The following is a 72,089-nucleotide window of genomic DNA, read 5'->3' on the forward strand; positions in this document are numbered from 1 at the left end:
ATTCTGATTGTTTTACTACTGAAAACTATTTTATTTGTGAAAACCTGAGCTGCTTTTCTTCCCTATGTATAAAGGAGACTAATCCCCCAGGAGACTTGAAAGTGGTATCATCACCAGAAAATTAATAATACATTACATTGCGTTTAAATTTTAAAAACTAGAGGAAGTGGACTGATGATCTGAGGACCACTGCCCACGTGCAGGTGAGACCCAATTTTCCATGGAAACCCAGAATTCCTCCTTCAGGGGTCTCACAAGATGAGCCGAAATCACATCTGACAGCCTCAAGTGAGTCTCAGGTGCTGCCTGCTCTCACACACTTCAGCGTCCCTCTGACAAGAAAGAACACTGTGGTGAGTAGGAAACTAACACTCTAAAGTGGAGAGGGTAAGAAAACGTCCTGCAATATCAGCCAGAAGGGCTCCTCTGAGACCCGTGCCTCCAGTCCGAGCAGGGGGAGCAACTCCTCTCAGAAATACTGGTAAGCTGTGAAGTGTACATCCTCTGCCAAGGCAGGACAGAGTTGCTGGTGCTTTAGCAAAGCTCCTCCAGGAGGTAATCACATCTCCGAGGTGTTGGATACTTTGTTCAGAAGTACAGGGGGTGGTTTCCTGGATAAATTGAGTCAGTGTTCCCAGATCTCTGGATTGTCTAAATGGCCGTGGTTCTAGAGCATGCACATAACTGCATACCATTTTTTCTCCTAAGTTGACATTCTTTTTTTTTTTTTGCTTTCTATGTCTTTTTTTTATTTTTAAAAAATGCTTAGGTTGCATAAAATGTTACGTAAAGAAAAATAAGGGATTCTCATATGCCCCACTCCCCACACCTCCCACTTTTCCCCATATTAACAACATCTTTCGTTAGTGTGGTACATTCACTGCAAGCTGCATACCACTTTTGAGCCAGTCAATTGAAACAAGTATGAAAGAGGATGGGAATGACCTTTTAATAAACCGGGGACTACTTACACATGTGGCCGAGGCTCAATTCTTTCCCAAGAGCTGTCCTTACTCTATTTATGCTGCCAGAATGAGGTTTCCGAATTCTTCACTGGGACTGTCACACCCTTGAGCAAATTCTCTGGAAAGCCCCCAACAGTAACAGTCTCTATCTTTTGAGGGTGGATTTGGCTTTTGGAGGAAGTCAAAAAAGTTGTTAAGAACTAAGCCTAGTGAATAAGGTGAATAATCGAGCTGGGGAATGCGGTTTAGGATTTAAAATGAGGTGCGGCTACGAGGTGATGAGTCGGCTCTGCTTGGCTGACTCAGATCCTGGTTCTGAGAGCATTGGTGAAGGGCCAGTTCTTCACGGCACCTGATGACATAAGTACATGGCCTTGAAGGACACACCTGCCTAGAGGTCACTTGCATGGGCCTGAGAAAATATTAGTCCCATGACTTCCCAGTGCCAGCAGGTTTGTGAGAAGACAAGGGCAGACATTGGAGTTCTAACCAGGTAATAGCTGAGACTGTCCAGTAAGCTAGGATGGTCTGTAAAAGCCGAGCCTTTGGTCAGGGGTTGGCAAAACATGGTCTACAGGCCAAATCCAGCTGGCCAGCCCTCTGCCTGTTTGAATAAATAAGGTTTTATTAAAACACAGCTTGTCTGAGAAGGAACCAGACCCACAGGTGTTTGAGCAAACTATTGTTCTTTTTTTTTTTTTTTAAAGTTTTGTTTCTTTTTTTTTAAAGATTTATTTATTTATTTAATTCCCCCCCCCCCTCCCCTGGTTGTCTGTTCTTGGTGTCTATTTGCTGAATCTTGTTTCTTTGTCCGCTTCTGCTGTCGTCAGCAGCACGGGAAGTGTGGGTGGCGCCATTCCTGGGCAGGCTGCTCTTTCTTTTCACGCTGGGCGGCTTTCCTCACGGGCGCACTCCTTGCGCGTGGGGCTCCCCCACGCGGGGGACACCCCTGCGTGGCACGGACTCCTTGCGCGCATCAGCGCTGCGCATGGCCAGCTCCACACGGGTCAAGGAGGCCCGGGGTTCGAACCGCGGACCTCCCATGTGGTAGACGGACGCCCTAACCACTGGGCCAAAGTCCGTTTCCCTATTGTTCTTTTCCTACTGGCCTTTTATGTGGAAGGTGGCTGGTGACACCACCCTTAGGTCCTAACTGTGGTGTCCTCTAGGGGTGCTGGGCATCAAAGTCAAGATCATCCTGCCATGGGACCCAAGAGGTAAGACTGGTCCTAAGAAGTCCCTTCCTGACGATGTGAGCATCGTCAAACCCAAAGATGAGATCCTACCCACTACTCCCATCTCAGAGCAGAAGGGTGGGAAGCCAGAGCCGCCTGCCATGCCCCAACCAGTCCCTACTGCATCACAGGGTTTTCTTGACAGTTGGATCTGGAGTCTGGATGTTGCCCTATCTTTAATAAAACTTTTTTATTAAAAGTTTTTAATAAAACTTTTTAAAAAGGAAAAAATTTTTTTAAAAAAACCACACCTCTTTGTTTATGTGTTGCCTACACTGCTTTTACCCTACAACGGCAGAGTTTTGGACTTACAATGGAAACTACACAGCTGGGAAAGACTAAAATATTTGCTAGCTAGCCCTTTAAAAAAAAGTTTACCAGATGGTCCTTTGGGATTAGTCTGTTTTAGAGACTATTAAGATAGAGAACATATAGTGAGTTGTCCCTACCCCCTCCAATTTTCCTCAATGACATAGGGCATCTTCACCTGTATAGAAAGTGAGAACATAAAATTTGGCAAGTACTTGGTACTTGGTACTCAGTTCTCTGCCTTCATGATACATCCCCACCAGTTTCCTAGCTAAGTGACTTCCTTTCTTTCCCCAACAGCACTGATCAGTTTGTCCTTCTGTACCGCCCATATGCTCTCCTCTACTAGAAGTATCTTCCACCTCCTCAACTACCCAAAGTCCCTCCTTACCTTCTTCCTGAAAATCCACAACAGGAAGCTCTCCCTGTGAGTCTATGGTCACAATTACTTGTTCTTCCATTTTAAATAACGCCTGCCCCTATGTAGCGCTGTCAGACGGCCATACACGAGAAAGGAAATCCCTACTGACCAACAAACAGTATCAACTGCAGTTAAATTTTAATTTCAGAACTTCAGATAAACAGCAAAGGATTTTTTAGTATAAATAGGCACCAGGCAATATTTGGGACATACTTATATAAGAAGTATTGATTACTTATTTGAAATTCACATATAACTGAGTGTCCTATCTTTTTATCTGCTAAGGAAAGCAATCCTAAACAGTGGTCCATTAGCTCCTTGGGGTACAAAAGAGCTCACTAACTGTACTACACAATCTTTACCTCTTTTACCCTGCTCTCACTAGCCACCCCCACCCCCCACCCCAGAGTGGACGGATTTTAAAGCCAGTTGCTAGCAAAGCAACACTTTCTGATTCCTCTTTATCCTCCTGCATCTCAGGAGAATGCTCTGAAAAGAATTCTGGCAGTGTAGTCTCGGGAGGCCTCTGATACTGGCCTTATACTTCTACCACTCAAGAGCCATGGGGCTTAGAGCAGGGTGCCTAATCTCTCCCCCTAAACTTCAATCTACTCATCTGTAACACAGGGACAATTAGAGTTGCTGTGAGGTTTTAAGTAAACAGTCCATGTAAAAGTACAGGATCTTGCATATAGCAATGTCCTAATACATTTCCAGTGCTTACAGTTACGGTTTACCTATTGGGCTTATTGCATGAATGGGGGAGCATTTGGCCTGGACCTCAGATTCACAAGAGCATCAAATGTAGACTTGGGGATGGTCTCCAGATGACATTGTACAAGGCCTCACCATCGCATCCTGGCAGGCTTGGAAAGCTGCTCATCATATAGCTTTAAACCATGTCTCTTTATACTGCAGGGCTATGTATTATTTTATAACTCCTGTGATCATCAAGCAAATAACAAATTTGTAATGCATCACAGGGTTTGTAACCCTATTTTGGGTCTCCCCTATTTTTAAAAATACTAAGAACTTGAAAAACTGCAGTAGAGCCAGGGCCTGTGCTGACCTCTGGTGATCAATCTGTGAGACCAGGGCTGAGGGTGCTGAGTAGTGCCCGCCCCCCACCCCACCCCCAGAGCTTCCAACCACCAAGCACAAAGGTATGCCTCAGGTGGGTTACAGGTGAGGCCTCAGAAAGACTGGAGGGGGCCAGAGCCCTGGGCTCTGCCAAAGCAGCTACTCTATCTTCACCAGAGCGCCCTAAAAACGCAATCATTCTGTATCTATACCATGATGTGAAAAATGTTGGGAAGCACTGTTCTAGCCTCCACGGTAAGCTCGCTTTACCACCTCGACCCCTAAAATCCACCCTTGAGATCTGAAATGGCAGAATTCTTTTCAGAGCATTCTCCTGAGATGCAGGAGGATAAAGAGGAACTGAGTCCTTCGAGACATGCAATTTTGGTCGCTGTATTCAGGGTAGAGCCTGTAATGAATAGGAGGAGTACAGGAGAAGTAAACTTTCCTAGGCCAGAGCAGACCTTTCTTGGATTGTTTCTTTTTTCCTTCCCTGTTTAAAATTCATTCTAGGTCTGTGTCACCCCTCAGGGATCCCAAACTGAAGGTCAGGAGGAAAGAAGACCCGAGTCAAGGCTCAGGCCATCTCTGCTCTGTCTTTTTGAGGATAGGGCTCTCATTTCTATGACTTACCCATCTCTTCAAATCACTATGAGAGGGGTAAGATCCAGCATGCCTTGCCGAGAAGATACTTGGGCAATGCAGAAGGTGGATATTGTTGAGACTATAATTTGCTCAACAACAGACAACGATCAGGCATGTCAATGTAAAAACTTGGGGGTAGAGCAAGGAAAACATGAGTTCGGGATTCGAACAATTCTTGGGTTGAAACCCTGCACTAAATCTGGTTTTGTAACTTTGGGCAAATCATTAAAATTCTCTGAGTTGTGGTTTTCTCACATGTGTACTGAGAATAATAACGTCTGCTTCACTGAGATGTGGAGACTGAAGGGGTCAAAGGAAAAAAGGAAAAAGCGTAGTATCCTCATGCCTTGCACATAGAGGACCTCAACAAATGATAGATCCCTGCTGTAATCCTCCCCATTTTCCCATTTTTCTCTCGACCCAGAGAATTCTAAGGAAATACATCTTCACAGACCTAAGGTCTACAGAGCCCCTTGGCTCCCCCTTCCAATTAGGCTGGCACGCAGCTGCCTCCACTGCCCACTCTGTCACCCAAGCCTCACTTTCCCACATTTCCAATAGCCATGCCCTCACCACACGGTGAAGATTCCTGGCTACATCAAGGCACTATGTCACTAACACTTAAAACCCTCTTTCAATCAGTCTGTGCTATAAAAAGAAATATTTTCCATCTTTTAAAAATATTTTAAACATATTTTGAACATATTTTGAACAAAATAGGACCCTTCCAGATGATGGTCTTCTTCCTTTCAGAGCAATGCCTGTTCCTAGCACTGGACCACCCTGTAGGTGATGGTCCATACTCTGGGTCAAGCCGACTGCACCAGGCCTCCCCGTCTCAAGTGGCCTCCAAGCTCCTCGACTTTCCAGGCAGCATCCTCCGTGATTCTGCTCGAACTAACCTTTCAACTGCAGTCTCCCCTGCCCCAGCATTCCAACGTCAGCTAAAATGGAACCGACTGCTGCAGGAGACGCTCACTTTCTTCTGCTGTTCCTTTACCTGAAAGCCCTGCCTCATTTCCACATATCCACCACCCCAACCCCCCAAAAAAGACTTCCTCAGGCAGCCATATGGATACTGTTCCCATCCTCCAAACTCCCAGAGCAATTTACCTTCTCTGCCTTGAACTTGAGCTGTTTAAACAATAATAACAAAAACAATCATCTTGACAGTTTGTGTAGCCCTTGCAATCTATTCCTTCCTCCAATACTTAATTCTGTGTAATCTCATCAATTAGACTATGGTCTCTTTAAAGACACACGACTCTTTTTTCTTATTTCTTTCTACCCCAGGGCATCTGATCCCAACATTTTGCACACAGAAACATGTATAATAAAAAATTTGATGATTAAATGAAAGAAGGAAGGAATGAAGGAAGGGTGGGAGGGAGGGAGGAGGGGGTTCAAGAGAGACACTGCCAAAAGGAGTCGGACGCTGTCAAGAAGCAAATTTGATGGCTTTGAGGTTCCTTTTACCCTCATTAAATGATACTGATCTGCTTTCATTCCTACCAGGCATTTGTTCCACACATGTTTAATGTTCATCTACTATGTACAGGCTAAGTGTCTTGATGGCATGATTTGCAAAGAGTCATAGAAATGTCCCTGCTTTTATAAAGGGACTCAAGAAATGATCACAAACATACATTGACAGAGTGGCCTCAGATGCGTAATTTGGGGCAAGAGGTATAAATAATTGCTCCAGAAATTGAAGAGAGAGGCAAGTCTTCTAGCATATGAAAGCACATCCAGACCAGTCAGGGCCCAAGTTCACAGGAACTTAAGGGATCAGAGAATCAGCGAGCCCAGGCAGTGAACCATCTCTCCATGGGGTGGGGACAAAACACCCCACTGCCCTATGCATTGCCAGGAGAGGCAAGGGATCCTCCTGCATACACACCGAGTCCAGGTATGGGAACCCAGGAAAAAGTCATCCTTTACAGCAAACTTGCTTATTGTCTGAGCAGAATCGTGTTCTTTTAAAAATATAACTGTGAGTGGGAGTGCTTGCGTTCTGGAATAGAGTCTTTTTTTTTTTTCTTCCCTCCATCCCATGTTCCTTGGCTACATGCTATTATGTGATATTCAGGACTGTCAAACCTTCTGGAGCCATACGCATTTTTCAGACAACCAATCTCAATATGCATTATCAAAATTAGATCTTTCCTCTGCAGATGACAATTATGTATTATATGGTTACACGCTTATGAGTCTGTGACACCGTATTGTTAGACTTGGGGTATTGACTTTTAACAATATGTTACCTTATTATATTTGGTGTCTCATTATGCCTGGATTGCAGCATTTGTCCCATGGCCCCACTCAGCCTGCAATTAGTTTCTCAGTGAGTGTCAAACAGTGTTGGGGGGGAAAGTGGGTGAAAGGTAACTTAGAAATGATTTTCTTTTGCCACTGTCATTTAGCTATGCTGTTTCTCAGCAAAAGAACTTCAATAGTTCCTGAAAATACAAGTTGTGTGCTCATCAACAACACTGCCTCCAAACAGAATGGCCACTTTGGTTGGGAGTTCAAAAGTTCCAGAACTTTTGGTACCACCACATGGTCACAAAAAAATCAGGTTGTGAAATGAGAAGAGAGAGTAAGGATGTGACATAAGAAATCCTTGTGTTCGTTTCTATAAACACAAGCTCAAAGCAGTTTAAACTCATAAACATGCTAAAAGGAGCTAGGGGTAGGCTGTTACTTTGTCATATATTTTTATAGGCCTTTCTGAATGGTTTCAGATTTGACATAGTAACTGCCTGTTACTAGAAATAAACTGTAAGTCAATTCCATGCTTCCATAATTCACTGCCCAGGGTTGTTCAAAAAGATTTAGTGATGCCCATGATGGACAGCAAGCTCCTTGATGTTTTCATTTTCACTTGGTGTCCTGTAGTGCCTCCAGCTTGCTGACCTCTAGAGACCCAGGAGGAGAAGTCCTTCCCAAGGTGTCACTCTTCCCACTAAGTCAGTAAAAGACCTGTCCTTGCAAGAAATAAATGAGACTGAGACAATATCTCCGCATCTCTTTGGGCCTGTCTGCCTCCTTCTTTATTTCTAGAGGTTGACAATCATTGCTCCCCCAAGACTGACCTGCTCCTGAAAAAAGAAATTAAACCGAGGGCCGCACATACCACCCAGCAGGAATTAGGTGCCTGGAAAGTAGCAATACCTCATCTCCTTGGCTGGCATTTTCTTTTGGCTCAAGACTTTGGCTGCATCTCCACCATGTCACGCACCCAGATGGAAAGGGAAAAATCCATTCAGCCATCTGGCTGTTTCTGTCTACACAATGCCATGCATCTGGAGCCATCTGGGATTTGGACTGAATTTTTTCACTTTCTGCCTGGTTTTTTGGTGTAGTGTAGATGCAGCCCTTTTCTAGGCTAAAGGAGCTTATAATCCCCTGCCCTATTAGAAAGAGCAGAGAAAGAGACCAGGATAATGAGGCCTGTAACACCACTCTGTAAAGTACATTGAAACTCTGTGAAGGGCAGTAAAATATAAACTGCAGGAAATAATAAAGGAAAAGACTATTGTTTATTAAACAAAGCAAACACAAGACGGAACCAAGTGATTATTTGTCAACTTAGTTCATCCCAGGCAGCTAACACAATGTTCTCAGTTCCTTCCTAGGTTTGGACATTCGTCTAAGAGACATCTCAAAGGGACTCCAATGCTTGGAAATGTGGCCAAATTACAAGTTATATGATTTTCAGCCCTAATTAGCATCTCCTACAAGTGCCTCTCTGGGTTTCTCAGAACAAATAAGAGAGAAGTTTATGAAACACTTCCCAAGAATCACGTTCAACTTGACAAAATTTCCACACAAATTTCAGAAGACCATTATATTAATATTAGGAGCGAAATAGTTGGGGGCGGAGAAGCGGGAGTCAGGGAAATATAAATTGTGGGAAAACGTAAACAGGGATTGCACAAATGAGGGTTTCTCTGGTATTGTAATTAAGTATCTCGAAATTCGGGGATACTTTCTCTTCACCCAGCTTCTTTCCCTTAGCTTCAGCCTCTGCAGAAAGCACCGCCCAACCTAGGTTCTTTGAGAAACTATGTTTTCTCCTTTCCGTAGACTGTGGGGCAAAATAGAAAAGTGGTTAAATACTAGGGATATGCATGTATGAAAAATCACAGTTAAAACATCTAACCAAGGGGGAGGAGTGGAAGGTAGGTCGGCGGGAGGTCACAGCATGATGCTGGGAAGGTGAAGGAGCCCACCATCGCCCTGAAGAGGGCTTCCGATTTGTCAAAGAAAGGATGGAGGGCATTTAGGCCCCCGAGGAGAAGAGAAAAAAAAACTTCCAAAAGGTGGGCTTAGAAGACAAAAAGAAAGTTCTTGCTGCTTCTATCCCAGCATTAGGAACGGGAATCCCCCTGCACACGTTTACATGGCATGTGCACATTTTATGAATCAGACCCTTAGTTTTAATTGCTTCTTGTACTATAGGCCAATTAAAGATGGGTCAGGAGGGCAGGGATCATTCCCACAGCCTCTGAGGTTCTGCGAGGGGGAGCTTGCTTTGCCTGAGGCACCCATTCACACTTGTATCCAAAAAAAAACCAGACTGAGTACACCATTAAACACCTCTGGTAGGAATGCTTACTTTATACGGGCTGAAAGCAAAAACTGGAGACCAAAAGTTCCCCTTTGGCCCCATCTCTTGCTTTCAAATAAAATCAATTACAACGTTTTTCTTTGTCTGAGCCATGGAAAGCTAAATACCAATATATACAAACGCAGCACTGTACTTTGAGAAATTGCCAATAGGTTTGCGAGTCCTCAGAGATCGCTCCTCTTTTTATCTATAATTGATCCCTTGCACCTTTCCACAGAACTAAGGTTAAAGATTAAGGGTTGTTTTTTTTTTAAATATTGTATGTAATACCAACTGCATATGCTACACATCTTAATGGACCACTAGTTCCCACAATGCAACTCCAATATTGTATTACTGAAGTAAACAGTAAAGTTTAAAGGGAAGAAAAATAAGGCCAGTTATTAAGCTAAACATGATACTTTAAATACCTTAACTTACACATACAGCATTTTCCCTGCTTTGTTTTCATATAAGAAAACTAATGTGTTAAATTTATACAAGCAATTTCTTTTATCAACCATTTCAAAGCTTTGAGAAATCAACTATAGATGTGATCACCAAATTTAGGACAGTCATCTGCACCCCACATTTCAGGGCTGAACATTTCTAAATGTTAATTTTGAGGAGCCAGTGGGGGGCTGTGCAAGGGTCAAGCTAAACAGCACATGCACCAAGCAACAGCAAATAGCATTTCTCGCTTACAGGTCACTGGTTCAAATCCCACTCCAGTCAGCAGGACCCCAAAGCCATGACCGTTTAGTTGCTCAGGGATCTGGTGAAATAAATGAGTTGCACTGGGAAGTCTGGTCACCATCCCAGCTGGACATGTAATCAGAACAGATTGTTCATAACTCACCCCTGTCCCTACTCGTTTCCTCCCTTCTCTTCTTGGAGTCCTTACCTAGGTGATTGGACCTGGAGGAGGGTAAAATAGCTTTCCCTTTCCAGAAACATAGACTCCCAAATATACTTGGATATACAACACACCCAAACAGAGTCATGAGAGAGAGTTCAGTCACTAACCATAGTTTCAGTTCAATCACTTTCCTCTGTTTATGCTACTAAGCCGTGTCTTCTTGCTGACACCAGACTTGCTTGTAATTTTTTTCCTCCTTAAACATACATACCACACCATGCAGATACCAACTAATTGAACAATGTAAAAAATAATTTCCTGACTTATGATAAACATTACAATGAAGCTTCCTCATTTTCCTAATGAAGGAGGTATGCATCCAGATAAAAGTAAACCAATTTATTAGATTTTCTTCCTGCACCACCGAAATAACATAGTAAACCAGCTTGGCAGTTACTACAGGGACCCAGCATGTGCTCATTAACTCTTTGCCAGTTACAAAGGTGTCCTAACAGCTCTGTTTTAATTCCATGATCCGGCCCATAATCCAGTGCTAAACAGTAATTAGTATTGACTTGTTAAACAGTAGTCGAAGGCCTCCTTTAAGCACCTCAAATATGCTTTAAGTTCCACAGACAGAGAGTCCAAGGAACGGGGAGGTTTAGTTGGGAGAAGAGAAAGAGAAGGATGAAGGAGTTGGAAATGTTTTCGACTGTAAAGAAAGAATGGCTCTCCCCACCTGGAAACTTGAGCATTGTTTCCAGACCCACACGGCTCTTTATTCCACCCCAGACCTGCTCTTCAGTACCATTGTGTGAGAAAGTCTTTCCTTCCCTAATAGCTTTCCCCCACCCCTCTCCTTCCTTTTTACCTTGTCAGGCTGACCAAACATTGGGCAATTTTCTCCCCTCTTCTAATGTAGTTTGCACTCTTTCCTGTTAATGGCTCTTTTCAGCCTATGCTTCAAGGTTCATTTAAAATCAGCAATGAATGAAGACCTCTGGCACTGTGGATTTTCCATGGTTCCATTTATCGTCCAATTGAGTATTTGGATAAACAAGAGGGGACATTGACCACATTTATGGAGAAGTGCAAAACACACTCATCTGACAGAGGGAAAGATGGCTACGAAACATGGACTTGCTTACCGAAAAAAGGCACGTGTACATTGCAACGCTGGCTCACCAAGATGGGTTGCGTGATTCTGGACAAGGTACTTCATAGAACCTCAGTAACCTCATATATTAAACAGAAATAATCTACCAACCTCCCTGGGTTTTTGAGAAGATAAATAAGAATGGATGTAGGTGTCTGGAACAAAGTAGGCTTATCACCAATTCCTTCTTCAAGGATACTTCTTAATGAGAATTCAACACACACACACCCATCACCACCACCACCACTCCCACCAATATTTCTATAAATTATTGCACGATTTTAGATTTAAGAGAGAATTCACTATACTGAGAGGAAGATTCCACAACATTCCAGTGTGCCAGACCTTAAATGGAATATTATTTGGTAGAAGTCATTTATGGCATAAATAAGGGCTGCCAGTGGGTGCCGTTATTAATTATGATGAAAGCAAATGAGTGAGCTGAGTCAACCAAAATGAATAAATATACTTAAAACTATCTAGTCACCCTGAAGAAGAAGGTTTAAAGATTAAATTTCCAGACCAACCTCTTTTTATCTGGGTGCAATTTTTGTACCTGCAATTAGCTTCCTCAGCCTTCAATCTAAGAATCAGCTAGTTAATTGGGCATGTAAGTGGCTAATAGCTCCAACCAGGGGATGGTACAGGCCTAGGTCGCATATCTTCTTCTTCCACACACATTCAGTGTTACACATTACACACATGCACACACACATATACACACAAAGCAATGGAAGAAAAAGAAACAAAGGAATGAAGGAAGGAAGGTAGGAGGGAGGGAGGGAAGGAGGAAGGGAGGAAATATGACTTGTCATATTGCAAGAAGAATAGAGGGTCATAGAGGAATGGCATAGAATAATTATGCCATGGTGCATTCCATAAGAGAGTAACACTAAGAAATATCATTATCCTTATGTTTCAGCTAGAGTGTTTAAGAATTATTTTGGAAGATTTGGCATCAAACTGTGTCAGTTAAAAAAAAAGGAAAAAAAGGTGTATAATGTACAAAACCCAAACAGCCACTGGATTACTCTGGGATCTGGAGAGAGTGACTTCCATATCTCAGAAAAGATGAGTATTGCCCAGATTGGGTCAAGGGGAGAGTGAGCTGTGAACAGAGGAAATGGCAGAAACAAATCATTGTGGTCAAGACTGGGCAATCTGCAAATGATATAATTATCTCTACACTATACCTATACACCAACCTGATGCCCAAACACCATTCCAATCAGCCAATTATGCAAATATTCACCTGTGTTTTGAGATAATCAATCCAGACTCTTCTCTATCATGCCATTCTGGACTTGATTTACCATCCCACTCTCTGGTTCCTGGCTTTAGGCTGCCCCTTGAGGATATGAAGGATATTTTCTTCATCAGTTTCCCATTTTGAATAACTTTGAGTCATAGCAGTGTATGACCTTGGCTCTTCGGGGTCCCAAATCTTTGTACAGCCCTATTATGCATGATGGAAGAAAATGAGTGGCTGATCTCAATGTTAGACATATAAGTTATTTCCAGTTAAAAATAATGCTGTGATACACTGCCAACTATTGATTATAAGAAGAAAATGCAGAGAATATTCACATTCAATGCTGTTCTCTTTAGAGTATACAAATTATTTCTTAATCTTATTTAAAGCATCTTATTCTCATGAATGTATCAAGGAAAATATATCTTCCACCGTCACATTTAGAAGGCATTATTCTTGAAGGAAAAATATTTATGCCCAGATTACATGGTGTTCCTGAGATCTTCTCTTGCTCTGTGGTTAATATTTTCCTGGTAAATAAAACTTGACACACACAAATAATGCTGTAATAAACCTCTTTGTAAATTCAATTTTGCCATTATGCTGGATCACTTTATTAGAATGGGATTCTGGAAGCAGAATTGTTCAAGACCTTTCTGGTTGGGGACCTGGAGACCTGGAAGTCTAGCACACTTGGTAGATTGGAATTAGAAAGTCAAGGAACCTTCCTGTGTATCACACTTTATTTCTCTACATGTATCTGGGTTAACAGGGTGGAGTACACAGAGATTTGCCCAATATATTTGCTCATACAGGAGGCAATGTGGGGAAGCTGGCCTTGGAGTCAGACTAGAATGCAAAACGTATTCCTTGGAACAACCTAAGGAGGGCAGGCCAAAATAGGGTGTTGCAAGGGGAGACTCTGGACCTAATGAAGGGTGTGGGCAATAAGAGTGAAGAGAGGCTTCAGCACTGATCAGCTGCCTGATCTGAATCCCCTTGAGGCCCTATTGCCTTATCCATAAAATGAGGACAATAGTAATATCTATTCTACATATCCACTTAATCTGAACAAGCATTTATTGACAGTTTACTACGTGCCAAGCGGATCGTGAAAATAATCAAAGGGGCATATGTGAAAGAGATTTGTATATTTTTATATGCTTAATAAAATGTTAATTGTATAGTATATATGGGCTCAAGATCATCTGCAACTGACTAAGAAAATCCCAGAGATACTAGATAATTCCTGGGACAAAACTCTAGGAATAAGATCTGTAAAATGACTAATGTCCCTTGAAAGACAATTCTAAGGCAAAGTCTGAGGTTGGTCAGATTCACTCCGATGCCCTCCCACCTCTCATTTCTGCCCTCTCTTTCTCATGGGCATAATCTCCTAGGCTCTATGACAACCCCAGCCCCTTTGCAGCATTCTGCTCTGGCTTGCCATCCTTAAGCAACTTGGAAGAAATTCTTTCTGCTCATCAAAATTATGCCCACTCTCTTAGCGTCATGACTGGTCAGCTTGCTAAATTCAGGTGACTCTAATTCCCACCACCATGGTGTTAATGAGCGATAAATGTACAGTGCCTTTCTCTGGGCAATTTGCCTTTTAAATAGGAATTCCTGGGGAGTCCTTGCTTTGGGGGAGAGAAGTTGAATGGTGGCCATGCCAGTCAGAAACACTGGACCTAGAAAACTTGTTTCCTCTGCACAAATCCCATCAACAAATTGACTGCCCAATTTGCCTCTACATAAGGCTGCATAAGGCTGCTAGCTCTGAGACGTCACAGGCTGTCGCAGGGGAAGAGAATGGAAAACAGAGAGTTTGAGCTTCTGCATGGGAACCATTTAGAAAGGCATTCAGATCTCAGGTGACAGAGAGAGGCACCTCCACCTGTCCTGGCCCCGGGCTCTGTACAGACCTGGCTTGGGCCTCTGCAGAAAGTCACCAGATGCTGAATTTTCTGCCTTTATTTCCTTATTCAACCCTCCTCCCCACAAGCCATCATTGTGCCATCAGGGGTTTCTTGTTACAATTTAATTTTTCTCAGTTGCACACTGGGGTTCCAATCTGCATTGCGCCAGCAGTGGGAATATTTTTAAGAATCATTTCCCAAGACACTTTTAATATATTTCCAGTAAATTGTACCTCAACCTGTCCAGCTGGCTGGGTCATTTAACAGTGCCACACCCACTGAGTCCTAAGGGCCCCTGGAGATTTACCTCCATGCTTCGCTAACAAAAATGTTGCCCCTGATGAGGGGATAAAGTTTTTCTAATGTGCAAGTGCTACAGGGAATACAATGATAACTGCCCACCAGAGAGGGCCAGGACCTCTTAAAGTTTCGTTATGGGAAAGCCTATACACAGGATTAGACAAAAGGGGTTTTGATGATCCACACTGAAATTATACCAGCTTTGGAGGGAAGCAGCATTCAAAGAAGAAAAAAATAGCCTGGTGATTATTTAAAGCCCTAAAGCAGAAGGTATAGTTTATCAAGTATTTTTAGCCAAATTCAGTGCTGATTTCACTGACTTAAAAGCACACTGCCAAATGTAAACAAAGTTCTCACAGGACAGGAGCTGGTGAGCAATAGCCCCCGAATCTGCAAAGTCAGAAGGGAAATATAATTAAGCACGACTCACTCCTAGCTGGCTAGTAGGAATAATACAGACAAGAAAAAGTGAAAAGTTAATAGGGGGTGTGGGGGAGAGGGTGGGAGGGGGAGTGAAGAGGGATGGCTCCCTCCTTTGCTTTCAAGAGCTTGTGTTTGTGTTTGCACCATTGGATCCGAGCCTGTGAGATAAACAAGGTTTTGTTTTTGTGGGTTTGGGTTTTCATTTTTCATAATCCAGTTTATTTGACTTTTATTTTTCTGATAATAAAGGAAAAGGGGGGTGGCTGAGACACATTCCTCAAAAGTAGAAGGGCCAGGAGACCAGCAGCCAGGGCCGCCAGGCATGCCCCAAAGGACATCCCAGCCGTCGCCTCTGATTTCACTCTCCTAGCAGGTTTGTTTATTTTATTTCCGTGTGTTCTCTTTAGAAATTGGAGAACATAAAAAATGGCTGACCTTCTCTCCGTTCCTAGTGGGAAAGCTGCTGGCCTGGACAAGCTTCCCGTCCTCTGGAAAGACAGAGAATTCCATTAAGTTCCACGAATGACAGAAAGTCCGCCTGAGGGCTGCGAGCATCGCCTCTCTCCTGTAAACTCACTGTCTGCGATGTCCCCACACGGGGGGCACAGTGCGGTGGGCGTCCTTTCAAGAGCAGCCCCAAGGCCCTACTCACCGACCAAGCAGGGAGGGGGGAGCAAAACCCACCCCCACCTAAAGCTGCCCACTCCCACCCTGTCCAATTCATAAAAGTTTCAAAACACTGGCATCTTTGCTGCTGTGTTTCATTGGTGCCATTTAAGTGAATTTAGAACAATAATTGTATTAAAATGTTTTAGATGCCATATCTCCAATCCATAAAATTTATTGTACCTTTATGCAGAATTATACTGGAGTTGAAACATATAAATCAATTTATAAGCTCTAATGACATACAAACGCTTAAAAACTAAAGGCGACGCAGTAAATTCAAATTACCATTACAAATGTAAGCTTTGTAGTCAGTGTGTGACCCGCTAAGGATTATATTTAACTCCCCTGAGAGTGCTTTATCATAAAACTTTATACTTTTATTACAGTGAATTATTAAGTCCTCCATGACATGAGTCATTCCTCGCACTGGCTATGGCTTTTTTAATGACACTATAATAGACATCTTGCTAATAGCAGGAGGATTGCTACCTCTGCAAGGAGAAGGGGTGGGAGGAGGAGGGAAAAGACAGCACAGGACACGCCCATGAAAAGCGTACTTCCCAAGGGACTCTCGTTAGTGATCACACCGAGAAAGAACGCAGGCCTGAAACTCAGACCCATCCACGTTATGTCCTGGGACAAACAACAGCCTAAAAGGAATTCTGCTCTGAAAGTTACATTTGGGGAAAGGAAAATCCCTGAGATTTTCCTGAGCAATTTGAGTTTCCCATCAAAACTTTAAAAACCTCTCTCTGCGGACGCCACCAACACGCCCCCTTTGTACTCTGATAAGCTTTTCCCCAAGAGGGGAAGACGGTGATCCCGGAACGTGCAGGGGCCGCTGCTCATGGATGTGACTTCTCTGCAACTGCGGCCCCCTTCCCCTTTGTGTCTGCAGGAGGGCCCCGCTGTGGGAGACTTCCGCGTCCATTTGAGCCCACAGAGCATCCCATGTTGAAAGGCTCTAACCAAATCAAGTTTGGTTAGATCTAACCAATCAAATCGGGTTTTAGATGCAGTGCTCTCCATCGGGCCTGGGGGCTCCAGAGAGCCAGCCCTGGCCAGGCAGACCTCGCTGGTGTTACCTACGACTCCCAAGACTAGTGGAGGCCCAGGGGCTGGCATCGCAACACCGTGCCCACGCAGCGCTGGCTCCGCAGCCAGGACACCAGAACCAGGAATCCCAAGCTCTGCAAGGGGAGAAAAGCCAGTTCACATACAGGATGTATCTGTGTGGAAATTAATGAACAGATTTGGGTTAAAAACAAGACTATGCATTACCCCAAAGAGGGGAAGAGAAAATGGATGCCAGGTCTAGTTTCTACGTATCTATGCAAGAGTGACTTCTTTGTAGGAATTTCGCTTGTTTTCTGTTACATTTACTTTTTAATCGCTCACAGGTAATCATCTCTGTGCTCTCATCCCTACCGTCTTTTGGTCATTTCTTGGGCTAGGACGCAAACGGCTTGAACCCGCACTCCCTGCCAAGCTGCAGGCCCACTGGCCTTTGGCCTTACTTGCTAACAAAGGCTTCTTGGGCCCACCAAGGTCACCACTTAAAGAGCCAACACATGTTTTCTCTAACTAGTTTATTCGGAACATTGTGTTTACAAAAAAGATTTTGTTTTCATGGGGTTACCATGGCATTGATTAAACGGTCTGGGAAATTCAGTCAAGAGACAACAGATTTTTCATAAATTGGTCATTGACTAATTTTAGGAGTCCTACTAGCTTCTGAGTTTTTTTTATAGGCACAAGCAAATAAAAACTGTACAAAAACTCATTTTTCTTTCTCTCTTATACACACATACACATACAACTTCATATAAATCCATTTTGAAAAGTTTCACTAGAGAATTCAACAAAGTTTAACAGGTTTTTTAACATAAATTATCTCAAATATTAAACATTTTTCATTACATATTTTCCACTCAAAATGCTACAAGTTTGTCCCAATGCCAGCCACTGTCTCCTCAAATAGCATTCAATAAGTATAAGGCACTCACTGAATTCACTAAGTATTTATGAAGTGTCTATTATGGGCCAGGTCTCTGTGCTAGGGAACCCAAGGCTGACTTTCATAAGCACAGTGCCTGGTCTTCATAAAGATGTTAGTCTAGACTTTAGAGCAGGGGTCGACAAACTACAGCCCACGGGGAAAATCTGGCTCACCACTTGTTTTGGTAAATAAAGTTTTATCAAAACACAATCAGGAAGTGGACTTGGCTCAATGATTGGAGTGTCCATCTACCACACGGGAGGTCCACGGTTCAAACCCGGGCCTCCTTGACCAGTGTGGAGCTGGCCTATGTGCACAAGGAGTGCTGTACCATGTGGGGTGTCCCTTGCATAGGGGAGCCCCACGCGCAAGGAGTGTGCCCCGTAAGGAGAGCCACCCAATGTGAAAGGAAGTTCAGGCTGCCCAGGAGTGGCGCTGCACACACGGAGATCTGACACAGCAAGATGACGCAACAACAACAACAAAAAAACGAGACACAGATTCCCAGTGCCGTGGACGAGAATAGAAGCAGACACAGAAGAACACACAGCAAATGGACACAGAGAGCAGACAACTGGGGGGGGGGGCGGAGAATGGGAAAGAAATTTTAAAAATAAAATAATAATAATGAAACACAATCGCTTATCAATAGCTTCTTTGGCACCACAGTGGCAGATTTGAGAAATCATGGTTTGTAAAACCTAAAATATTTGCCATCTGGCCCTTTACAAAAAAGTATTTCCAGCCATAGTTAGAATTTTAAATCACCTGGGGAACCTCTTTAAAAGCATAATGAGGAAGCGGATGTGGCTCAGGCAACTGAGCTCCTGCCTACCATTTGGGAGGTCCATGGTTCACTTCCTGGTGCTTCCTAAAAAAGACTGCGAGCTGGTGAGATGGGCAGGTGCGGCAAGCTGACACAACCAGATGATGCAACAAGAGACACAAGAAGAAAAACATAATGAGATGCACAGCAAAGCTGGGAACAAAGGTTTCCAGTGCCTCCTAAAGAAAAAAGAGCAAGACAGTGAGCTGACATGATGGGCAGGTGCAAGAAGATGACACAACAAGAGACATAAGAGGAAAATACATAATGAGAGACATAACAAAGCAGGGAACAGAGGTGGCTCAAGCCATTAGGTGCCTCCTTCCCACATTAGAGGTCCCTGATTCAGTTTCCAGTGCCTCCTAAAAACACAACACACAGCAAATCGAACAACAAGGGGTGGGGATAAATAAATAAATAAATAAATAAATAAATAAATAAATAAATAAATAAGTACGTACAATGGATGCCCAGACCACCCAGACTAATTAAATCAGAATCTCCAGGGAGTAGGGTCCTGGCCCCTATATTTTCAGAAAAAGCTCCCCCAGGTGATTCTGCTGCCCAGCCAGGGTTGGGAAACCACTACCAGATAAAGCAAACTTCACGGAAGTAATGACAAAGGCAACCATGAGTGTTGCAAAGGCAGCAGGTCTCTTCCTGGCAAAGCTGTTGGGTAACCTAGATACTCATAGTTTCTCCAGGAAGAGAGACAAATGTTCTCTGCTGTTCCCAGATGTCCTGTCTCAGTGACCTGGGAGTTCTGTCCGTAACTCTCAGACATCCTAGCCCAGGCCGAAGAGCGAAAAATCAGAATTTTGTCATTGAAAAGAAAAATCAAATATTGTGTATCCCCACTTCTCCCAACCATGTTAGCTGGGCATCCCAGGCCTTCAGTGAGTTTTGTTGTTTTTTTTTAAGGAAGGTACCGGGGATTGACCCTGGGACCTCATATATGAGGTCAAACAGGCACTCGAGCACTGAGCTACTCCCACTCCCCATCAAGGAGTTTTAATAATTATTTCAGTAGGCAGAACAAGTAAGTTGGCCTGATCTTCCTGTAGATAGGACTCATTTAATTCAATATGCAAATTTATTTGCCTGCAGCACCTAATTTGTGAGACCCTGAAGGAATGCAGGGTCTATTAAATATCTGAAGGTGGGCATCTCTGATCAGTTCTGGGATGGGAGCAGGGCAATCACTTTGGAAGCTTAATTCTGGCCTGATTTCTCTTGGGTGCTGAACATACTGTCTAGGTGATTGTGGAAAGAGCTGAACTGAACCTTATCTACTCTAAGTCTGTACCAACAATTCCTACAAACTCACCTCACATAGAACAAATTCAGAACTTCCAATGAACTTCCATTGAACCTATGAGGATTCCAGAGACCTGGGAAAAACCTTAAATTCAGGCAATCTAGACAGCTGAACTTAACTTTTTTTTATCATTGTGGTAACATATAGATTACACAACTTGTACCCTTTTTAACCATTTTTAAGTGGTATTAATTACATTCACAATGTTTTGCTACCATCTCCACCATCCATTATCAAGACTTCTTCATAACCCCAAACAGAAGCTGTATACCTATTAAGCAATAATTCTCCATTCCTTTCTCTCCCCAGCCCTGGTAACCTCTAATCTACTTTCCATCTCTATTAATTTGCTTATTTTAGATATTTTACATAAGTGAAATCATTCAATATTTGTTGTCCTGCTCTGTCTGGATTATTTCATTCAGCATAATGCTTTCAAGTTTCATCCACGCTATAGCATATATTCATTCCTTTTTATGGCTGAATAATATTCCATTGTATGCATATACCACATTTTACTTATCCATTCATCTGTCAATGGACACTTGGGTTGTTTCCACCTTTGGCTATTGTGAATAATGCCACTATGAACATTGATGTACAGGTATCTGTTTGAGTCCCTGCATTCAGTTCTTTTGAGCACATACCTAGAAGTGGAATTGCTTGGTCATATAGTTGTTCTGTCTTATTTTTTGAGAAACCACCAAATTGTTTTTCCCATTGGCTGCACCATTTTATATTCTCACCAACCAAAAACAGGTGCTCAACTACTGAGCTGCATCTGCTCCCCAATGAGAGAAGGTTTTTCCATTTGTTTTTAGGAGGCACTGGTGATCAAACCTGGGACCACGTACATGGGAAGCAGGCTCTCAACCATTTGAACTACATCTGCTCCCCCTAACTTAATTTTGATTCAACAAATATTTATCAGTCACTAACAGTGTGCCCAGAACCACATAGGCTCTGCGCAAAATACATTTCAAAGTGTTTAAATTCTCTACACACATACAGTACACACACACACACCAGAAGAGGTTATGTAACAGCAAAAGAGATTGTATGATTACGTTCCCAAGGGTTCAATCCTTTTCTGTTTAGGGGCCTAAGTAGGAGGATATTTCTTGGAGAAGATACTTGAAAGCAGGGTAAAAGTTCAATAGCCAGGATGAACAGAGAGGGATTTTCAGCATGAACTGACAGTGCCTGTGAAGGAAAGGATATAGGAATTTGTAGGACATAGCCAACAGTAAGGTGGAACCTGGGGGAAAGGAGAGGACTATGGACTAAGGAAAGAGCCACTGGGAAAAACGGAAGGTGGGCGATTGGCAAGTAGAGCCTTACACTAGCCGAAGGAATTTGCCTTCTTCCTTTACATCCACCACCTTCTTCTCCGGTAAGGTCCTTGGAAGCTCTGGAGAGACTGAGGTAATCTGGAGATCACTCTAGAAAGGTTCTCCAATTTCATAACTTTGCAAAGCACTTTTATATCTCTTATCTCCCAAATGCCCTTCCCCAAACCCCATGAATTAAAAATTACTAATACTAATTATCTCCATTTTACAGAATGGCTAACTGACTTTCCAAGGGGTTAAAGCATTTTCCCAAGGTAATAGAGTCAGCAAGAATTCAAGCTGGAATCTTAGTCTAGTTCTTAAGGATCAAGTTTGTGTTGTTCTTACTAAATGACAGTGTTGGGAGACAAAGTGAGGACCTGCTCTCTCCTCATAAGAACTGCCAGTGAGAGCCAGGGTCCTATACACAGCTTCTCCAGCCCAGAGCCCCCGAGCTCTAATAACAATGCCATCCAATCATCAGAATTTCAAAGACAAAAGCCACAGCACCTCTTTATAATCACTGTGATAAATTAGGGCGCCTATCCTTTTTATACACACAGTCAAGGACTAGAAGATGTTAAGGGAAATAAATGAAAAATCTGTATACCGCCCCAGGCAAATTTTCATTTGTTTCGCACAATCAATTCATATTTCAGTACCTCGGCCTTTTACTAAGCCTTGAAGAAAGAAAAGAAGAAAGAGAGGGAAGAAGGAGGGAGGGAAGGAAATTGAAAATTCAAAATTGAAACAGGAGAGCCCCCTTTTTTGTTCCTGAGGTTGATGAACAAATAATTGACACATGGTAGGAGTGCTCATCACTGGGCAGAGATGGGTTAGCTTGTAAGGGACAGGGAACAGGCCCAGAGGGGGCCACCTGACCTGGTTTCTTAGGCTGGTCTTGACAAAAAGCATAAAGCAGGGACTTACCCTTCCTACTCTTGGAACCTGACTGGGAGAATGGCTCGCCTGACCCCAGTTTTGGGAGGCAGAACTCGGCTCGATTACTCTCCGCTGAGCTCACTGGAGCGCATGCCTGCAGAGTGCAGCTGGCGCACACACGTCCCTCCCCCTGCCCTACAGACTACAGCAAGGTGAGGGAGACCAGCCCGGAGGGAGGACTCTGGGTTGTACCTGAATCTAAGCCTGCTGAGAAAGTCCAGTGTCTTTCACAGTCAGGAGAGCCGTGCTGCGACTGTTAGAAGTTAGGAGAAGAAACGAGAGCTGGGGGACCCCTGAGAGGGCAGTGTGTGAACAGGCGTCTGAGATTTACCCATCCTCCAAAAGCCAGTAAAATGTCTTTCCCTCTGTTGTCCCTACTTCTGCCTCTTACATCTACCCTGCCACTCACGCTGCCGTGTCGTAGTTGAGCACTTAAGGACATCACGGACTTGTGATGATAGCGACAGTGCAGGAAGGCAGGGACAATCATTTAGACTCCTTTGTGTCTTCTTTAATATTTTACATCTGGGGTCTGCCCACAGCAACCCACGTGGGCCTGCCAAGGAAATGTTTTTGTAAGACCTGCCAGCTAAGAATGTTGTTTTTTTTGTTTTTGTTTTTGTTTTACAATTTAAAACGGTTGAAAAGACGGAAAAGAAGAACAACGTTTGGTGATGTGAAAATTATATGAAATTCAAATTTCAGTGTCCGTACATTACTATTCTTATTAAATTATTATTGAGACTCAAACACACCCATTCATTTACATTTTTCCGGTGGCTGCTTTCCTGCTACAACTTGGACTTGAGTCTTTGCCACAGAGACTGTGTGATCCACAAAGCCTAAAACATTTACTCTCTGATCTTTTACAGAAAGTTTGCTGGACTTAACAAATGTTTGGGATAGAAGGCAGAGAAGGGAGCAAGAAGTTGGAGACTGGGAAGGAAGAAGAAGGGGAAGTAAGGGTAGGAAAAGAGAATAAAGAAAGGAAGAAAAGACAGTCAAGAAACTAGTTCAAGGGCTTGAAAGGAAAAGGAGGCCAGTCATTCCGGGTTTCATGCACCAGTCAGGGTAAGAAGGAGGGGCCGGGGCAGAGACACAGCCATGCTTTTCACCCTTTCCCCTGTCCACGCCCACTCATTACACTCCAGGCCCGTGGAGCACGGGTCTCTTCAAGTTCCCCCATTTACTTAATTTCCCAGCCTCCTCACCCTACCTTTTGTGCCACCCAGACAGCTTCTCAGCAGCCCCTCATTCCACGTGGGTCTATGGCAGCCTTCAAATCCTACGTTCGGGCTTCTTTTGGATTCTCAGATAATCCATCTACAGGGGCTACTTCCCGTTAGGGTCCCTCAGCTCTTCCCTTGCATGACCTCCAATTTGGGATTTTGCATTTAACACAAGGACACAAACCCTGGGCCAGCTTTGAACAAAGGAGTTTTCAGAAAAAAGTCAGGGCCTGCCTTTTGGTATGCGCACTCAAGATCTTAAGGGACATTCCAAGTAGCCATTTTTAAAATTATTTCTACAGCATTTATAGCTATGTTCCCTCTGTCCCTTCTTTTGTTCATAAATTATTTTGCCTTTCTTGTTTAACAATTTATCTTCCTAAAGATACTATATTACCATCGCTTTCAAATAATCTTTAAAACAGCTTTAACTTTGTTGATCTTCTCTATTATATATTTGTTTTCCATTCCATTGATTTCCATTATTATTACTTCCTTCCACTTTCTTCTCTGCTTTTCTCACTTTTTAAACTGGATACCTAGTTCATTAATATTGAGCTTTTCTTATTTTCTTATGTATTTGTCTATAAATTTCCTTCTAAGTACTACATTAGCTATATCCCATAGTTTTGACTCAATCAAGTATTACCATACTATTCTAAATACTTTGTGATTTCTTTTTTGACACGACTTACTTGGATGTTTATTTCTTAATTTTCAAACATATGATTTTCTAGTTAGTTTATTATGGGGATTGAATCATGTTCCCCACAAAGGCATGCTCAGGTTCCAACCACTAGTCCTGTGGTTGTGAACCCATTTGTAAAGAGGACCTCTGAAGATGTCATTAGTTAAGGTGTGCCCACTGAAAGAGAAGGGGTCTTAATCCAATATGGCCGAAGTCCTTATAAGCAAAGGAAATTGGACACAGAAGAAGCCAGTGGGAGCAGCTAGAAGCTGGAAGTCAATGGAACCTGGAAGAGAAAGGAGAAGATGATGCTTTGTGCATTGCCAAGTGACAGAAAATCCAAGGAACCCCAAATACTGCCAGCCAGCCAAAAGATACCAACCCCAGGAGGAAGCAAGCTTTCTAGCCTCTGAAACCACGAGCCAATAAACCCTTGCTGTTAAACCAATCCATTATATGGTATTTGTTTTAGCAGCCAAAAAACTAAAACAGGTTATGTTATTGTTTTGCAATTTAATTGCACTGTGGCAGATAATGTGGTCTGTGCCCTCGTGGCACTTTGAGATTGGCTAAGACTGGTTGCATGGCTCAGTGCGTGGGGAATGTTCAGACACATTTTGCATATCCTTGTAAAGAATGTGTGTTCTGCAGTTGCTGGTACACTGGTTTATATATGCCCATTAAACCAGTTTGTTAATTTTGTTGTTCAAAACTTCCATAGCCTTGCTAATATTTTGTCTGCTTGTGCTATCATTAACTAAGAGATATGTTAAAAATTTCCAAATACCATGACTGATTTGTTTATTTCTCTTTATAGTTCTGCCTACTTTTTGTATAAATTGTAGTTATATTACATTTTAGAATTGTAATACCTTCTTAGCAATTTGATCTATTATCATTATGCAGTGATTATTTCAAGTAATGATTTTGTCTGAAATTTCTGGCAAGAATTTGCATACGGTATCTTTTACAGTCTGACCCCTTGTTTTTTGATAGGAGAGTTTGGTTTACTTACCTTTATAATGATTTCTATTATATTTAGATTGATTGTTACCATTTTATTGTATTATTTCTATTGTCCTGATATTTTGTTCCTCTTTTTAAATTTTTCTTTGAGTCATTTTTTTAAAAAGATTAAATCCTTTTATGTCTCTATTTTATTTGGAAATTTTTTTGGAAATTATAAGCTACATCTTTTACTTTTTCTCTTTCTGATTACCTTAGCAATTTTCACAAGCAAATGTGAATTACCACAGTCCAAACTTGATTAATATTGTTACTCTCATCCCAAGAATTATAAGAATCTAGAGCATTTTAACTCTGATTCTTCATCCCAATTCTCAGTTTTTTAGTTAAACACTGGTTCTCACACACACACATAAAAACATTACTTCTTACAGTCTGCATTTGCTTACTTTTACCCACATTCTTACCACCGTCTTTGCTCATGGCTTCTTCTGGCTTCCCAGCCTTCCACCTAGAATCATTTTCCTTTTCCATGAAGTTTACTCTTTAGAATAGCTTTTAATGGAGATATTTGTTGTTTCTTTAAAATGCCTGAAAACATCTTTATTTAGTTTTCATTCTTAATGATTTTCTCTACATAGAACTCAAAATTGGCAGTTTTCTTTCAGTACATTGACTACATTATTCTATTATATTCTATTGTTGCTATTGAAAAGTCTTAACTACCATTTTTTTGTAGGTAATGTGTCATTTCTCTCTGGCTGTCTTTAAGATATTTTCTTTGTCTTTGATGTTTTGACATTTTTCTAAGTGTGTATTTTTATCTTACTTGATAGTTGGGTTGCATGGTTCTGAGGATTTGTGCTCAGTCACTCAAGAAAATTCTCAATCATTATTCATGTCACATATTGAGTATTTTCTTTTCTCTTCTGATAACTGTCTGGATCTCTGATCAGATATATGTTAGTTTGTCCAACTCTGTCTTCCATCTCTCTTAACCCCTCCATTATATCCACATGATTTTGTCTCTCTTCTTTGCATTCTGAGTTTTTTATTGTCATTGTTACTGATCTCTCTCCTTTTCACTAAATCTCTTTTTCTCCATCAGTTCTTTAATTTTTCCACTGAGTTTTTTATTTCAATTATTAATTTTTTCATTCCTAGAAATATAATTTGATTATTTTATTTGAAATATTTTCATTATTTATAGTCTCTTCTCTTTCTTCTCCTTTTGTTATTTTTTCAACCTTTTATTTCTTTAAATATGTCAAACAGTACAGTTATATATCAATAATTTCAAAAACAGAAAATTTTATTATAAGTCTGATTCTGCTTTCAGTTGTTCTATTGACCTTCACTTATGGTGCTTTGTTTCCTTGTATATTTTATGATTTTTGACTAAGCTTTTATTTGCTTTGCAAGTTTGGTGGGGTTTTTTTTTGGAATTTTTTTAGGCATGGCTTACAGTTACCTTTCTTCAGAGAAAGGAGAAAAGCGATCCAGCCTGTAATTACCCAGAACCATTTTCAATTAAATTCATTACTTGAATTTTTTTTAATCATATAGGTATCAAAAATTCTGGCCTAAAATTGATTTGAAGGCTAGGTGGTGGTCATTAATTCTCAGGTATATTATTTTCCTCTTCACACAGCACAAAGTTGACTTTTTATCTTTGCCATAATTTTTTGCATTATTTTGTTCTTACTCATCTTCATATTCATAATGCAGACCTTTGGAGTTCTAAATTTATAGGGGTCCCTGTTAGGCCTTCAACACAGGAGGGCAGATTTTCTCTACACCTTCTCAGGGCCACTTTAGTCATCAAGGAGGAACTCAGTGTCATCAGAGCTCAGCAGAAACTCTCAGGGCACAAGCCAATATTGGTGCAGATTCACCTGTCTTATTTCTCTTCTATTTGTCCTCTACATAGTCCTTTCTTTTATGTCATCTCTGCAAAGTGTTAGAAGTAAGCATTTTTTTATATCCCATGTACCACATTTTTGTTCCAGTAAGAAGTGTTGGTCAAGATATTTAGTCTGCTTTTCTGCCAAAATCTTAAACTACTTTCCAAGTGATACAAACTCTGGAGTGGAGCTTTAATGCATTTAACACAGGGCAGACTCTGAAATGGAAGCGAAGTGCCCATATACTGAGACATTTGTGAGGCACAACTAGTTCAATCCCAGTTTCATTCTAGAAAGAGGCTCAGATTTGCATTTGTGGATTTATTCAATTTCCCTTAAATCCACCTCCAGCCCCCACCATGTAAGTTCTCTTAGCCTGGCCATTTTTTCTTTTCCTGAACCTGGGATTATGGAACTGGTTTGACAACTTCATTCTGAAAGCCTGATTTAAATATTTATAAGTTAATGAAAAACCCCTTCTTTTGCTTATTCTTTTCTTCCACATCCTCATTCCTTGTTCAGCATTCATATATTAATTGGTCGACTCCTGTGTGTTAGGTACTGTTCTTGGTGCTGACCACAATCACAGATTCTCCCCTGAATTCTTATAAAAGAACCCTCTATTGGTGAAAGCCATTCCTACTAGAGCAAGTCAATTTCATCTTGAATTTAGGTCTATCTGTGACTGGTGTGTCAAATCCCAATGTGACACAAAGTAGCAGCAACATCAACTGGGATCTAATCAGTTTTAAAAAGTTCTCCAAGTTATAGTTAAGCTCTTAAAATTTTTGCAAACTACCGCTCTACCATGCTATCATTTGATATCTGGTTTACTTTATTACAAAGTCTGAACTTGGTTGACCCTGATCGCAAAAGAGATCACTAAGTTTTAAAAGTCAGCAAAAGAAGCACCAGAGTCAGCCCACATGCTTTCATGATCCTGAAGGACTGTCTGGGAAGAGATCAGGGGTGCTATGAGTATAGAGCATAGCATTTACAATGCAATATAAAATGTTTTCTATTTCTTGTAAACTCTTTGCAACAGCACTGATGGCAGGTTTTCTCTGTTTTCCCACCTTGCCATTTGAGCAAACATAGCTAAATTTCATTAGAAATTGCAAGTCCCCAACAATCTGCTCACCTTGTGGTTGCAAAGGGGAAAAAAAGCAGAGGGCTATGTGATCAACCTACATGCCTCAGAGGGAAGAGATGGGGTCAGAAACAAAGTTCATACCTGGAATGAGCCTAGAGGCTATAGGGTCAGAGCCAGAAATAAAGGGAATAGGGTGAGAATTGAATTGAACCCAGAAGACTCAATTCAGCAGATAACCCCCAGGTGTGATTAGAAATAACTCACCACAACAGTTTGTTTCATCAAGCCCCAAATCAAAACCACACTACTAAGTGATAAGGTAGAAAGAAAGGTTAGCCTAGAAAAGAGATAAACTAGTCAATCCAAAAATTAGTTTCAACTTTTCTCCCCCAGAACTACTAGGAAGGAAACACACACACACACACACACATATTTGAAGAAAGAATGCATTCAAAATGTGCTTGTCCTAATAATTTAATTTTTTTTCTAATTGCCATATGTGCCATGTCTTCATAACACATGGGTGTGTGTATGACATGCTAAAATCACAGAGTACCTTCCCCAAGTCATCTCAGGAAGAATCTGTGCCAACAGATGAGGTGGCAAAGAACTTACTGGATGGCTGCTTGCACTGTAATTTATTTTCACAGCTAAAATAAGAACAGGATGAATTTGGCTTATGAGCTGGTATCTTTAAACTGATGATTAAATCAAAATTAAGAGTTAATGTTGTGTTAAAGAGTCTTAGAAAATCAATTTATTGGGCATGTTTGGGGGGGTTGAGAAACATAAAACTGATTCTAGAAACATTTGGGGAGAAGGAGAGTCTCAGCCAGCAATACAACTTGGAAGCTAGATGTATTCTGTTGCCATTTCCAAAAGAAAATTGCTCATCGTGTTTCTACTTTGTTGCCACATCCAAACAGGATCAACACCCAAGTGGCAGAATAGAAAACATCACCATTTTCCATCTCTGACACAGAAGAGGACCCTGTGCTCCTGCTGGAGGGCCTCTCCCCTGAAGACTGTTCCTCTTCTAAAATAAAACATTCCATCATCCTTTTTTTCCAATCCTAGTCCCCACATCATTCTTTTTTCCAATTCCAGTCCCCAAACTTGTATTTGATATAAGATAATGGATTATCCAGGTCCAAAAGCTTAAAAAAAAAAAATAGAAAAAAAGGAAAGTTTAGTCACATAAATAATTGCTAATTGAGATGAATTCCAAGGAAAAAAAACAAAATGGAAAAGAGAAGGAGGGAAGGAATCCCTCATGTTCCCTCGGGGTAGGCAGAATAAAGGGCTCCCAACTTTGTCTACATCCTAATCCTGAGGTTCTGTGAATATGTTACTTACATGGCCAAAACGGAATTTAAGGTTGTAAGTGGAATTAAGGTTGCTAATCAGCTGATCCTAAAATAGGAAGATTATCCTGGATTATCTGGGTGGGCCCAATGTAATCACAAGATTCCTTAAAAGTGGAAGAGAAATACGTGACTATAGAAGAGAGAACCAGATGGATGGCAGCATAAGGACTTGGCCAACGTTGCTAGTTTCAAAAATGGAGGAAAGGGTCATGAGCCAAGAAAAGTGGGTAGCCTCTAGAAACTGAAACTGATTCTCCCCTAAAGCCTCCTGAAAGCAGTGCACTCTGCTTCACTTTAATCTTAGCCCAGTGAGATCCTTACCAGACTTCTGGTCTACAGAACTGAAAGGTATTAAATTTGTCTTGTGTTAAATCACTAAGTTTGTGGTCATTGATCCCAGGGGCGGTAGAAAACTAGCACAGCCCCTCTCAAAAAGCAGTGACAAGCCTAACTTGAAACACAACAGATTGGTTTCACAGGTTTTCCTCAACTTTCACTAAATGAAATAAAGCATGTACTCTTTCTTTGTCTTGATGTCATTTTCTTCATTGTTTTTTAGCTGTATAGCAAATGCATTGTTATTACTGCTTAAAATTCTAATACATACCAAATGTATTTATCTGCTTTACTGCTGAAGACCAATTTGGGGCTGTTACAAACAATAATGCTAGAATATTCTTGTATGTTCTTTGGTACGATGTGTTTGCATTTCCGTTGGTTTATGCCTCGGAGTACAGGAACTGGAGAGTAGGACAGCCACAAATGTCCAAATTGAATAGGTAATGCCTAGAACACTTTTACAAGCAGGGTATGAAAGTTTCTACTGTGCCATATCAACTACATTTGGCATTGTTAGTTTTTTTGGTTTTGTGGTATTGTTATTTTGACATTCTGGCAGATATGGTCATAGCTCATTGCAAATTAAGTGTGCATTTCTGTACTAATGGGGTTACAGACTTTGTCATGAGTTCATAGGGCATTAGTCTTTTCCCTTTTGTGAAGGACCTATTCTAATCACTAACCCAGTTTTATATTGGGATGTCTATCTTTTTCTTATTGGTATATAGACATGCTTAATATATTCTGGATATGAGACATTTACTCATTATCTGTATGGAAAATATATTAAACCATCCTGTGGCTAGAATTTTTATTCTCTTCACAGAATCTTCAGATAAGCATAAGTTCTTCATTTTAGGGTAATGTTTATCTATCTTTCCCTAAATGGTTAGTGATTTTTGTATCCTGTTTCAGAAAACTTTCCTTTCCCAAAGTCATGAAGATATTCTGAACTGTCTTCTCAAAATGGTATCATTTTGCCTTACATATTTAGTTCCTCAATCCACATGAACTTGATTTTCATGTATGGTGAGAGAAAGAAGTTAAATTTCATTATCTTCAAATGATGCACAAATAACCCTGCCTCATTATTGAAAAAAGGCATCTTTTCTCCCACTGTGCCGAAGTGCTACTTTTGACATAAATCAAGCATCCATATATACACAGGCCTGTTTCTGGACTCTCATAATCTATCTGTCTAGGCACGTGCTAGGACCACACTGACTTAATAACTGTAGCTTTATAATATGACTTGATATCTGATAGAATAAGTCATTCCACATAGTTCTTCCAAGATTATCCTGGATTATTCTTGGCTCTTGGAATTTCCATATAAACATGAAAATCAGCTTCTCTGTGTACTGAGATTTTTATTAAAATTGTACTGAATATAAAGATAAATTTAGGGAGAATGACATCTCAACTTCTACTTATCCTCTAATTTCTATTTATCCTCTAATTTCTGTCAATAATATTTCATAGTATTCTGTATAAAAGTCAAGCACATAGATTTATTAAAAGACATTTGATACCTTGATGTCACTATAATGATATCTTTTAGTTTTAATTATATTACTTGTTTTTGCAGGTACATAGGAATACTGGTTTGTGCATTGATTCTATATCAAGGAAACTTGTTAAATTCATTTATGAATTCTAATAATGTTCAGGCAGATATTTTTGGATTTTCTATTAACACAATCATGTTGTCTTCAAATAATGGCAGTTTTATCTCTACTTATGAGTATACCTCTTATTTCTTTCTCTAGCTTATTGCACTGGTGGAATATATTGCTTCTATTTACTGGTAGAAGTAAATATAGCTGACTTCCTTGTCTCATTCTCAATTACAGAGGGTAAGTGTTGAATATTATACATTTAAATATGATGTATGCTACGTGTGTTTTGTGGATATTCTACATCATATTAAGAAAGAACATTTATATATATTTTGTGCTGAGTTTAAACAAATGGGTGTTGAATTTTATCAAACACTTTTTCTGCCTCCATTGAGATAATGACATGATTTTTCTCCTGTATTCTGTTAATGTGGCAAATTACACTGGTAAGTCAAGGACCCATATTTTTCTCTCTAGAGTAACCACTAAATAAAACACTACATAAGAAGTGGTGTAATGTCACTAAGGCAACCACTAAAATAACAAAAGAAAACCAAGAGTTGTAAATAATAAGAGAGAAATGGATATAAAATATAATAAGAAAAAATAAGAATATAATCTAAAGAACGGTAGAAAAAGGAAACAAAAAAATGAGACAGATACATGACAGATTTTTCTTGCAAAGAGATAAGCCTAAATATACCATTAGTCCCATTAGATATAAATGGTTAAACACCCCAATTATAAGGCAGAGATTGTCAGATTTGATTTTTAAAAAATCAAGGTCCAAGTATGGGCTCACTCTATCTTTAAATAAAAAGATATGAACACATTAAAAGTAAAAAAATGGATAAAGATACATTGCATTAACACTAATCAAAAGAATGCTGGAAGGAAGGGAATGTGGCTCAAGCAAGTGGGTTCTCAACTACCATATAGGAGGTCCAGAGTTCGATATCCAGAGCCTCCTGGTGAAGGCAAGCTGGCCCATGTGGAGTGCTGGCCCACACAGAGTGCAGCCCCGTGCAGGAGTGCTGCCCTGAACAGAAGTGCTGGCCCACACACAGAGCTGAAGCAGCAAGATGATGCAACAGAAAGAGACACAAAGGAGAGATAATAAGAGACACAGCAGACCAGGGAGCTGAGGTGGCGCAAGAGAATGATTGCCTCTCTCCCAGTCCAGAAGGTCCCAGGATTGGTTCCCAGAGCCACCTAATGAGAATACAAGCAGACACAGAAGAACATACAGTGAATGGACAGAGAGCAGACAATGGAGGGAGGGGAGAGAAATAAATAAATAAATAAATAAATCTTAAAAAAAAAAAAAGAATGCTGGAGGGACAATATTTACATGAGACAAAGTAGATTTCAGATCACATTACCGGAGATTAAGAGGGTCATTTCATGATGAGAAAGGATTCCATTTAATAAGACATACTATCTTAAATAGTTATTTACTTGATAACAGAGCTTCAAAATAAGCAAAAACTGATAGAGGTAAGGAGAATAGGCAAAACTGCAATTACAGTGAAAAATTTCAAAATCTTTTTTCAATAATTGATAGAACAAATAAACAGAAAATCAATAAGCATAAAGAACTGAGCAACACAATGAAAGAATTTATTGAATTGACATTTACAGAACACTCCACCCAATTGCAACAAAATATACATTACTTTCAGAAGCATATTTAACATTTACCAAGACCACATTCTGGGCTATAAAAACAAGTCTCACTAACTTTAAAAGGATCTAAATAATCTGTGAGGTTGTCTCAGCTTGAAAATTTCTTTGTGGAAAGGTTTTAATTGCAGATTAAATTTCCTTAATTGATACATTTTCTGGTGTCAATTTTGGTGAGTTCTTCCTCCAGAATTTGTACATTTCATCCAAATTTTTTAATTATTGGCATAATTTTTTTCATAATTTTCTCTTGACAAATTCTTTAATATCTATAGTATATGTATATCTCCTTGTTCATTCCTCATATGGTATTTGTGCATTTGTTATTCTTAATCAGTCTGACTTGTCATTTATCAATTTTCAATCTTTCAGAGAATTATTTTTAGCCTTATTAAATTTCTCTATTAGATATTTGCAATGTATCTTGTTAATTTTTGCTCCTATCTTTATTATTTCTTTCCTTCTTTGGGGGTTTAATTTGCTGGTATTTTCCAAACTTTCCAATAAAAAAATATTTAGATTGCTGATTTTCAGCATTTTTCTTTTGCAATATCTGTGTTTATTGCTATATATTCCTCTCTACTCATGCCTTCAACTGCATCCCACAAGTTTTGATATGTGGTATTTTTCCTATCATTCAGTTCACAATATATTTTTTAATTTCATTGTGATTATATAGAAGTGTGTTCCTTAATTATTTCTAAGCAGTTAGGCACTTTCAAGTTGTCTATTTGTTATTGATTTCCAGCTTATTTTCACTGTAAAGAATTAACTCTTTATGATTTCAAACCTTTGAGAATTGTTAAAACTTGCTTTATGCCCCAGCATAGTAAATTTGGTATATATTCTTTATGAATTTGAAAATGATGTCTGTCTGCAGTTGGTGACTGCAAGGTTGTCACTATGTCAGTCAGGTCAATTTGGTTAAGCATACTGTTTGCAGATTCTATATCGTGACTAACTTTCTCTCAGGATGTTCTATTTGTTAATGAGAGGGGTTAAATTTTCCCACTATGATTATGAATATTCTCTATTTCTCCTTGGGATCTTCTCTGGAATTTTAAAATATATTCTGGGGCTATGTTACATAGTCTCTCTAAATTTAGAATTGTTACATTTGCCTGGTGAATTGAACTTTTTGTCATTGTGAGGTGTCTATTTTCAACTCTAGTAATATTTTCTGTCTTAAAGTCTTTGTTGATATTAATATAGTTACATCAGCTTTCCTTCAGTAGGTGTTACACACTTTTATTTTAAAGTATTCATATATTTATGGTATCCCTCTAATAAACAGTATATAGCTGGGTCTGGTTTTTTTATTTATTCTGACAACTCCACATTTTTATAATTAGTCCATTTGGTGTGTATACATCTAGTACAATTGCTGTTATAGTTGGGTTTCAACCCATCACGTTCCTACTTAGCCATTCCTACAACTCTTCTGTTTTTCTATATTCCTTTCCTATCCTTTCTTATCCTCTTTGGATTGATCAAGTATATTTATTTACTTCATTCTCCTTCTATGAGGTTTTTTTTTTTTTTTTTAAATATTTATTTATTATTATTATTTTTAATTACATTAAAAAATATATATGAGGTCCCATTCAACCCCACCGCCCCCGCCCCCCACAGCAACACTCTCTCCCATCATCGTGATACATCCATTGCACCTGGTAAGTTCATCTCTGAGCATCACTGCACCCCATAGTCAATGGTCCACATCATAGCCCAGACTCTCTCACGTTCCATCCAGTGGGCCCTGGGGGGATCTACAGTGTCCCGTAATTGTCCGTGAAGCACCATCCAGGACAACTCCACGTCCCGAAAACGCCTCCACATCTCATCTCTTCCTCCCGTTCCCCACACCCAGCAGCCCCCATGGCTACCGTTCCCACACCCATTCCACATTTTCTCTGTGGACATTGGATTGGTTGTGTCCACTGCACATCTATGTCAAGTGAGGGCTTAGATTCCATATGGGTACTGGATGCACTCCTCCCGCTTCCAGTTGTAGACACTCTAGGCTCCATGTTGTGGTGGTTGACCTTCTTCAACTCCATGTTAGCTGAGTGGAGTAAGTCCAATAAATCAAAGTGTAGGAGCTGAAGTCTGTTGAGGCTCTGGGCCTGGGTGTCATATTATCAGTCCAGAGATTCAAATCCCCTACATATATCTTAAACCCAGCACCGACTACAATTCCAATAAAGTAGCATGCAAGTCTTGTGAAAAGAGATCCCCTCTGAGTCCAATTCCATCATGCAGAAACACCAGCTCCAAAGAAGGGCTATCTGTCATGGCAGTGAACCCCTTCTGCCATGACCATAGAACCCGTGGGTCTCTTTATCCCTCAAAAGAACCAATACCTGGGGTTGTATCTACCTTATCTGTCTCTTAGACTCTGTTCAGTTGTACATAGGGGTATTTCTTCTGACAATCTCCAGACTCTTTTTTAGAGACTCACAGCCTTATAATCTCATTTCTCCTTTCCATTTCCCCCTTACATTAGGTCAAACAGCTTCCCGAAGTCATGTCATTATATGTAGACAGGTATATTCTGCTGTTCCGCATTGAATCTTTAATTCAAGGTCATTTTCTAGTTGCTTCTTCAGCTGGTATGTGGTAGTGATCCCTCGGTGCCAGGGAGGCTCATCCCCGGGTGTCATGTCCCACGCTGGGGGGAATGCATCGCATCTACACGCTGAGTTTGGCTGTGAGAGTGGCCACATTTGAGTAACATGCAGGCTGTCAGGAGGAAATCCCCAGGCACAATGCTACTCTAGGCCTTGTTCTTATTGCAGGTGTATAGGCTCAAAAGTGTAACCATTAGTATCACGAGCCCACTGTTGGGCCCTCCTTCCTTCCTGGTTCTTGCCGTTGCACCTGGAGGATTGCCGCTGCTCTCCCAGGGCCCACAACAGTGACCCCCCGGCCAGGAGCCCAGTACCCCCCCAGCTGTTGTTTTTGTTTCCACTATGAGTATATATAGGCATTACCATATACCCTGGGCATATGCCCTGTATAACTCCCTGTCAACCATATATATCCTGTCAATAACATCCCATATCAGTATTCCTCCGCTGCCATTGTTGAACCACTCTGTGATCCAAAACTTCCCGTAAAGTGAATCCCAACATAATGTCAGCTTCAGAAGAGTCTTAGATCACCGAAATTCATATATACAATATACAGTATTTCCCCAGATCCACCATAAAACCTTTTCCCTTGCACAGCAATAATCTTTTAACTTATTCATATCATATTTCCTGAAACTGATGTACAGATTCCAACACTATAGTTTTCAAACAAGGTGACATTTGTGCTTACTATGTGGTCCATATTTTAGGCTGTACAGTTTTCTAAATTTTTTAGTTATCCTATGTTTTGTCTTATGGTTTTCATTATTAGTCTGTCGTCCCCTATATGTTTTTGGTGTAATATTAGCTGTTTTATATTCATCCTCGTGTACTCTCACATAACTCCTCTTTTTCCCCCTTATTTACCTTTGTTCCATCCATTCCACATCCATTTTCCCCTCCCCTTAGAGCCCACAACGCCTGCCAATCTAATACCCTGGGAGCCGTCCTTTCTCACGAGAGATACAGTTCTCTCTATTCAACGGCATTAGTCTTCCCCAGGATATGGGTCCACCCCACCCAATGGTAGAACCCACCTTGGCAAAATGAGCCTTCAGCTATTCCCTCCGGAGTCCGTCACACATCAGACCATACCCCCTGAGCGTCCTAACCAGGTAACCCTCCTACTTATACTTTGATACGTTTTACTCAACATTTAGTTCTCAACGAACTTCTGACACTCTCCCATATTCGTATGTTGCCCCTCCCTCCCACCTATTTCTTGGACAATATTACCCCTCTTCCCATCCCCAGCCCCCCTCAAACCCAGAAAACCCCACCCGAAGGTAACCCCTTGCCCCCATTTTGTCCCTTCTTTGTGCTCATACTTACCGCCAGCTCATCACAGATTCCACCCCTGCAGACATTAACTCACATCCTTCCTCCACCCCCCGATTTCCTGTAAGCCACTTTTCCAGACTCTAGCTCTCTGAGGCAGTTAACTTATTTCATATCATTGAGGTCATATAGTATTTGTCCTTCAATGCCTGAGTTGCTTCACTCAACATAAGATTCTCAAGGTTCATCCATATTATCACGTGCGATTGTAGTGTGTTGGTTTTTACAGCTGAGTAGTATTCCATTGTGTGTATATACCACATTTTATTGATCCACTCATCTGTTGATGGACATTTGGATTGATTCCAACTTTTGGCGATAGTGAACAATGCTGCTATGAACATTGGTGTACATATATCGGTTTGTGTCCTTGTTTTCAGATCTGATGGGTATATACCCAGCAGTGGTATTGCTGGGTCATATGGCAAATCTATGGATAATTTTTTGAGAAACCGCCAAACTGTCCTCCAGAATGGTTGGATCCTGCTGCATTCCCACCAGCAACGGATGAGTGTTCCCCTTTCTTCACATCCTCTCCAGCATTTGTATTCTACTGTTTTTTTCATGGCTGCCAATCTTATGGGAGTAAGATGGTATCTCATTGTAGTTTTGATTTGCATTTCCCTGATAGTTAAAGATTTGGAGCATTTTTTCATGTGCTTTCTAGCCATTTGTATTTCTTCTTTGGAGAAGTGTCTGTTTAAGTCTTTTTCCCATTTTTTAAATGGCTTGTTTATCTTTTTGTTTTCAAGATATATGAGTTCTTTATATATGCAAGTTATAAGTCTCTTATCAGATATATGGTTGCCAAATATTTTCTCCCATTGTGTGGGTTCCCTTTTTACTTTCTTGACAAACTCCTTTGAGGTGCAGAAGGCTTTAATTTTGAGGTAGTCCCATTTATCTATTTGTTCTTTTGCTGCTCGTGCTTTTGGTGTGATATTCATGAAGCCATTTCCTATTACAAGGTCCTGTAGATGTTTCCCTACACTGCTTTCTAAGGTCTTTATGGTCTTGGCTCTTATATTTAGGTTTTTGATCCATCTTGAGTTGATCTTTGTATAAGGTGTGAGATGGTAATCCTCTTTCATTCTTCTACATATGGCTATCCAGTTCTCCAGGCACCATTTGTTGAATAGGCCATTCTCTCCCAGTTGAGAGGGTTTGGTGGCTTTATCGAATATTATATGGCTATATACATGAGGTTCTATATCTGAACTTTCAATTCGATTCCATTGGTCTGTGTGTCTCTCCTTATGCCAGTACCATGCTGTTTTCACTACTGTAGCTTTGTAGTATGTTTTGAAGTCAGGAAGTGTGATTCCTCCTATTTCGTTTTTCTTTTTCAATATGTCTTTGGCTATTCGGGGCCTCTTTCTATTCCAAATAAATTTCATAGTTAGTTTTTCTAGTTCCTTAAAGAAGGCTGTGTTGATTTTTATTGGGATTGCATTGAATGTGTAGATCAGTTTTGGTAGGATAGACATCTTAATAATATTCAGTCTTCCTATCCATGAACAGGGAATATTCTTCCATTTATTTAGGTCTTCTTTGATTTCCTTGAACAATCTTGTATAGTTCTCGATGTATAAGTTTTTTACCTCTTTAGTTAAATTTATTCCTAAGTATTTGATTTTTTTATTTACTATTGTGAATGGTATTTGTTTCTTGATTTCCTCCTGATCTTGCTCATTATTGGTGTATAGAAATGCTACTGATTTTTGCGCATTGATCTTATAACCTGCGACTTTGCTAAACTCATTTATGAGTTCTAGGAGCTTTGTTGTAGATCTCTCAGGGTTTTCTATATATAGGATCATGTCATCTGCAAATAATGAAATTTTGACTTCTTCCCTTCCAATTTGAATGCCTTTTATATCTGGTTCTTGTCTCAGTGCTCGAGCAAGTACTTCCAAGACAATGTTAAATAGGAGCGGAGACAATGGGCATCCTTGTCTTGTTCCTGAGTTTAGAGGGAAGGATTTCAGGATTTCGCCATTATAAACAATGTTGGCTTTCGGTTTTTCATATATACTCTTTATCATGTTCAAAAAGTTTCCTTGTATTCCGATCTTTTGGAGTGTTTTTATCAGGAAGGGGTGCTGTATTTTGTCAAATGCCTTTTCTGCATCTATAGATATAATCATGTGGTTTTTTTCTCTCAATCTGTTTATATGGTGTATTACATTGATTGATTTTCTTATGTTGAACCATCCTTGCATACCTGGAATAAATCCCACTTGGTCATGGTGTATAATTTGTTTAATGTGTTGTTGAATGCGATTAGCAAGTATTTTGTTAAGTATTTTTGCGTCTAGGTTCATTAGAGAAATTGGTCTGTAATTTTCCTTTCTTGTGGTGTCTTTGTTTGGCTTTGGTACTAGGGTAATGTTGGCATCATAGAAGGAATTAGGCAGTGTTCCTTCTGTTTCGATTTTTTGGAATAGTTTCAACAGGATTGGTGTTAGTTCTTTCCGGAATGTTTTGTAGAATTCACCTGTGAAGCCATCTGGCCCTGGGCTCTTCTTAGTTGGGAGATTTTTAATGACTGATTCTATCTCTTTGCTTGTGATTGGTTTGTTAAGATCATCAATTTCTTCTTTCGTCAGTATGGGCTGCTTATGTGTTTCTAGGAATTTGTCCATTTCCTCTAAATTGTCATTTTTGTTGGAATATAGTTTTTCAAAGTATCCTCTTATGATAGTCTTTATTTCTGTGGGGTCAGTGGTGATATCACCTTTCTCATTTCTTATTTTGTGTATTTGCTTCTTTTCTCTTTTTTTCTTTGTTAGTCTCGCTAAAGGTTTGTCAATTTTGTTGATCTTCTCAAAAAACCAGCTCTTGGTCTTGTTTATTTTTTCAAGTGCTTTCTTATTTTCTATTTCATTTAGTTCTGCTCTTATCTTTGTTATTTCCTTCCTTCTTCTTCCTGTTGGGTTACTTTGTTGTTGTTTTTCTAATTCCGTCAAAAGTGCAGTTAATTCTCCAATTTTTGCTCTTTCTTCTTTTTTGATATATGAATTTATGGCTATAAATTTCCCTCTCAGTACCGCTTTTGCTGCATCCCATAAATTTTGGTATGTTGTGTTATCATTATCATTTGTTTCAAGGTAGTCATTGATTTCTTTTGAGATTTCCTCTTTGACCCACTGTTTTTCTAAGAGTGTGCTCTTTAATTTCCAAATTGTCGTGTGGAGTCTGGGTCTCTGTCCCTTGCAAATTTCCAGCTTCACTCCACTGTGGTCAGAGATATTGTTTTGTATGATTTCGATCTTTCTGAATTCATTAAGCCTTTCTTTGTGGCCTAGCATATGGTCAATCTTGGAGAATGTTCCATGTGCGCTTGAGAAAAATGTATATCCTGCTGTGTTTGGGTGTAATGATCTATATATGTCTATTAGATCCAGCTCTTCTAATATACTGTTCAAATGTTTTGTTTCTTTAGTGATTCTCTTTTGAGATGTTCTGTCCAGAGTTGATAGTGGTGTATTAAAATCCCCCACTATAATTGTAGATGCATCTATTCTTTCACTTAGTTTTTCCAGCGTTTGCCTCACATATTTAGAGGCGCCCTTGTTAGGAGCATAAATATTTATGATTGTTCGATCTTCTTGACAGATTGTCCCTTTCACTAAAATATAGTATCCTTCTTTGTCTCTCACAATTGTTTCGCATTTAAAGTCTATTTTGTCTGATATTAATATAGCTACTCCTGCCTTTTCTTGGTTGTTGTTTGCTTGTATGATTGTTTTCCAGCCATTCACTTTCAACCTCCATGAGTCTCTGGGTCTAAGATGTGTCTCTTGTAGACAGCATATAGATGGGTCGTATTTCCTTATCCAGTGTCCCAGTCTGAATCTTTTGATAGGTGAGTTTAGTCCGTTGACATTCAGTGTTATTACGTTTAGAGAGTTATTTATGGTAGCCATATTTTGGTTGGATTTGTGTTTGTTATATTTTGTTTGTATTATTTTATTTTCCCCTTCTATTTTTGTCTTTCTTGTTGCTTTTACACTCTCCTCCATCTCTGACTGTCCTGTTTTTTCCTTTCTTCCTGCAGAACTCCCTTAAGAATTTCTTGAAGGGGAGGTTTCTTGTTGATGTACTCTTTCAGTTTCTGTTTATCTGTGAATATTTTGAACTCTCCATCATTTTTGAATGCTAGTTTAGTTGGATAGAGTATTCTTGGTTGGAAATTTTTTTCCTTTAGTACCTTGACTATATCATACCACTGCCTTCTTGCCTCCATCGTGTCAGATGAGAAATCAGCACTTAATCTTATGGAGTTTCCCTTGTATGTGATGGTTTTCTTTTCTCTTGCTGCTTTTAGAATTTTTTCTTTGTCTTGAGCATTGGATAATTTGACAAGTATATGTCTTGGGGTGGGCCTGTTGGGGTTTATGACCAGTGGAGTGCGCTGTGCTTCTTGCATATGTACATCTGTCTCTTTCAGTAGATTTGGGAAGTTTTCATTCATTATTTCCTGCAACACTCCTTCTGACCCCTTTCCCTTCTCTTCTCCTTCTGGAATGCCTATAATACGTATGTTTGAGCGTTTTGCATTATCATTCAGGTCCCTAAGTCCTATCTGGATTTTTTCTACCTTTTTATTGACCACTTCTACTATCTGTTTGATTTCCAATGCACTGTCTTCCACATCACTAATTCTCTGCTCTGCCTCTTCTAGTCTGCTGATATTTGCTGCAAGTGTATTTTTGATTTCTTGAATTGTGGTGTTCATTTCCATCATATCTGTTATTTTTTTGCGCATGTCTGCAATTTCCCCTCCAAGTGTTGTCTTCACGCTGTTAACCTCCTTCATTACTTCATCAAATTTGTCAGTGATAAATGTTCTGAGATCTTTCATTGCTTGTGCGAAGTCCTGCCCCCCTTCCTGATTTTCAGTTTGTTGATTGGATTCAGCCATGTTTTCCTGATTACTGGTTTGGTTTGTAGATTTTTGTTGCTGTCTTGTCAACATTTTTTCTTTGACGGGTTTAATCAGTTCCTTAGCTTCTTTGTCTAGTCTTGGAGATTAATTAGCTGTTGTTTTTGCGTAAGTGTTATATCTTCTCTTTGTCACTTTGTTCTTCTTATTCCAATTTCTTATTGCTAGTTAAGCTCACTTTAAAGGAAAGTATTAGTGCTGGGGAAAGTCAATTGTGTAAGGAAGGAGAAAGTGTGAAGTAGTATTGGTGATATATGTTTACAAAGCAACAATATGAGTTCTGGGAGGATGGAGGTTAGATCATGTAAATTGTGTAGAGTTATAGTAGTAGGAAAGTACCTATAATGAGGTAGACGACTGAATATGGGAGGAATGTGGTACGTACTAAGAGGCTATTGTTTTCGTGAGAGAGGGAAAGAGAAAAGAAAGGTAATAGTTTCAGGGACGAATACCAGATGGAAAACTAAACAAAGGTATTAGAAATTAAGAGTTAGACACTTTGTGGATCAAAGAAAGGGAGATGGAATATAGGAGAGATAGCAGATGGTGGAGGATATCAAGTTGTAGGGGAAAGGGGATAGTGTAGATAGGCTAAATCTATTCACAGAGAAATGAGGCAGTGGAGGGTAAGGAAACCCAGCAAATGTGAGGTATTTCCTGTAGGACCTTCCCACCAAATCGATGTCCAGACACTTCCTGCCCTGAAAAAATCCTGAAAAAGCCTGGTCCCGGAGAACCTCCAGGGGTGCCCAGCTGCCTCTTCCCAGGAGAGACGGCAAGGCAAGCTCACTCAGCCACCATCTTGTCGGAAGTCCTCTATGAGGTTGTTATGCATTATTTCAGTGTGAGCATGTATTTTATTTAATGAAAACAATACAGATGAAAACATACATTCTTGATTTATCAAAGTGTAATTAAAATTCATACGTTAAATTTTTCCTGGACAATTTAAGGACCTCAAACCATTTTAACTCCATTAATTCCCCCCAATTTATATGCCATTATTTTGTAGTGCCTTTTAATGCTATATATTTATACTTTCCACAAGACATTATTATGTTATATAGTTAATATTCATTTACATTTATGCTTTTCATTTCTCCATATTATCATGCTTCATTCTGAATTTATTGAAGAATATCCTTCATAATTTCCTTTACTCACTGGATCTACCAGTGACAAACACTCTCAGATTTTGCTTATCTAAAAAATGTTCTCATTCTGGCCTTCATTTTTTAGGATGTTTTCAATGGGTATTGAACATTAAGTTGCCATTTTGTTTTCAGTACTTTGAATATACCGTTCATTAACTCCTGGTTCCCACTGTTATTGTTGAAAAGCCAGTTGTTACTTGAGCTGTTGCTCTTTTCTCTCTGACTAGCCTTAAGATTTTCACTTTGCCTTTAGTTTCAACAGCTTAACATTACATGCAGACTTACTTGTGTTTATTCTGCTTTGGGTACAGATTGCGTCTTTAAAATGTGGCTTAAGGGAAACGGACTTTGGCCCAGTGGTTAGGGCGTCCGTCTACCATATGGGAGGTCCACGGTTCAAACCCCGGGCCTCCTTCACCCGTGTGGAGCTGGCCATGTGCAGTGCTGATGCGCGCAAGGAGTCCATGCCACGCAAGGGTGTCCCCCGCATGGGGGAGCCCCACGCGCAAGGAGTGTGCCCGTGAGGAAAGCTGCCCAGCATGAAAGGAAAGAGCAGCCTGCCCAGGAATGGCGCCGCCCACACTTCCCGTGCCGCTGACGACAACAGAAGCGGACAAAGAAACAAGACTAAGCAAATAGACACCAAGAACAGACAACGGCGGGGGGGGGGGGCGGGGGGGGGGGATTAAATAAATAAATAAATAAATCTTTAAAAAAAATGTGACTTAATATATTTCTTCAGTTTTGGGGGGCAAAAAAACCTTATATTTCATTTCATCCATGCTCTCTTTAGAATACTGCTTCTCATCTACTCCTCTCTCTCTCCTATCCTGCTGGGTTTCTAATCATACATATTAGATCTTTTTTCTGTGTTCATGATTTTTTTTTTTTGGCTCTTTTCCCCATTTCCTTTCTCTTACACCCAAAGTTTCATTTGGGTTATTTTCTGCTGACCTACCTTATAGTTTACGTACTCTCTATTCATCAGTGCCTATCGGTTCAATACAATCATTGAGTGCTTAATTTCCATTTCTAAATTTTCATTTATTTATTAGGGTCTTCCAGTCTTCCCCTCAATTTCTCAATTTTTCTCTTTATTTCCTTAACTGTATCAACATACCATTATTATTTTAAAATTTATATCTGACAACTCCATTATCTGGATCTCTTGTGATCTGTTTATATTATACAGTGTTACCTTAAGTTGTTTTTTGTTTTTTTACCACATTATATTGTATCTGTGTATGCTTGGTTATTTTTGGTGGAGTGCAGAATATTGTATATAAAACATTGTTTCTGTAAATATAAAGGTATATAAAATTGTCCTTTAGAGAGGATTTGCATTTGCTTTTGAAAGATACCTAGAAGCACTAGCATCCTAGGTCATCTTATCCTGCTAGAGGATTGTCATTATTTGAACCTAGACTTTAGTCCTTGCAAAAGTCAGTGTAAAATCAGTTTAATCTTCACTCTTCACAATCTCTGAACTCCAAATTCCCTCCTAGTCCTGTGAGGCAATCAAAAGCTGTGCTCCTTTTCTTAGTCTCTTGGCAACCCCTTCCAAAATCCTAACAGATACTCCTAGGGAAATGTTGCTCCAAATGCTGGACTTACCTTTCTAAGTTTCATTATTCTCCTGGATCTTGGCCCTAATACCTTGTACTGTCTTATTAGCTTTCCTATATTTTTCAGTAGATGCTTGTTATATTTCTTTCCAGCTTTTCTAGTTGTTCTCAGTGGTATGGTTGCCCAAATTACCCAGTCCTCCATTACAGAAAGCAAAACTCTCCACAGGAAATATTTAAATGAATTAATAATATTAATTAACTTGCCCCCATTTCAACCAAGCAGTTTGGCAGAGTTGTCCTTATGTGTTTCTGTATCTTCTGTTATCCATTCTTTCAATGACAGCAACAAAAAAGGAAGAACTTGGGCCTTGGAGGAAAGATGCAAAATTCTGAAAATTAATAGTAATCCTTACATTACAACTTCACAACTGTGTTTAATTTCATATAATGTAACAATTTAAACTTTAAGCATGAAGGTATGAGACTCCATGAATGGAATTAATCTCCAAGGTTTACAACTATGGCAGAGCCTAAGTTTGAGCCCAGGTCTCTCTGACTCAAGTCTTAACCCCATTTCACTAGACAATAGCTAGAAAGCAACTGAAGAGATAGTGACTTGCCTAGTAGGAGCATGGAGGGAGGGAGGAGTAAAAAGTGTCATTCTTTCAGATTCAGGAACATGAAACCCATGGACGCAGATAACTAGGACTATTTTGATGAAATATACACTTAAAAGAAGCAGAAAGCATCATCCAGTCTCTTCCCTTACCTAAGCACAATTATCTTATCCCTCCTACATCTGGCTAAACAGGTTTCAAGGACTTCCTGACAGGTCATTTCACTAATGGTGAAGTGATCGCTAAGAATCTTCCTTTTCTTAGGAAGCTGGATTATTAACCAGATCCTGGTATGGGATGAACTACTCTTAGAGAGAATCATGGAGAACCATAATTTTTTTAAAATTATTAAGATATCCTGAATAGTCCAATGTCTTTGCTTAAACAAGCTTCTGTCTGTCTCCAAAATCTTTCTAAACTTAATTATTTGGCTATTTACTATTTACCAGACACTGCGATATGAATACAGTATAGACAAAAATAGACACAGTTCCTATTCTCATTGAGTTTACAGTTTAGTGGAGGAGACAGGTTTTAATCATATCATCCTATCAGTAGTGTACTGGTTAATGTTTAACAACTAGCTCCAGTGGGAGTAGCGAGCCCTGATTTGTAGTATTCACCTATTTCTATGGGATAAATCCTCCCACAATGACTGGTTTCATTCTACCATGCACATGCAGAGATATGGACAATCAGCTTTCATGACACAGTATGAGCTGGCTCCAGCACACCACTGACTAAAATAAATGGAAACTGAGATACATGTATGCCTTAGTTTGCCACAGGGTTACTGATACAAAGTACCAGAAATGGGTTAGCTGTTGTAAAAGGGATTTATTTGAAGTAAAAGCTTACAGTTCTGGGAAACTTCCAAATCAAGGCACCATCAGAGATGCTTTCTCACCAAAGTCAGCTACTGTTGCTTCTGGGACCCCAATCTCCACTGAGGTCCCTGCCTTCCCCTCCAGAATGTAGCATCTCCCAGAGCCCAGCTGTGGGGAACCAGGCAGAAGGCTTGTCTCTTCGCAGGCCTCCTCTCAGTCTCGGCTGCCGGGCTTTCTTCCCAAGTTCAGCTGTGGGCTATCAAGCACTTGGCTCATCTCCTCAGTTTTGAGCTACTCCATGGGTCCAGCCTCTGCTGGTTCCAGACTCCGGGACCTCTCTCAGCCCTCAGGTCTGCTCTGTTGTCCTGCAGTCCTCTCTCTCACATGGCAGGGTCAATATGGTGGCTTCCTTTCTCTATATCTCTTTCTCTGTGTCTCCGTTTATATCTGACCCAGCAAAAGGGCAGAGACCCAAGCTGGCTGATGCCTTGCTGACATAGTCCAATTAAAAGCAATCCAGTTAAGTGATCTAAAGTAAATCTAATGCAATCAAAAGGTACCACACCCCCAGAATAGATTAGTTTAAGAACATAAACTTTTTGGAAAAGAACTTCAAACTGTCACAATGCTCTAAAGAAAAGGAGTGCAATTCGATTCTACACCATATCACAAGGTACTCAGACTCCATCTACATGGTCAGGGCAGGTGTCTTTGAGGAAGCGATACTTGGGCTGACATCTGAAGGATGTTGGTGTCAACCAGACAGGAGTGTGTATGGAAGTACAACTTGTGCAAAGGGTCCCAGTCACAGAGCATGGCTCACACACTTCTACTATACATGGGCTGGAGAGGGATAAGACAGGAGGAAGTTAGGTGCTCTGTCTCCCAGTATGTTTCCTGGTTGCTCAGGGCCTGTTTTCTACCACTGGCATATCTGGAGAAAGTTTAACTCCCCTCCCCCCCAAAAAAAAGAAAGAAAAGAAAAAGCACTTGTGAATACTGTAATAGTATTCTTCAAGTTACAAGAGTACAGACTTGGGGCCAGCAGCCTCCTCCTCCTCTTCCCCAATATTTCCATTGGGTTTACTGATGGCACCAAACAAAAATCTGGATTTCAGGGAGGTTGGCAGCTTTGCTCAGCTACTCTCAACCAATGATACAGCAGATAAATTTCCTTATTAAACTTTTAAAAATGAGAGAAAAATGACACAGATCAAAAGAGGGAGGGATAGTAGAACAGAAAATGATTGCACACTGAAATAAATATGCTACTTGAGAAAATTATAAGTGCCTAAAAACAGGAGTTCATAATGAAAGTGTCTTCTCAAGCATAACTATAGCATCACTATTCCAAAGCTAAAATACAATAAACTCTATTAAATCTACAGAGTTAGATATAATAAGATGGGTGGTATATTAAATAAATGCCAACTGATTATTAAAGATCTTTTTATTGAGGATTTACAGCTATGTCATCAAATAACTGAACAGTATTCAGGTATAATAAGACCCATAAGAGAAACTTAATTTTAAATAGTGCAAAGAACCAAAAACATTATTACAAACAGACCATGAAAACTTGGAAAATAGATAAGTGAAAAGGCAAAAAAAATCCCATCAAATTACTGTCGATAGTATGGGGGAGGGGTGTGGTGAGGGTAGACACAATATCATTTACATACGAGTCAACTGTATAGCTATTCAAAAGCTCTATAGCATGACAGAAAGGCACACTTTGCAAGTAGATGTGTCCTCCCCTAGGAACTGAAAGCATCTCCCTTTTTTCTTTGAAAATAAAGTTAACTTTTTAATGTGAATTTTCTGTAGTAAAAAAAAACTCCTTGAGTTTCTCAGAAACTGGTTTTGTCTTACAACGTGAAAGTGAGCTCCAAGAGAAAAGGGACCTGTGTCTCTACCGCTAGTCCGGGAGTGGGGGGAGAGGGGGCAGAGATAAAGGGAGAAGTAGCAAGACAGTGCGATGGTGAGATGGGAGGGAAGGAGAGGGGAGGGAAGACTCCTTGCCCAAGTTCTTCTCCTTGGCTTATCTCTCTCAAACTGTGAGACATTGAACAAGTTAATCCAAATTTGGGGGCCTCTTTAGTTTCCTCATGTGGAAGCTAGATGTCGTCTAAATTCCCTTGAGCCCTATAATTCTTTGTTCTCGTTTCAAGTCTAATCTCTGGGTTCTCTGATGATTTTCCTTGGAGTATAAGAAAAACCTTCCCAAATAATAAAACCTCCTTGGGGTATGAAGGAGGGGGAAAAAACCTTTCCAGAGTAATAATTATATAGTCTTTTTTTAAATATACTTTTTCTTTATTTTTAAAAGATACATAGATCACACAAAAACGTTACTTTAAAAAATATAGGAGGTTCCACATGTCCCACTCCCCACAGCCCCTACCCTTCCGATATCAACAACTTCTTTCATTACTGTGGTACATATATTGCATTTGATGAATACAGTTTGAAGCACCTCTACACAGCATGGATTATAGTTTACATTGTAGTTTACACTCTATTCCAGTCCATTCAGTGGGTTATGGCAGGATATACAATGTCTTGCATCTGTCCCTGCAATATCATTCAGGACAACTCCAAGTCTCAAAAATGCCCCTGTATCACACCTCCTTTTCCCTCTCCCTGCCTTCAGCAACTCCAGTGGCCACTGTCCCCACATCAATGATATTAATTTCTTCCATTGCTAGAGTCACAATAATTCTATAGTAGAATAGCAGTGAGTCCACTCTAATCCATATTTTATTCCTCCATCCTGAGGACCTTGAGATGGCGATGACCACTCCACCTCTCAATTGAGAGGGGGTTTCAATCCCACATGGCTCGTGGAGGGGAGTCTCATGCCCACAGTTGCAGGCTCTCTCGGTTCCTTGGTGTTTTGGTTGACCATCCTCATCTCCCTGTTAGCTGACCTGGGTAGGTCCAACGAACTAGAGAGTAGGTGCTGCAACACTGTTGAGGCTCAGGGTCCAGTTGGCACAGGTATAGTCTTGATTTACATAGTCCTGTATGATTTTTTGAAGCATGCAGTGTTACCTCACAGCCTCCTTGTTTGATAGGCAAGGAAAGTTCTAGAATTCCCATGCAGCTGAGCTCATGAGTCCACAGTGGCTTTCCAGTGGGTAGGCAGAGGCCAGAGCTCTCCACAACTCAGTGGCAGCCTGGTGGGGCAGGTAGGGCAGGAGGGGCAAGCAGCTTATATCCACATGCAGGACAAGCAGGGTACACAAGTGTTCCAAGACAGGGAGTCATTGGGGACTTGGGCAAAGACAGATGAGGCAACAGCTTCACAACCCAATGGCCACTTGTCTCTGGCACCACAACAGGCAAAAAGGATGTTGCAGAGAGTAAGCAAAAAAGGACACAAAAAATTGCACTATTGACAAATGGCTCCATTTATAGTCAAGATTTCGGACACCTTGTCCTTAGTCACAAGTGACACCTAATTTGTCCCTAAAAAACTAGCCTTTACATCTTTGTTACTTGAAGCTTTAGGTTAAGACACATGGATGTCCCTCATAAATCTGATCTCCTTCAGGAAATGTCGGCGACCCCTCAGTTGCCACCCAGAAGCAAAATGGCTATTTTCTTTTCCTCCCCAAAGGCTTCAGTGAAAATAAAGAAATTATCCTTAAAATATACAAAGCAACTCCTCAGCATTTGTAGGAAAGAAGTGACCCAAGCTAGGAACAAAAGGGGGAACAGAAAATGTGTAAAAGCGAATCAAGGAGAAAGGGAAAATGTATATTTCTATCTCTCCACATCTGTATTTCACTGGCGGGGATCACAGCAGTTCTATACTGTAGAGGGACATCCGTCAACACTAATCAATACATGTGGTGTTAGTCATGGATGATAAATTTGAAAGGGATTATAACTGTAAACAGTGATCAATAGAGACTTGCTGGAGGAGACAAAGAGGAAAAAACAACCTTAAAATGTTACATGGTTAATAAAGTCAAGGGGGAGGGTCGGTCTTAAACAAAACTCCAAGAAACCTACAGGGTTCCTAGTTTCTTCTCTTACAGGAGGTGGGATGGAAGGGGAGCGAATGAGCAATCTTCCCCCAGACTTTTTCACAAGGCAATTGCCACTAAAAGGGTGCATTATTAATTTACAGCATATTTCCTGATCCTTCTGGTTGGGAGGTACATCTCCATTAGCATTTAGTTGAAGATTTGTTTCTGGATCTGAGCTGGCATCATTCAAAGCCCCCAGAGTGTAGCTTGCCCTTTCCCCATAACCCTCCCCTTCCCTCCCCTGGCCCTCTTCCCTCCCGTCTTTTCTCTCCACCTCTGATTTCACCACTGGCACATGACTGAGCAGCGCAGTCACAAGCATGACATCCCTCTCTGCAAACAAATATATCCTGAATCCAAGCAAACAGGGAAAAAAAAAAATGCGGGGAGCCTCCGCTGCTCACCCGTAGATGAATGGAACTATCCGTCTTGTCACTAGGGGTCGTAGCAAGAGGTTACACAGAGTCTATACCTTAGCTTCTCTGCTGACGTTTGCAAACAACTTCCTTAAAAAGAAAAGAAAAGAAAAGAAAGAGTGAAAAAAAGAATGCTGCCACATCAAACATTTAGCCAGTCCCTGTAGAACCCTTCCTAGATCATGTCTTCTCACCACCTTTGGAGTCACAGCTCCAGGCCTGACATACAATTTTTTTTTCTGCTGACCTTTTAGTGTCCTTTCTGCCAGAGTGTGTAAACCATAAGCTGATATATGAAGGCAATTTTTAGTGGTGCCACTTGTATCTGAGTGATTGCACACACTTTACGTTTCTGGCCTGCCACCCCTTCTACCTTTCGAAGATCTCTCTATTTTCTTTTAAGGGAACTGCAACAAAGGTGAAAGCAAGTTTAACTGCTTCAAGACTTTGATGGTCAGAAGCACCTGTTTGGGGGAATCATAACTGACCAGGGCCCATCTTCAAAGCTGGGATTTTTCTTTGCTGTTCTAAGGGTCACCAGGGCCGCAGTGACGGGGGTGGGAAGGTTCAAGTTGCTCTTTTCACCCCTCCCTCACACCCCACCACATCAAAGCTGCAAGATTTGATGAGGACTCAGAGGACATAGACTCATTGTCTCCATAAATTCTAAAAGCCTGAGCCCCTGGGGACTTCTTTGGTCAGAGTTCAGAGGGTAGAGATGAGGGAGTAGAGGAGTGAAGGGGTGAAGTCAGAGATACCCAGCTGGCAGAATCACAGGGAGTTTCCAAACTCTGCCACTCTGCCACTGTCCCATCATCTCTCAAAAGTCAAGGCTGCTCTTTTTCCTAAGCATAGACACAAGTTCATTCCTGCTAAGCTCCAAAAAATGCCTCTGCCCTAGAGAGGGGAGGCAGCATTTGCTCTTCTTGTTCCAAGCTGCTATGGAAGCTGGACAAAAAGTGTGGTTGCTCTGCCACTGCCATGAGAGTGTGTGCTCCTTGCAGCAGCTCACGTAGATCAGGGATCCAAGCCCAAGTCATATGCTGAAGGAGGAAGCATAAAAAAGAATTGGACAGTGTTTGGTGAAGCCCATTCGTGACCGGTCTTCTAATGTCCTCCACGTAGTGCCTGTTTCAGGACCACCTCCACCCACCAGGCCATAGTGCCCTTCCATTGCCAGTCTTGGGGGATCAGGATTTGAATCATCAAGTGGTTCAGTGTGTCCCTTTCATTGGAACATGTTTCAAGAGGACTCAACAAGAATGCCCTCTTCACCTCAAGTTAAGATCAACTGTCCTAAGAGACTATTAGTATCTAGGCATGCAATGAAGATGACCCTTGAGAGACCTTTACTGGGTTCTTCACTTTACAACCTCATTGCTACTCTGTCTTAGCCACCTGTGAGGGGGTCAAAAGTAATTTACAACTAATAATAAAGATCATAAGATGGAAAATTGTTTTTAGTATATATAAACAAATTCAACTTACTTTTCACATTCAATGTATTTAAATTTGAATGAGAATGAAAGAGATACAGCTGGTGTCTGGGGATTGCCAAATTGAAGACCAACTTATCGGTGTCACTGATTGCAGGAGAAAGGGCTACCAATAGGTCATGGAGCATTGTTGCAATTATAAATTAATATAAGGCTTTACCTCTCCACAATATTTTCGGGGAGGTGCTCAAAATTTGGATACGTGTTTGGGAGTGTTTTGAGTATGTGAATATCATCTACCTTAGGTATGGCAGCCGAGAAAAGGAAGAAAGGGTAGGCAGGGATCAGCCATGACAAGGACAGCACAGGATAAAGGAGGTCCAGACCAAAGGTCATTAGGCATAAGTTTCTGCCAGACCTTGGGGAGGGGAGCAACTCCAAAGACAAACCCTTCCAGTCTGCTCCTCCAGGACTGTCCTGGGACCCCAGTGGGAGTAAAGTACCCTACCTCTACCATAGAGCCATCCTGTGGGGATCACAGAACTGGAAAGCCTGAGGCAGTACACAAAGAAGAAGCTGGAAAAAACAAAAGAAAAAGATAGGATGTAGAATTTTTCCAAATCAATATGTATTCTATATCTAACCTTTAAACTCATCGCTATATTCCAGTTTACTAGTAAGGGAACCTGACATTATATTGGGCTTCACTTTTCAGGAAGTTTTGGATCACAGAGTGGTTCAACAATGGCAGCGGAGGAATACTGGTATGGGATGTTATTGACAGGTGATATATGGTTGACAGGGAGTTATATAGGGCATTTGTCCAGGGTGCATGGAAATGTTTGGATATGCTCATAGTGGAAACAATTAAAAACAACAGCTGGGGGGATACTGGGTTCCTGGCTGGGGTGGGGAGGGCTCTGTCGTGGTCCCTAGGGGAGCAGCAGCAGTCCCCCAGGTGCAACGGTAAGGACCAGGAAGGAATGAGGGTCCAACAGTGAGCCCCTGATACTAATGACTATGCTTGTGAGCCTATACACCTGAAATAAGAACAAGGCCTAGAGCAGCACTGTGCCTAAGAGTTCCCTTCTGACAGCCTCCATGTTACTCAAATGTGGCCAGTCTCGAAGCCAAACTCAGCATGTAAATGCAATGCCTTCCCCCCAGCGTGGGACATGACACCCAGGGATGAGCCTCCCTGGCACTGAGGGATCACTACCAAGTACCAGCTGATGACGTAACTAGAAAATGACCTTGAATTAAAGGTTCAACGTGGACCAGCAGAATATCCCTGTCTACATATAATAACAGGAGTTAAAAATGCTGTTTGACCTAAAGTAAGGGGGAAATGGAAAGGACAAATGAGTTTATATGGCTATGAGTCTCTAAAAAAGAGTCTGGAGGTTGTCAGAAGGATTGCCCTTATGCACACCTGAGCAGAGTCTCAGAGACAGATAAAGTAGATACAACCCCAGGTATTGGTCCTTTTGAGGGCTAAAGAGACCCACAGGTTTTATGGTCATGGCAGATGGGGTTCACTGCCATGTCAGTTGGCCCTTCTTTGGAGCTGGTGTTTCTGCATGATGGAGCTGGACTCAGATGTGATCTCTTTTCACAAGCCTTTCATCCTACTTTACTGGAATTGTAGTTGGTGCTGGGGTTTAAGATATATCTAGGGGATTTGAATCTCTGGACTGACAATATAATAGCCAGGCCCTGAGCCTCAAGACTTCAGCTCCTACACTCTGATTTATTGGACTTACCCCACTCAGCTAACATGGAGTTGAAGAATGTCAACCACCACACCATGGAGCCTAGAGTGCCTACAACTGAAAGCAGGAGGATTGCATCCAGTATCCATGTGCAATCTAGGCCCCTCTTGACATAGATGTGGAATGGACACAACCAAGCCAAGGTCCACAGGAAGGAGGAATACAGTGGGGATTAGAGTGGACTTAATGATATTCTATTCATGAACTATTGTGGTTAATAATCGAGAAAATGTGGCGTTGGTGTGGAAAAATTGGCCATGATGGCTCCTGGGTGCAGGGAATGGGAGGAAGAGATGAGATGTGGAGGCATTTTCGGGACTTGGAGTTGTCCTGGGTGGTGCTCCAGGGACAATTGCCAGATGTTGTATGTCCTCCCATGGCCCACTGGATGGAATGTGGGAGAGTGTGGGCTATGGTGTGGACCACAGGCCATGGGGTGCAGCGATGCCCAGAGATGTGCTCACCAGATGCAATGGATGTGTCATGATGATGGGGGAGAGTGTTACTGTGGGGGGAGTGGTGGGGTGGGGTAGGTGGGGGTAAATGGGGACCTCATATTTTTTTAATGTAATATTTTTTAAAAGATGAATAAATTGAGTAGAATTTGAAAATATATATATGTATTCTAAGAAACTAAAAAAAAAAACCAAAAAACAAAGAAGAAGCTGGGAGTCCTGGCCTTCTCCTGCTTCCAGGCCATATCACCACCATTACTGAGGATGCCAGTTCCCAAGGATTGATGAGAACATAGCCATTGGTCCCTATGTCTGCCAAGCGCCAAAGAGCTCAAGGATAGTGGAGTATTGCTGAGGGTTCTGGCTTGGACGACTTCCTCTCACTTCAAAGAAAAGACAAGGAGACTTTGAGAGGCTCTCCAGTGGGGACATCAGAGAAAAACAATGGTAGCCATCCCAGGCACTGACTTTGGGCATAATTGTGGTGAGAGGAGAAGGGAACAACCCTGCAACCAGCCTGGCGGGAGACCTCAGGAAAGCCGAGGTGGGCAGGCCTAGGGTCACTGTATTAGTCAGGGTTCTCTAGGGAAACATAATCAACAAGAGATATCTGTCAATAGTAAGAGATTTTATCAGAGTCTCTCTCATGACTGTAGGGATGCACAAGTCCAGGTTCCACAGGCAGGCTACAACCAGGGACTCCAATGAAAGTTCAATGAAGGCTTTTAATGATTTCTGAGAGACGTTCACTATCCAAAGATGAGCTAAGAAATTCTCACTCAATGCTGGAATCACTTCCCCTTTTAAGGCATTCAACTGATTGGATAAAGCATCACCCTTTGCTGATGGCAATCTCCCTGATTGATGTAATTGCAATCAGCTATATATGATTTACCACTGCAGTAAAGTCAATGGTGACTAAAGTCCATAAATGCCTTTGTATTACAGTTAGGCCAGTGCTTGCTTGACCAAAAACTGGGCACAATTACCTGGCCAAGTTAACACATTAGCCTAACCATCACAGTCAGCCAAGCAGAAATCCAGAGAACAAGAATTCTTCTGGGTAAACAGCCATAGCTGGGGCAGCTAGAAGTCAGGGCTAAAGAGATGGAAATCAAGACAATGGGAGTCAATAGACAGTCAAAGGACCTGCAACCCTAGGAGGAGCCATTAAGGGACACATTCCAGACAGAGAATTAATATTCATTAGGCATCTCGACCTGTCATTGTGTCAAGAAGTTTATATGCATGATCTCAGTTAAACTTGTAGAAATAAGGTGGCATTTTAACTTCATTTTACAGATGAATAAACTGAGACTCAGAGAACTGAAGTAACTTACCTAGTAAGTGGCAGAGGCCAGAGCTATCAAACTCCAAAGCTATTATTCTTTTCCATCCTCATGCCACTTCTCAGGTGACATGTAGTTTTTTCCCAAATAGAATGGGCAGGCTCAGATATCTGGAAGGTAATAATGATGTTCTGTCCCATTGAAGCCTGGGCCCAAAGGAATTCTGGACTATCAAGAATGCTGCCAATGGACAAAGGCCAAGATTGAGGATGGTGAAGAAACTGAAGACATTCATGAAGGATGGATTATTGGGCAAAATTGAGTCAAAACTAGTTGAAGACACAAGACTGTGACTTATTTTGTCATTCTCATGCTAGTATCTCCACAAAAATGAAGATTTTATGCTTTCACTAACTTCTTGGCAATGTGGAGGCTTTGACAGTCCATCCAGTCCCACCTCGTCATTTGGCAGATGGAGTAAGGATGCAGAAGAAATGACTCACAGAAGAGTTATCCCCAGAGAAATATAGAGGAAAGGTCAAGTTCCCAGTGGCACAAAGATGACTGCTACATCCCATCACTTCCTGGGACAGGTGGTAGTGTCAAGGGTCCTAGAGTCCTCTTTGGGCGCTTCTTCACAATTTGAGGGGAAAGAAACTGATGCCAATTCAGAGATTAAAAGGGCTCTTGTCCCAGAAGAAAAACAATCCTTCTTCATCTCTCATAAGGAATAATTTAGCAAAGACCTCCTATTTCAAAAGCCAGTTCATTCATTCATTCATTCATTCATGAAATATTTATTGAGCCTCTGCTCTATGAGGGTCATCATGCTAGAGGATAGGAATACATGGGTAAAAACAAACATGGTTCCAATCCAGTGGAGCTGAGAGTCCCACAGGGAGTTAGACACTGAGGACATAACCACACAAGGAAATTATTACTGTGGAAGTGCTACAAAGAAGAAGCACACAGTACAATGAAAGCTCACAATAAGGGAATATAATTTGTTTTCTAGCCCATAAAACAAATCTCAATAAATTTGAAAGAATTCAAGCCATATAAATAATCCTATAAAAATTCTGCCTGGGGAAAGCCCTGGGTTTGTTTTTTTTTTTTTACCTAATCACCTAAGCTGCAACCTCATTGTCCTGTGTTTCTGTTTTCTTTTCTGTGTGCTGAGTATTTTCCTCACTTTGGAACTGGTACTTCTGCAGAAAAAAATTAACATAGCAGAACTGACTGCTTTCCTTTGAAAGGCCTGCTTGCAAGATTGGCCCTTGGCTTGCATCTGGGAATGTGGATTTTGGAAGGCTTCTCACCATCCCCGATAAGAGTGGCTGCTTGTGCCTAAGCTGTTTTTACAAACAATGTGTTTTAAATATAATTTATGTTAAACACCTGCTTTACTTTTGGGAGTCTGGTATTTTGATATCTGCCAGGCAGAGGGTGTTTATATGACCATCTCCCAACAAAAACCTTGGACACTCAGTCTCTGGTGAGCTTCTCTGTCTGCATTGTCGTGACTCATTGGTGGGGGCACTAAACATGACCTGTGTGACTCAACTGAGATAGGACCCTTGGAGGCTTGTGCCCAGTTCCCCACCACCACCCCTGCTGAGTTCCCCCATGTGCCCTTTCCCTTTATTGATTTATTTATTCCCTGTTTTCTACATCCTTTCACCATAGTGAATCATAACCGTATCATACAACTAGATGCTGACTCTTTTGAGTACTCCTAGAGAATCACCAAACCCAAAGGTGGTCTTACATATCCCCTTGACACTGCAGTCTAGCCAAAGGCCCTGAGATATGTCACAGAATTCCTGTCAAAGCTGTGTGGGCCCTTCCTTTGTATATTGCTTCTGAATGGCCTGGTAGCACCTCCAACAGTAGGTTGTTGTTTCAAAAGCATATCTCACCTGCCCAGGCTGGAAGTCAGGGATTGAATATGAACCAAAGACCTAATCCACACATGATTACCCTATTGGGAAGAAGAGCAGCCTTTAAACTGTGTCTAGACTTGTTAAAAATCAACATAGAGTACGATTGCCCTCAGGAGCTTGTCATTGAGGAAACAGAATTACAACACCAGAGTTAGACCCATCCCAAAATTTTCTGCCATTTGTTTGGGTATCTGAAGAGCTGAAATAAGTCAAACAGTAAAGATACCAAATAAGCAAACAAAAAATACCTTCTTGAGAGATTTTAATCCCTCAACATAATGTTTGACAAGGGATATGCCTTCCTGCCCTCTACTTTGTCATATAGGGGAAAAAATGAAACTATAAGAAACATGATAGAACTGTCAAGTACACATGAAGTGATCTATACATGGGAAAATGTAAATATAACTTGATTCATAGTTTAAGAAATTATGACATTTTGATCAAGAAGAATAAAAAGGTAAACTAAAAGAATATGCAACTGAAGAAGACATATTCATGGTGCCATTTTGTGGGGAGGCCCACCTTATCAAATCCCATGAAACTTCCTCTTGGGAGTCAGTCATTTTAACTTCATTTTACAGATGAGTAAACTGAGACCCAAAAGGATGGAGGAAAAAATATCTACAGCTATATTGTGCCTGGTAAGCACCCACCATTGAATCTTGGCCTGATCCTGTTTCTACCCTGCAAATGGAGTTTCTCACGAAACTGCCCCTCCTGTGAACATGGAGCTATGCTCACCACTTAGCCAGCCAGTGTGACCACTCTGGTTGATTTAACTGTCCACATTTTAAAAAGCCAAAAACTTTTTTCAATCAAGCTACTAAAAAGAAAATGTAACTGTGTCAACATTTACAGTTCTGGGATCCTGAACAGGAATCTATATTCCACGGAAAAGATCTGATTCATATGTCTATTCACATGAAGGGTGATCCACATGTCTAGTCACATAGACACTATTAAAACCCACTTGGAGGTCTTTGCCCCAGGCAAGGAAGAGCAGCCAGTGAGTTTGAAGTGGAAAATGAGATACAAGTGTAGAGAATACAAACATCAATTAATTAGTGACAGACCTACTAAGTAACCAGCACTGAGTGTTATACACATCATTATGGAATCCTCACCATAGCCTTATCTGGTAACTATTATTATCCCAATTTACAAATGAAGAAAGTAAGACCTACATGTCGTTATTAAGTTTTACAGGGTAAGCCAAATAACAAACAGGAGGAAGACACTTTTGTTGGTCTAACCCAGATTGCAGAATGATGACTTCTACAACAAGGACATTGATCAGAAGTGATTTGTGTGGTCCTCAGGATTGGCCCAATGCCAAATAAGTACTCAATAAGCATTTGTTGGAGGAATGAATGAATGAGAAGTAGAAATGAAGAGCCAGATGGTACCTTGAGCTGACCCCAAGGAAAGCCAGACAAAAATCTATCTCCTTTATAAAAATGCTGTCCTATCCATCCAAACATACCCTGGACACCCTACACAACTTTTTGAGAGGACTCTCATTCCCTTACCTCTCCCAGAAGAAAATTTATGCATTTCCAATCTACAGAGGAGCCAATAAGGACCTCTTTCTCTGCTTACTTTCAGGTTGGAGTAAGTTCCACTAATGAAAGCTCAGTTGAAATAAACAGTAGGTCTTCAAAAGTGAAGAACCAGCTCTAGATACAAGTAAGTTAAGAGCATCTACAGCGATACACTAAGCCTGGGTGTATGCCAGTTGAAAGAAGATAACTGTAGATGGGGTCCTGTTTTAGTTCAGGCCTAACTTTGGTAGGCCTTTCTGAGAGGGCAGCAGAATTACTTAAGCAGGATGAAAGTTCTATTCTCAAACCTTTGAGATTGATTCTTCAAAGCAGATGTGAATATGCTTGTGGAGCAAGAGTGGCAACAAAGGCATTGCCCCATTGTGGCCACACGGTCTAGAATAGGGTTGCTGACAAATCACAGGATTCCCTTCACCCATTAGGGTGGCAGAGTATTTCAGGTCTCTTCCACTGGGGGGTACAACCAGGAGTCAGGCACTGGGCTACACTCTGTCTCCTTTGTAGGTTCATGCTTCCATTCTCCAGGTTAGGCACAAAGCTGGAATCCAAGTTCACAGAGCATCTAGGACTACGATGTTGGGTGCTAGAGCTGCTGTGAACTAGGATCTCAGTCCATAAATATGACCCAGTTCACTCTCCTTTACCCTGATTCCAGCAAGAAGACTCAACTATAAACAAGGTTATTATTTTTGATAAAATAGTCATCATCTCTTACATTTGAGTAGAGCTTTAGAGCTTACAAAGAATTTTCATATCCATTTACTCATGGACAAGGCCAGACAGGCCTGACAGCAGGGCAAATAAACAAAAACGAGAACTACCTTAAAAAAAAAAAAAAAAGGTGCCTTATATGCAAACACTGAAAATCCAAGAGGGAAAGAAAATAGAAAATAAGTAACATAAACCTATAGTCATGGCCAAAGAGGAGACAAGTGGATCAAGAACCTACAGAGCAAAGCAGCATACAAATTGGAACAATCAATATGAATCACAAGAAAACCAAAGCTACAGATCAAAATCTAAACCACACTGGTTAGTTCTGAAATAACCACTTATGTCTCTGAAGACAGGAACAATGCGACTTCTCTGAGATAAATCATTGACACTAATTATCTGAAAAGATTTGGTGAACACAGAGCCTTGTTTTCTTTAGGTAGCAAGGCATTGTAAAAAGAAATCTTAACTCAGAATATTCATTCTTGGCATTGTTTTTCTAATTCTGACCTAAATTCAAAACAAATTGTCCCTAACTCAGTTAGTATACACACTTGCATCCCAGTCATCAGCAAAACTTACTGAGGTTGTACAGTGCATACTTCTAGACCCATGTGTCTCCAATCCTTTTCTCTGTAAAGCACTATTTAAATGGACAAGATAATTGCTATTTTATCAAATATAATAACCTTATCTGCATGTGTGTCAGTCAAGATTTTCCAGAGAAACAGATCCAACAGAATCTATAAATACTCTATCATAAATATATCAATATTTACACACATTAAGAGATTTATTATAGGAATTGGTTCACATGACCATAGAGATGGGCGAGTCCAAATTTCAAAGGGCAAACCGCAAGTTGGGAACTTTGATGAAGGTTTTCGATGAATTCCCTAGAGAAGCTGCCTGGCTGAAGTAGAGATAGAAATTCTTCTTCCTGTCTGTTGAAATCCTCAGTTTCCTAAAGGCCTTCAACTGCTTGGATGAGGAAACCCCTCTCATTGCTAAAGGCAGTCACCTTTGTTGATTGTAGATATAATCAGCCATGGATGCAATTAACTGGCTAATGATTTAAATCCATGAAATACCCTCATAGTCAGGCCTGTGCTTGCTTGACCAAACCACTGCACACCATGACCAGGCCAAGCAGACACATGAACTTAACATCACAGCATGCCCCAGGTCTCCTAGTGGGGATCAAGGGCAAAGGGGAGGACCTGGTTGGACTGGGTGATCTTTATGGACCAGCTCCCACAAAATAGGACAGACTGACAGATGAATAGAACACAGTATACCTGCTCATAATGATAAGGAAGGAAGAATGGCACATCCCTCCCCAATACCTAGCCTGGTGGGGACTCTGAGAGCCACTAATTCACACACAAAATAATGTGACCACTAGGACACTTTTGCTCTCCATAATTCAAACTCATAAGTCAAGTTTAATTTATTCAGATTAAAATGAGAGCTAGGACAGGCTGGAAATTAAACAAAAGTTGAATTATTTGCCTGATACGTAGGAAACAGGTTTATTATTCAAATATATTCAATAAATTCAAACAGGTTATCAAACCAGAGTTAAGTTGACATCCTTCTGCACTTTCTCAAACAAAGATGTAAGGAACAAACCATAATGAACTTATCAATATTTGTTGATGTGACCTAATATTCTTAGGAATGGCACCCCTCTGAAGCTGGCTAAGCATTCTCTTGACAACTTGTTTGAATTGTGCACAGCTTTTGAGTCAGGGTGATGTATATTGGTGCTTATATTTAACTGCTCTGTGACTCAGTTTCCTCATCTGTAAAACGTTCCCCTTGCAGCTCTATTATAAGTATTATATATATAATACAATAAGATAATGCAGTGAAACAACCATCTTAGTACCTGGCACATTTTAGACTTTCAGGAACTCTTTTCTTCCTTGTTTTCTTTGAAAACCTTGTTCTTAGTGGAAAAACAAGGATCAGCTCAGCATGCCCCAGGTCTAGATGATCATAGATTACAGATGAATGGAGGGCCAAAGAATGAAGTGGTACATAGTTTTCCATACATCCATATATTTCTATCATCTGTGTCTCTACATATATGGACTTGTCTTGCATTTTCCATAAAATTTAAGACTTTTCAGGGTCAAAGATTTTACACCCTATTTCATTTGTAATTCCCTTCGTAAACCTAGTGTACTTTGCACTTGGTGAGTATCCCATTATTGTATCAGGTATATTTATGCAATGTGTGCACACATACAGATACATCCCATATGATCAGGAACCACTGGGAAATGAGGTGCATATACTTGTAAATATTCCTGATAACTGAGCTCTGTTGTTCTATGAATACTCTTTGGAATATCGTGACTATTTTAGACGGAGACATTTCTACAATTTTATACATTTCCTTACCTTTTTATGCCAATACTACCACATGTATCTTGATCTATTGAGGTTGCTCAGAAAGGAGGATTCAGGGTTATAGGATTAGCCTATAGTATAGCCTTGCTATAATGACTGCTGAGAGTGGAGAGTTTGGGCTCAAGTATCCCATCTCCCAAGCAATAGCCACGAGATTTAGTTCACAGATTGCTGAGAGTGGAGAGTTTGGGCACAAATATCCCATCTCCCAAGCAATAGCCATGAGATTTAGTTCACAGATTTGGAAACATCTACTTCGACAGCTCTTTTTTGCATATTTTCTGTCACTTGCTCATGCACAGCCACCTTAGACCTGTGCAAGAGGGATCCTTGCCCTAGGCTTCATACTTTAGGGAGCCCCACATATCACAAACAAAATAAAAATACATTTATTAAAGAACACTGGGCACCTTTGTCACTCAGGTCCCAGCACTCACTGCTGCCGCAGCACATCCACTTTTATGATCAACACCATTCAGGCCCCAGGGAAGCCTTCTCCACGTCTTTCTCCCTGTATTCTCAAAACAAAGAACAACTGTGTTTGAATGCCATGAACTTTTGTGGGCTGTGCTGCTGGTGACATTGATATTGACACTGCTTCAGAATGTGGAGAAACTGAACATTAGAACTGCGTTAGTTAAAAAAAAAAAAAAAAGGAGAAAGAAATAGACATTCGTTATCTTGTCAAATCCTTCCTCTTAGAAAGGTTGAATCCAATAGATTCTTGCATAACTTTGGTTTCTCAGAAATGCCACGCATCCTTTTTATGTTTTTTCTTGTGTTCCAATTCATGGCTTTAGAGATATTCACAAATAAGCATGTTATTCACAACAGTTGCCCAGGGTGACTGGAGAATATTTCGCAATATTCAACAATTCATATTACTATTAAAGTCATGTATGTATGTATATATATGGGTGTATCATTCAAGGAGCATGATACTGATTCCTTGGCTTAGGAAGCAGATGGATATTATACACTCTGACGGTAAATTTCATGTGTCAACTTGGCTAGGTTATGGTGTCCAGTTGTTTGGTCAAGCAATGACTGGCCTGATTGTGACTGTGAGGTTATTTCATAGATGGATTTACATCATTAATCAGTTGATTTCATCTACAGTTCATTGCACCTTCAATTGATTGCATCTACAACCAACAAAGGTAACTGCGCTCAGCAATGAGGGAAGTCTTCTTATCTAGTTAGTTGGAGGTCTTAAAGCAAAAACTGAAAATTTCAGTAGTCAGAAAGAAATATTTCTACTCTTGTTCAGCCAGCCCGCTTCTCCTAGGGAATTCAACATCACCTTCATCAAGTTTCTGAACTGTGACCTGCTCTACAAATTTTAGGCTCACAATCCTCGAGGTTGCATGAGCCAATTCCTATAATTCCCATAATAAATCTCTTAATTTTCTCTGGAGAACCCTGACTAATAAACATGCTAAAACTGAGAATAATAGTATTTTTTTAAAAGATTTATTTATTTATTTTTCTCCCCTCTCATGCACCCCCTACCCTCACCAGTTGCCTGTTCTCTGTTTCTATTTGCTGCATCTTCTTCTTTGTCCACTTCTGTTGTTGTCAGCAGCACAGGAATCTGTGTCTCTTTTTGTTGCGTCATCTTGTTATTTCAGTTCTCCATGTGGGCGGCGCCATTCCTGGGCAGGCTGCACTTTCTTTCACGCTGGGCGGCTCTCCTTACAGGGCACAATCCCCGCGCGTGGGGCTCCCCGCGCGGGGGCACAATCCCCGCTGTGTGGCACGGCACTGCTTGCGCACATCAGCACTGTGCATGGGCCAGCTCCACACGGGTCAAGGAGGCCCGGGGTCTGAACCACGGACCTCCCATGTGGTAGACGGATGCCCTAATCACTGGGCCAAGTCCGCTTCCTGTATTTTTATATTTTTAAGATCTAATTATATTTTCAAATATTAAATAGAAAATTTCAACTTTATTTACAACTTCAATTTTAAAATGTAATATCTTTAATTGTAATTTACATTTTGCCTTTTATTATAACAGATATTTTAAATATTTTAGAATAAAAATAATTTTTCAAAGACATATATAAATATACTTATAATTTTTATGTTTCATATTTGTTTTAAACTATATTTTCATGAAAGCATGTTCACTTGTGCATTTATTACAATTACAGTTTTTATCTCCTAGATTACTACTACTGTCAATAGGAAACCAATTATGTGAAAATCTTGATTATCACCCTGTAACAACTGATTAGTTGAAATTAAGGTAAGAAAATAAAATGTATATAGGCCTTTATTACTTAGTCAAACATCACCAATCATAAAAGTGACTCAGAAATGCATAGTAACAATTAAATTCAGTCATCTTTGATATTTTTGCCAACTTTCAGTCATATAAAAAGAATGGCTTTAAGCATATTTATCAATTTTGTCATTAGCAAGTTATACTTGTCAAGATTGGAGGATAGATGTATTTTATATAATAGTCTGTTAGCATGATTTACAACTTTGAAATATTTGGACGTACGTTATATAGGTCCCCATTTTCACTCTTGCCTTAGAACCACAAATATTAGGGATAAGTCTACAACTTATTAGGTTCAGATTGCCAGGGAAGTAAACTTCAAGGGTGTGGTGTGTGATTACATACACATGGCCACACAAATTACATTTTTATTTTATGCCTTTAAGTTCAAGAAGAGACTAATAGAATTGAGAGGTCATGAAAATACGGGAGAAATTCAGCTGAGGTGCTAGCATCCTCATATCCATGAATCAATGAAAGGGAAGGTGGCAGGTATTCCCCCTTTGAGGTTGGTGTCTTCTTGACTCATCAGGCTGCCTCTGTGTTTTGACACAAGGATTAGCACTGTAAGTCTTCCCTACCAGCCTGGTACAGTGGCTGTGATTCCAATGAGTCATTTACTGAGTCACAGTTACCTTTAAAGCTCCCTTTAAAATGCAAATACCCCATGTAAAAAAGCACAACAAGGCATTATCAGCCACAAAGACTTCACATGTATTTGTCCACTGTATTAGAATGTCCTAGTTGCCTAACAATGGATCAGGACCTAGAATTAGTAATTTTTGGAAGAAGACATGGACCACTCGTACTTCTACTTTGAACAGGTTCAGGAAGGTGGGGATAACAATGGTCAGTATCTTGATCCTTGGGAAGAGACTTCAGAAAGGGAAGAAAGGGGCTTAGGAAACATGATGGGCAAGGAGACCCTAAAGGTAAATTCTACCTACTCATAATTACTACCTGGGCTGGGCAAGTTCCTTGTTCTTATATTCACTCTATCTGGCTCCCCAGAAGCCTAGAATTCCTAGAGATGGGTCTATTTCCAGAAGTATGACAGACCATCAAGCAGGGAAAAGGTGAGCCCAAAGCCCAAGGGTGGGTTAAGGAGTAAAGACTTGAATACTGATATCAGAGTCATCTTCTCAGAGAAGCACAAGATTCTAGTGTTTCTGTGATCCCAGAAGCAGGTGCATTGCTATTAAGGTTGCCTCCCCCTCAGAGAGCGATAGCATAAATGATAGGTATGGTAGCTTTTTATTCCACGTGGTAAACTCACAAGAGCCCATTAGATCTAATTCTTAGAGTTTGGGAGAGAGATACACAGTGCCATTGAATAAGCACCCAAATGGGAATGAGATCTGGGTTTTCATCATCTAGATGCATGACCTTGTGCCTAGTTTTCTTCTAGCTATAACTCCACTGGTGCCCCATTCCACCTGCCTGTTCAAGATTTACAAGCCAATGGGATAATGAAACACAGTATAACTTTCTCGTAGCCAGTTCTTGGGACTAGTCAGGTTCTTGGCAAAATTATTCCCTCCTCTGTTTATCCAAGTGATCTGAATGTCCCTGAACCATCCCGGGATAAACAGGACAGCCTTTGATAGAACTCTGTACTCCTAAGACTCTAAGGAAAAGAGGTGGGAGCTCTTTCTTGTCCCACCTATGGCAGAAATCATTCTCCTCTCACTAGACTCTACTCCTCCCCTTCAGCAAGGCCTCTGAGACCTGGAGTCACACATGGGTGGCAGGCAGCCTTGGTAACTTGGCATTCTGAACACTTGACCATTTGGTTTTGCCATTAAATTTGTGATTTTGAAAAAGATTGCCATCATTTTATTCCTACATCTTTCCACTTACATAATGGAAATATCATTATCTGTTTCCTTTACAGAATCACAGAATAGGCATGAGAATAAATATGATAGCATGTCTGAAAGAACAGGGTTTCGTTGGGTGGTCTACTAAGAGGCTGCTCCCAATGGTAGTTTAACATACACATGAGTTCGAAAGAAAGAGACAAATAGTAGAATGTAAAAAGGAGATAAAGAACATATCTTCAGTGGGATTCCTGGAACAACTGAGCAAACTGCCTCCCCTAGTGAGTAATAACCTTAGAAATAAATTGGAATGTGAAACTTGTCATTTCCCACCCATTTATGTGCCCTCGCTTTCCCTCTATATGCATCCAGGACTCTTCATTTCAGAGCCCTCCAGACAATTTCTCAACCATTCCTCCATATTAAAACATACCCCTCCTATGTCCATATTTTGGAGGCCCTCACTAGGAAAATGGTCTAATACATATACTAATTCACGGATGATTAATGTGATACCTCCACAAGGTAAGTGTATTTGCCTTTTGAAATTGCTTTCTGATGGCAACTACCTTAACTCCAAATAGTGACCAATACCAGGGCTTTCAGAGACGCTGGCTATCTTGAAAATGAGGGATGATTTCTGCCACCCAATTCACATAATGGTCACCCACTTCATTCATTAAAGGGGCATCTCTTACTAACGACATGAAGTCTGGAGAGAAAGATAGCTACAAAGATCTGGAAGAACTTTCTACTTTCAAAGCATAGCTGTGCACTTTATTTCAGCTAATCCGCAGAACAATCAAGGTGGATAAGCATTATTATTAACATTCTCATTTCACAGAGGAAGAAACTGGGTCTTATAAATGTAAAGTAGTATCCCCAAGACTATATAGATCAGTACCTAGTGAAACCTAGATGTGAACACAAGCCTGTCATACTCCAATGACACTAGCTACTGAGCGTGACACTTCTTAGAAAATGCCCTGAGAAACCACACTCCTATGAGTGTCGTTTGACAAGTTTTTTCTTCGTAAAACTCTTGAGGGCTGCAGTGCTGTTGTTGAGGTTTAAACTCTATGACATTATCCTTCTTCTTAGCTTTTGCCATCTGGATTTATGAACCAAAGGCAGGGGAGGAAAGTTAATTTCAACTGTGACTTGTTTCACTTGATGCCTCTAATAGTTCACCCTTGCTTAATGGTCCTGTCTTTGTTGTGGGACCATAACAGGAGATGGAGAGGACGTGGAAGGTGGGAAAAGAGAAAAATTACAGCCACAATTTTTAAACTGGGGGCAACAAGAAAACATCCGATGCAATTCTTCAGCTCTAAAGCCTTTGGACAGCTCCACCTCTTGGCAAAGCAAGACCCAAAGCATAGAATTATTCCTTTTGGAGAGTATACTCAATAAAGGCTTGATAAAGTTCTATGAAGTCTTTTAACTTGGCAATGTCTCCTTCTCATCTATGTGAGAGAAAGAGAGATCAATTCTCATTCGACAGATGAGGAAACTTGTGGCCCTGAGTTGTTAAGCACCATGCCTAAGGTCGTACAGCTAGTAAGCAGAAAACTTTAGATTAAACCCAGATTTCCTGATAGTCAGTGCTAGGTTCTTTCCAATCTTCCTGCAGGTCCTTAAAAACCAAAGAGTTCTGCAGTCCACTCCTAGGTATTTAACTAATACAAAAGGAAATACTTATCCATCTAAAGACTTTAGGCAAACGTTCATAGCAGCTTTATTAGGTAGAAAAAACTGGAAATGACCCAAATAGCCATCAACAGACGAATGGATAAACAAATACTGGTATATCCATACAATGTAATATTCCCCAGCAACAAAAAGCATTAAGTGTTGATATATACCACTGTATTAGTCAGCCAAAGAGGTGCTGACACAAAATACCAGAAATGGGTTGGTTTTTATAAGGGTATTTATTTGGGGTAGGAGCTTACAGATACCAGGCCATAAAGCATAAGTTACTTCCCTCACCAAAGTCTACTTTCACATTTTGGAGCAAGATGGCTGCTGATGTCTGTGAGAGTTCAGGCTTCCTGAGTTCCTCCTTTCCAGGGACTTGCTTCTCTCTGGGTTCAAGGTTCCTTTCTTCCCAGGACTTCCTTCTCTTTCCTCTGTGTGCTTACTTCCTAGGGCTTCAACTTAAGACTTCAGCTTCAAACTCCAACATCAAAACTCCAACATTAAGACCCCTCTCATCAAAAGCTCCAATTCTGTCCTTTGCCATGCCTTTTATCTGTGAGTCCAAACCCACCAAGGGACAGGGACTCAACACCCTAAAATGATATGGCCCAATCAAAGCCCCAATCATGACTTAATCATGCCCAGGTTCAGACCAGATTACAAACAATCCAATATATTTTTGGAATTCATAACCTTATCAAACTGCTGCAACAACCAAGTGAATGAATCTCAAAAGAATTGTACCGAGTGAAAGAAGTCAGACCAAAAAACAATACATGCTACATGACTCCATTTAAATAAAACTCTACAAAATACACATTACCCTGTAGTGACAGAAAGCAGATCTGTGATTGTGTGGAGATGGGAGAGAGGGAACTGCCAAGGGACTCAAGGGAAATGTGGGGAATGGGTAGTACACTATCTACATTGTGGTGATGGGTTCACCGGGGTATGCATTTATCAAAACCAATCAAATCATGCATTCTAAATATGTACAGTTCATTGCATACCAATTATACTTCAATACAGTTGTTTTTTAAAACCATTTGGTTCAATTTAGGCCTAGACTGTGACAATTCAACTATCGTCTCTGTCATCCAGCTCTTCTTCAGGTTTTGGAATGTAGCAAAGTTGTTGGTGGGATGTTAGAAAGGAATCTGACCAATACTGATTAATCATTATTATTTTATAATCACAATATTAGTCTTTCCTCCTCCTTCTGTATACACATTTAGGGTGATTGTAGCTTCCTTCTAGACAGAGGATTTTCCTTTTTCCTGCCTGGGGATCACTTAGTAAAACAAACAGAAGCAGTTACCATTATTTTTCTTAGTAAACATTTGGACTGGTCTTGCAGATTTAAGACAGATGTTTTAATTGTAGCATGCTGAAAAGAATCATAGAGGGGACATGTCAGAGAGAGAGACAGAACAAAAAAAAAAAAAGGGGGGGGGGGGGTGGAGAGAGACCAGAGAGCTGGAGACAGCAGACGTGGAGGCACTGAAGCTGAACTACAAACACCCTCCTCACGAATCAGCAAACACACTGCTGGGCCAGGGGTCTCCTCAGTCTCTATGTGGTCCTGCTTATCTGGAGCGAATGCTGAGATCCTACCCCACAGCTGCCCTGGGATTTGAGACATTGGGTGGCTCTTGAGAGCTGCAGAGGACCCTCTTTGCCTGGGATGGGAAGGGTGACCAATGCTTTTCCCTGTGAAACCTTTCCCAGCCTGCCCAAGAATGTAAACTGAACTGGGCTACCCCACCTTCTTGGCAGGTTCAGGAACAAACATACCATCTGTGACCCTGGAACAGGACACTTGGATGGGGTTGTCAAGAAGTAGGCATGCTGTCAAGGCTGGGGGAACGTTCTCTGCCTCTATATCTGAATGAGGAAAGAACTGATGTAAAGATGGGTTCCCTCTGAAGACATGCCAGGACTCTTCCCTGGAACTGTCTCCACTGGAGGAGGGGATGTGGCTCTTGGGAAGGAAGGCCCTGGCAAGGCATCACTGTGTTATTACTAAGGGCTTGTCTGGAAAAACATCTGCCACTGATGGCCTGATGAGGAGGGAAACTCCCTGGCTGCCTGTGACACCCCAAACATCAGGGAGGGGGCTCTGCAAATGTGGACATCACAGCCTTGAGGGAGTTGTAGTCTGTGTCATTGGCACTTAAAGTGGTCACTTAGGAGAACCAGATCAAATCACCTGGTGGTGCTAACTAAAAATGTAGATCCCTACTAAATCTGAATTTGAGGGTAGTACCCAGCAGCCTGTGTGTGAACCAGCTCCCCCAGATAGTTCTTACCTACCCCTACATTTGGGAACCATTGTTCTTCCAGCTTACAGAGCTGGGAATCTGGGGTCCCTCTCACAGTCACGTTAATATAGACTTTTCTCAGTTTACAGGAAGGCAAGGGGATCTCTCCCCATAAAATAACCATGATCTTTTTCCTACCATAAACATTTGTCACAAAAGGCTTCTTGTGCACACTATGCTACAATATACTCCATGGTACTGACACAAAGAGGTTAAAATTTTCCCTTTTGATTATTTGCCATTCCATGGACAGGCCATAGGAAAAGCACGCAGGAGCACTCAGTGTGCTGGGCTCTTGCTGTGAGTTGAGCAATGCACATGACACTGTCTCATCTGGTGGAACCCCAGTTCATCCTCATAATGGGCCCGAGCACTGGGGGCCCACACTCTTGTCTTACGATCAGATGAATACCTTTGCTGAATATTCCTCTGGACCAAGCAATCCCTGCTGTCCACATAGAAAGTCCTGCAATTGCCAGAGCTCCAGGCACCAGAATGTTACTAAGGAAGCTGCTAGGCTCAGAGAATTCACTGGGAGTGCCTTCTCCAACCCTTCCTCCTCAAGAACCGCCCTACCCTCCACAGTGCCAAAATACCTGCCCTGGGTGCCACTGTACCCATCAGTGACACAGAGGCATGCCTCCCTTCCTCTTTCCAACACTTTGGGCTAAAGGATCCACCTAAAGGATAGGCCATGACTCACACACAGCCCACATCTCTGGGAGCAAGGAGGACACCCTGGGAAAGTAGAAAGTCACACCTTACCTGAGTTATTGTGACAGGAGGACAACACAGGAGGACAAACAGCCCGTCAGGTCATGTCTAGCCAGGCTTTGGGGCAGACTTTTCCAGAATCTGTATCATGCGGTTTTTAAGCAGGTACTCCTAGTTGTCATGGCTACATAGCCCTATGGGAGCCCCTCCCGAATACTCATGGGGATGCCCCACCCCTTGCCAGAGAGCAAACACAGCCAAATGCATTCATATCTCAAGAACAATTTGAGCCAGGGCCCAACGGACCTCGTGCCCAAAGACGGTGACAGTTCTCCTGGGACATGGGAGGCAGGCTGCGAAGCTCCAGTCTGGAAAAGAAGACACGAACTGAAGACAGGGAGGCTCCTCTGCTCCTTCTCTCTGCAATGTCTTCAACTTCAAAATAAGAATAAATCATTTCCTTAGTTTGGGACTTTGTTTGGGAGGTGATTGCAGGAAACACAAGGGAGGGAGGGAGGAGAGTGTGGCAGGGATGGGAGGACAGTTATCCTGGCAGGTAACGAGGCTGCATCCCACAGGGGGCCTCCTGAGGACCCATGTATGATGCTCCCCAGAACTGTCCTACCAGAAGGAGAAGCGGGGGTGTTTATCTAGGACTCCTGTCCCTCACTCACCAAGATTGTCCAAGGGGTGTTAGGGCCCTGGTACCTCAGGGCTGCTTGCTTGGCAGAGCAAATTGCCACGGAGGAGAAAAAGCTTCAGGCAGAGAAGCTAGGGGACACAGAGCTTGAGCAGGGAGCTGTTGGGGACAAGAGGCATATTCACTGCAGCTACAGGTGACCTCCAAGGGTGGCCCCGGGAATAGTGGGAGCACCAATAGTGCTGGCTCTACCGATCCTCCCCAGATGATGCTAGAGGATTAATTGAGTCTGTGTATGAAAATCCTTGGTCCTGTGGCACATAA

This window comes from Dasypus novemcinctus, chromosome 17 (assembly GCF_030445035.2).
Source record: "Dasypus novemcinctus isolate mDasNov1 chromosome 17, mDasNov1.1.hap2, whole genome shotgun sequence".
Taxonomy (NCBI): Eukaryota; Metazoa; Chordata; class Mammalia; order Cingulata; family Dasypodidae; genus Dasypus; species Dasypus novemcinctus.